Here is a 72,089-nt window from a genome sequence, read left to right as displayed (position 1 = left end):
GGAGAAAACACTTTCGAGCATTCTCTTGAACGTGGCACAGTATCTGTTCATTCGGTGAATGCTTGGTTGATTCTTTCTTGCTATGTGCCAGGCACTGAAATGGACTTTGGAGTTTTAAAGGTGAATAAAACTCAGGCCTTGCCCCTGAGAATCTCACAGTCTAGTGGGGGAACCTCTCGTTCAGTGTCACTGAATTAGTGTCTGGTGTCTGGTATAGAAAGTTCTTAAAATCATCTTTGAGCTTTCTCTTATTTCAAACCTTTGGGTTTTTTTTTAATGATTATGGAGAGAAGTGCTTGCCCTAAGGTTACTTGACTTACAGGCTGGCATAGACTATTATAAATCTTGGTATGTTTGTGTGGGGCTTTTTTTTAAAAAAATAGTTTTTCTACTGGAGTTGTTACTGGCTTTTTGCATTGAAGTCAGATTCCACAAAAGAAGCTAAGATCCAGGTACATTATTTTATTTGATCCTTATAAGGGCAGATATTTGATTCCTGTTTCACAGACGTGACTCTCAGAGGCTGCTCAAGTGTGTATGATGGGCTGGATGTGACCCTATGTCTTCTGCCCATGACACACCACCTTTTCAGTGGGAGGAAGAGGTGTTGCTGGTAAAGGAAGCTTTCTGAATGAAGAGAAGGTAGATTAAATAGAAGGAAATGTTACAAATATCCTGACTTATTTGTGGGGAAGTTGAGAATTAGAGATATGCCTTTACCAGTATACCTGGAATCACAGAACTGAGTAGAGGGAAACCATAGAGGGAGGGTGTCAGCTCTGGCCACCATAACACACTGGGGGGCTAAAGCAACAGATGTTTATTTCTCAAAGTTGTTGAGGCTGGGAAGTCCACGATCAAGATGCCAGCTGATATGGTTCCTGGTGAGGGCCCTTTTCCTAGCTTGTAGGTGGCCACCTTCTTTCTGTGTCCTCACATGGGAGGGAGAGGATGGCAAGCTCTGTGGTGTCCCTTACAAGGACACTAATCCCATCAGAGGGCTCCACCCTCATGACTTCATCTAAACCTAATCTCCTCCCAAAGGCCCCATCTCTACACACTCTCACATGACGGGTGAGGGCTTCAACACCTGAATTTGGGGAATACTGTTCAGTCCATAGCAGTGTGTGTGATGGCGGAGACATAGAACTTACAGAGGAAGAGCTCACTGTAGGCCAGTCAGGGCGTGGTGTATGCATGTGTTAAGTGTGGGCATAAGAGGCATGGTCACCGTGGTTGTAGAAAACAATTTCTCCGTGGTCGTTTGGACTGAAAGTAAGAGGAGGGTGAAATTTGTGACCCCTAGGCATATTCCAGCCTTTCAACATCTCGCAGATGCACGCAGTGATTATCAATCCCTCCCCCACCGACCCCGAGGAAAAGGGAAGCTGTGATTGCATAGTAGTGAGTGTTATTCCCATTTATATAAGCAGGACACTGCCATAAAGAGGCATTATGTCATTTTTTTGACACAGTACAAAGGTCTTAAATATGTATCCTTTTGAAATCCTTTAGGTCTGGATCTAACCCACCCTGGGAAAGTTTCTTGGCAATTGGAAGGATATTGCTTTATGTGGGACCCCACTAGAAAAATAGTCCTTGCACATCGGCTCAGGGTATGTGATGAAAAGTGTGTGGTTTCTTTTGATATACCCACCTGATTCAGGTAGAGCCTCGCATAAGTCTTTTCTTACTTCCAAAGTTAGGATGATTCAGCGGTAACTATAAAAGCCTCTTTTTATGGTAATTATAATCAGAATTCTGAATACCTTTATGCATCTATAGCTTTTCAGTTTTACACTTAAATAGATGCCATCAGAAGTATTTTGAGGGCCAATTTATCTTGGAGAGTTTCCATTTAAAACCCATTCTTGTGTTTCTAGCGTTTTCAGCAGCAAAACAAGTCAGTCTGGTCATAAATGCTTATGGCAAGTGGATGAATTCAAAGGTCTTCACTGTGAAGATAGTGTTATTTCGTCTTCACAACTACAGAAGCATACATTTTCAAAATAAATAACCTCAGACTTGCTCTTTCAGGATATTAGAAGGTGCTAATATCCAGTTTATGAAGAATCAAGGCTCATGAAGTTAACGGGCATGGGCGATAGAGGGTGGGCAGGGCAGCCTTATCAGGAAGGGGTTGAGACAAGTGTCTGGCTCCCACTGTGTGGGCAGCTGGCAGGCTGCAGACCCAGGACTGTGTTAGGGAGCTGCCTTTTTGGACACGGCATTACTTGAACATCAGAAGGTATTATGCACGCATCTGAGGAAGATGAAGGGATCTGGGTTGCAGTGTACCGTGAGAGAAGATACTAGCTTTCCCCAGCTAGAAAGACTGGTTACATTTTAAAAAGCATTTTAACCACAGGGATTTCTAAGTTCTCCTGGAATCTATTACCATCTATTAGCTCCTGGAGCTTTGAAGCAGGACTGCTAGAGACATGGCAGTAGCAGGGTGATTTGCTTTCCCTTGTGGTGGGGTTTGAATACCAGGGTGCCAAATGAGACTGGAAAGACTTCTCCAGACCTGATGATGGAGGTAGGGAGTTATTACACAAAGCCTGCTTACAAATCAGGTTGCTTGACGGTCTCGAATAAAAAGTGCAGTACTCAGCTTACACTGTCACGTTTCCATCAGGATGACAAGAGTACTTAAGACCTTCTGTTTGGAAAGTCAGAACCAATGTTTTTCTTCAGCTCTTAAATCACAGTGATGTCATCTCTTCTCAGAGTACAGTTGTGTTGAGGAGATGAGCCCATACTTCTTTTCCTCTTCGTGAAGGTGGTTTTAGAGCCGTTAGTGATTCTATGAGCTTCCCTTCACTCTGGGTCCCTGAGGTTATACTTTTGCCACAACTAGACCTCTAAACTCCCAGAAATAGTGGTAATAGGAGCGATCATTATTCCAGGTGTCAGTCCTGTGCTATGGGCATTCACTCTCCACCTTGTTAAACTTCACAAAAAAGAATATGAAGACCCTCTGACCTGGCATCCATTTAAAATATAGTATTTTAAAACTAAATTTATATCCATACATTTGTATTTTATAATTTTGAACCCTGTTTTTGATCATGAAATTTATTTTTTTCCTGACTATATAAAGTAAAAAAATCATCTGAAATTCATGCCTCTGTGATAAACACAGATAACATTTTAGGTCCCATCCTTTCATATCTCTCTCTCTCTCTCTCTCTCTCTCTCTCCAAACACACTGGTGTGGGTGTGTGAGTGTGCATGTGCGTGCACACTAATAATTCTTCACAAATTAGATCACACAACAGTCGTATTCATTGTGGAAACCTTTTCAAAATTCCATTGTTTGTTCCTTCCCTCCCTTCGTATCCAGAGCTCCCCGACTCCTCCACCGTCAAGCAGTGTTTATGTATCTCTACATTTCTCTGTGACTGTTTATATATTTATGTTTTGTCTGTTCCAAGAGGCATCCTCCAAAGCAGTGTTGTTCCTGTGCTCAGGATGCGTGATCCACAATTCTAAATGGTGGACAAGACGTTCCAAAAACAGGGGGATTATTGTAACATATATTCTCTGAATCTTCCTTTTCTTGCTGAGCGGTACATCAAGGACTTCCCTTCTTGAGAATGCACACAGCTAACTCACTCTTCAGTGTCTTCATAATGAAATGTGGGCTGCACCACTTTTTCCTTTCTTCTATATGCATAGTCAGCTGTGTATGTGCCAGTTTTATCAATGAGCTGTTCTCTCCACAGTAGATCACGATATTCACTTTGTCATGTAGAAGCTTCTGTTCTATGAATGCTGCCATTGACCAAGTGGGGTTTCCTCTAGAAATGATACTGGGATTCATTTCTGGGCTCTTCAGTCTGTTCTGTTGTTTATTCCCCTGCCATGTTTTGATTCTAATGGATTTAAGTCTGGTATGGCCCTCCCCTCACTATTCTTTTTCACAGATTTCTTGCAAAGTTTTGGATATTTAATCTTGCCAGAACATTTATTATATCCACTTTAAAAATGGGGGATTCTAATTGGCATTGTGTTAAATGTATGTATGAACTTTGAATTTATATGCTTATTTCTAAATTTTCTTTTCATTTTAATGCTATTATGTTTAAAATTTTTTCCATTGCAAATATGGAGAAAAGCTCTGAACTTTTCCAGGCACCAGAACAAACTTCTTCATTGATTCCAGTAGTTTTCATTTTAAAACTGGGGTTGGAATTTCTAGGTATATCATTAGCAAAAAGAGAGAATTTTATCTCCCCATATACCCTATTTATATTCACTATTTTCTTCTCCTCAGCTCACTGTTGAATTGCAATAATAGCAGGTATCCTATCTTATTCCTGGCGTTTGATTGTTTGGAATGATGTTTGTAACTGATTTTCGATAAACAGATATTTTCACATTCAAGAGGTTTCTCTCGATTTATATTTACTTGAAGATTTATTAAAAATGGCCATTGAATTTTACTGAATGTTTTTTAGAACCTATTGATGTAACCCATTCACTTTTCCTCCATGCATTTGTTGTTATCGTGAATGATGTCAGTGGATTTGCTGGTGTGGAAACTTGATCATTGGCAATATTCACTTCATCTACTTTTGCATTTACTTGCTAATATTTTATTTAGAATTTTTGCAAATATTTATAGGTGGAATTGCTCTGTAGTTTTATTGTACTACTTTGATCAGTTTTGGTTTTAAGGCTAAACCAGTTTTATAAAATGGATTTAGGAACTTTATGTTTCTATAGCCATGAATAATTTAAATAATATTTCTATTCTTTGTGAGTTATATGGAACTCACTCTAAAATTATCTGTTTCTGCTCTCTTTTTTAATGGTAGGAATTTAACCACTTTCCCAATCTCTCCAATGGTAATTGGTCTATTTGATTTTGTACGTGCGTCAGTTTTGTTAATTTATATCTTGTAGAAATTCATACCAAGAACTTTAGAATGCATTGACTTCTCTCTCTTCCTCCTGCCTCCAGTCTGCTCCTTCCCAATTCCTACATTTTCTTTCACTCTTGACAATTACTATACCCTTGTAGTTTGTCTCTTGTTTTGGAAATCTTCAACATTTAATCTACATGCTCTCAGTCTTGGTACCCATAGTATCTTAGATTTCACAAGGTATTCGCAGGATGCACTTTTCACCACTGTTTTTTCTCCTTTCCCATTTCCTCTATCTTGAGGTCTCTTCTTTGATGCATTTGTTGTTGCATTAGAGTCTTTCTCAATATTTTTTGCATATGAAGAACGTGGTTTATATTTATTGGAGTAGAGTTGATTTACAGGGTTGTGTTAGTTTCTGGTGTAGAGCAAAGTGATTCAGTTATATAGATACATATACTTTTTCATATTCTTTTCCATTATGGTTTATTACGGGATATTGAATATAGTTCCCTGAGGTTTATTTATTTTGAATTGTTGCATTTCTTCAAGGATTTCCTTGCTTGCTGGATAACCTTGAGAAAGTTATTTAATTTCTCTGGTCCTCCTCTCCTTATCTGTGAGATGGGGATACTAATAACAGTTACCGCATATGAATATTGTGAGATGAAATGAGTTGGTGTAAGCATTCTGATTATCGGTTGCTGTATAATGAACTACCCCAAAACAACAATGTAAACAACAGTTTGTTATTATCTTTCATGTTTCTCTGGGTTGGTTGGGCTTAGCTGGGCAATTCTTATTTGGGGGCTTTCATGTAGTTGGACTCAAGATACCGGCAGGGGCTGGAATCGTCTGAACGTTCAGCCAGGCTGGATGTCCCAGATGGCTTTTTCACTCATGTCTCAGTTTCCATCCTATAACCTCTGTCTCTATCAGAGAAGCCTGGGTTCCTTACATGGGAACTTAGGGCTCCAGAAGGCAGAAAGCTGACAGTCTTCATAATATCTTGCCTTAGAATTGGTACAATGACACTTCTACCAGATTCTATGAGATGGAAGACTAGACTCCACGTTGAGTTGGAGGAGTATCTTGAACGGAGGGGGAGGGAAGGAATTAATGGCAGCCACCTATGCAAACAAACTATGACAATAAGTGAAATGCTTACAACTGTACAAGTGCTGTATAAGTATTAACAATGATACTATTATTGTTGTTATTAAATTACCTTCAATATTTCCTTTTACTATTAGAGTTGCGTATCTTCTATGGGTACAAAATTCTGGGAATGTGATTCTTTTTTTCTCAACAGTGTGCAGATGAAGTCTGATGCCAGTATAATTCTTTTCTTTTATAGGTAACTTGTTTTTGTCTAGACGATTTTTCATCTTGAAATCAGAAATAAGAAAGCTGTTACTAGTTTTTAAGAGACTTTTGGGGGTTCTAGAAAATACAAGACAAGAAAAGAAAGGAGTAAATATTGAAGAAGAAAAGATAAAATTTCCTCTTTGAGCTGATAGTTATTTTTAGAAAACCCAGGAGACTGTATTAAGAAAAAAACTAACTAGAATTAAGAAGGGAATATGAAGAATTATTATAAAATAAAGAAAAGCAATAGCTTTTCTGTGTTCTAGGAAGTACCAGAGTTTGCATTGATATGTCTTTTATAATTATTCCTAACTTGGAGCTGGACAGGCTCTTTCAACCTGCCAGCTGAAGTCTATTTGTAAAGTAGGGAAAATTTCCTCTATTACTTCTTCAGTTTTTGCCTCTCCACCATCTGCTCCTTTATCTCTGAATATTCTTGTTATTAGTATGACTATGCTATGCCAACTGCCTTTTCTTGGGAAGATTTGCCATTTTATTATTAGGCTCTAATTTTCCTATTTTGGAAGATTGTCCTTTATTTTGTGATACAATGGGGATGGCAGAAGGTGGCTGTGTGTGTGTGTGTGTGTGTGTGTGTGAGAGAGAGAGAGAGAGAGAGAGAGAGAGAGAGAGAGAGACTTCATAGTTCTCTTTCTGGAGGATGAGAGGAACAAATCTTGTTTAAACCCTGGGATTATGTATTCATGTGAACTTTTTTACAGGAAACTGCAAATGTTACTGGCCATTGTAATCTTGTTATTTTATTAGCTCTTGATTAAACATCACATTTAAACTTTCTGGTAACACAGTTTTTAATCGTGTTTGCCACTTAATTGTAACAGAATTTTTAAAAAGTGTCAGGGCAGCCTTCATTTCATGTTTTGAAAAAACTGAAGGATTCAGAGTTTGCTTTTGGATGTTAGTGTTTGCTCTAAGATTTGGAGTTTTTCCCAGAATATAAATAAGTAAATAGTAAAATAAGTAGATAGTAATGCATAGTAGCACTGTCTACGTGTATGAGATGAGTTCCTGTTTCCATACACCTGGATGCATTTTCACTCCAGGACCTTAACTCAACTGGGATTTACTTTTCTCAATACCAAGGAGACTGGAAGTAGGTAGTCCAGGGCCGAGGTGACAGCTCCAAGCGACCAGACTTGTTCTATTTTTCTACTCCTCATGCCCCCTAGAATGACGGCCCCACCTCTGGGCTTCTTGTCTGTATTTTAGGCAGCAAGAAGAGTGATGGGCAAAGAAGGAAAAGCAAAAGCCAATTGTGAGCCAATGGCTTTCCTAGAAGCCCTACTGTGACTTGCACTCATATCTCATTAGGCAGGAATGTGTCACATGGTCACCCTAGCTGTAAGGAATTCTAGGAAGTGTATTTTGAATCAGGCTGGACGCCACGCTGAACAAAATTGAATTTCTATTCGTAACACAGAAGGAGTGATTGGATTTTGGATATGCACCCAGCAGCCTAGCCAGGATCCTTCACCATCCCCTCTGTCTTTATTCCAGCTGTTTCCCGTTCATCCATGGGGTTTTGTCTGTGCTTTCTTCTCCAGGCAGCCCCCTGGGAGCCCCAGGAGGGGTGAGGTGGCCATTCTTTGAGTGTTGATGTTGCCCTTTAGCTATTCAGTTAAGATAACACCTAACTTACCCAATATCATCTGGAACTACTTTTCTATGAGTGCCTCTTCATTATACATCAGAGTAGGTTTTGTGTCCAACTTTTACTCCCAGCTCCTAAAACAGGGCTTGGCATACAGTAGGTGCTTAAAGTTTCTTGAACAGAACTTATGACAAGAAGTTAAACTTACTGAAATTCATGGATCTCAGAGTCCTCTTAGCTTTTTAAAAATTCTTTTTTTCCCTCTTTTTGAAGTACAACATGTACATTTATAAATGCATCTGTTGAGTATGTTTGTATATGTTTTTAATCTTGTTAAACACACTGGTTGTTGGTGCCAGCATGTGTGGGTATTTGTGTGTTTGTGTATGTGTGATCTGTATCTGGGTGCAGTTATTAAATACACCAGTTATTTCCTGTAGCACCAAGTGCTTTGACAACCAGGATCGAAGTAGGGGTCTGAGACGGTGGTCTCAGACAGGATTCCAGTGCCGTGAGGAAGGTGTAACTCACCCCCCAGGGATGTTGGAAGACAAATGAGGTTGTTTATCTGAAAAGTATTTTGAACTCTTACCTCTCCAGGAGAAAGGTCCTATGTTAATTCCTAGTACAGTTAAGCCTCCATTCTCCATGTCAATGAGAAAACAAAAAAAGAGCACAGATTGTCTAAAGGTCATTGATTCTTGATTTTGGAATTGAATTATAATATACTTTTGGATGTTGGCAGGAGACCAGGCTTCTGCATGGGCAAAATGAAGCTTTTGTTAATGTGAGTCAGTATTTCGTGAATTTGCATTATCAGCCCCTGTCTGATCAGCCGTATCAGAGTCAGGTGATGTGGAATACATTTGTATTAAGAAGGGCCAAGGCATGTGTAATACATTTATATCTATGGCTATTCTCAAGTTCATCTTTGTTTTCTGATTAGGTCATAAGAAACCATATATTTGGGCCTCGGTAGCTTTTTTTTTTATAAATGTCTCTCTCTGGTGCTTTTTGTTTTTAAATTTATTTTATGTATTTATTTATTTTTGGCTGTGTTGGGCCTTCGTTTCTGTGCGAGGTCTTTCTCTAGTTGCGGCAAGTGGGGGCCACTCTTCATCGCCGTGCGCGGACCCCTCACTATCGCGGCCTCTCTTGTTGCGGGGCACAGGCTCCAGACGCGCAGGCTCAGTAACTGTGGCTCACGGGCCCAGTTGCTCCGCGGCATGTGGGATCCTCCCAGACCAGGGCTCGAACCTGTGTCCCCTGCATTGGCAGGCAGATTCTCAACCACTGCGCCACCAGGGAAGCCCCTCAGTAACTTTAAAAATGCTTTCACTGGGTTACATTTCAAAGTTTTCCTGAAATACTTACGTAAAGAGTATCTCCAGGTCGTCCGTAGAACTACCGATGAAGTCATTGACCATTAAAGATTAATGAATGAATGGCTGGCCTAAAACCCCAGTGTTACAAATTGTGGTCCCCAAACAGCAGCATCAGCATCACCTAGAACCAGTTAAAAATGTGGAGTCTCTAGGGCTTCCCTGGTGGTGCAGTGGTTGAGAGTCCGCCTGCCAATGCAGGGGACATGGGTTCATGCCCCGGTCCGGGAGGATCCCACATGCCGTGGAGCAGCTGGGCCCGTGAGCCATGGCCACTGAGCCTGTGCGTCCAGAGCCTGTGCTCCGCAGCGGGAGAGACCACAACAGTGAGAGGCCCGCGTACCGCAAAAAAAAAAATAAATGTGGAGTCTCAGGCCCCACCCCAGACCTACTCAATCATAAACTCTGAGGCTGGGGCCCAACAATCTGTGCTTGAAAAGCCGTCTGGGTGAATCTGATGCAGGGTCAAATTTGAGAGCTGAAGGCCATAAAATCAAGATGTTGTCAAAGTGTCTTACATCATGTCTCTTAGAATTCACCACCAGGTGAAAAAGTCAACTTTCATATATAGGCAGGAAATCTTTTCCCAGATGAGGAGAATAATATCACCCATTCTGTTTCCATTTTTGCCTTTTACTTTGGGAAACTTGGAGCTGTGCTAGTTGCTCAATCATAGTCAATACATTTGTCTGGGCTTTTTATTTCCCTTTCCTTTCCATGAATTTTACTTGCTTCTTTTATTTAAGTATCTTACTATGAGTCTGTTATGATAGGCCTTCCCAAATCCATTTTGCTAGTAAGTAGGTTGGCAGTGTGGGGAGGTTATAATTTGAAATAAATTGACTCACTCAGTGATTGATAGTAGAGGTATTTGACTAAGAAATGTACTAGATAGTAAGGGAAGCTAACATGGAATTAAACATATCTTGCAGAAAGCACCGTGCATGCGCTTGAATACTTACTTATACATGGTAAGAAAATGTAAACAGTATAGAAAGATATAAAATGAAATTGGCTGAAAACAATGCACAATGTGAGAGTTGTGAGTTAAGTTTTATTTGTGGCCAAATCAGGACTATAGCCTGGGAGACAGCCTCTCAGACAGCTCTGAGGAGCAGCTTTGAAGAGGTAGAGGGGGAGGTCAGTATATGTATGACTTCAGTGAAGAGGGTACATGTGAAATCAAGTACATATTTTGGCAGAAAGTTGCTGCTAGTCATGACGAGCAGATGTCTCCGTTAATGATTTTCGTGCTTTTTTAGATATGAGAAGATGCAAGAAATTGGGCTCACAAAATCTTCTTCTGAAAATATCTAACTTATTGAAGTCCTGTTCTGCCAGTTTTTGCCAGAGCACAGAGCGCCTCATTCCTGATCTCCACCCTGAACTCCTTTCAGGGTGTGTTGAAAGTCAGTGACTGCAGTGGTTAGTGATTTCATTCTTGTAGAACCAGACGACGAGAGAAGTTTTAGTTGGCAAAAGTGAAAACTTCCCTCACTCCTCCAGTGAAGGCTGTCTCCTCAAAGATAATCATTAACAATCTCTTGGGTATCTTTTTAGAAAATGAAGTTTATCTTTTTTAGAAAATAAAGTTTATAGGGCCCACATGTATATGTATTTATGCACTTTCCTTTTAAGAAACACAAAAAGCACTAAAAGTTCTGGTCACCAGTTATAATGTGTCTGCAGAGGGTGGGTGTTTCCCCACACCAGCAAGCAGTGCTCTGACACCAGCAGGGTGTCCTATGATTTAACTCAATTCTGACACTGTGTACCTGGAGATAGCGTCAGATCCCACACGTTAAGGGCTCAGCCCTACAGGACTGTCCCCCCTCCAACAAGCACCTTAGACGCCAATCTCAAGTCAAGGTTGTTACCTGTGCTTCTGACTGGCTATAGATTGGAGACTCCAACCACTTCCTCTTTGAGTTTAAATAATTTGCTTGAGTGGCTCACAGAATTCAAAGAAACATCTTACTTACCAGAATACCGGTTTATTATATAAGTTTATAACTCAGGAACAGCAAGATGGAAGATATGCTTAGGGCAGGGAATGGGGAAAGGGCCCGGAGCTTCCATGCCACCTCCAGGCCCACCACTCTCCCAGCACCAAACCTGAAGCTCTGTGAACTCACCCTTTTAATTTTTTCCAGAAACTACTTGCTTAAACATGATTTACTGATCCATTGGCCATTGCAAGTGATTCAACCTTCAGCCCTTTTACCTTCCCCAGAAGTTGAGGGAGTCCCAACCCTCCAATCACATGGTTAGTTCTCTTGGCAACCAGCCCCCATCCCTAGATGTGACAGCTTACCTCATTACCATAACAAAAGACACTTTTTATCACTGCTTCACTTAGGAAATTTCAAGGGTTTAAGGAGCTTTGTGCGGAAATGGGGGATGAAGACCAAATATATATTTCTTACTATAAATTACAATATCACAAGGACCTTAGTGTACATTCTCATCTGCATCTTGCTTTTTTTTTTTCTTCATAATATATCATATGGATCCTCTCTCTTTTTAAAAGCTACACAATATTCCTTTGTAAGGTTGCACTTTAATTTATAAACCTACCTCCTATTACTAGATATTTAGGGTATCATGAACATCCTCACCTATAATATCTTGGCACACTTTTGAAATATATCTGCCAGGTGGATTGTTGGAAATGGGATTTTGGGGTTGAAGAGTATGCACGTTTAAAAAATTGATAGATACTGCTTAATTACCTTCCAAAAAAGAGTAACTAATTTACTTCTCAAATGAGATTGTCTCTTTGCCCACATACTCACTAACATAGAGTATTATCAAACAGATGTTTTTGCCAGTTTTATAGTGACCAATTTATATTTCTTTGAATCACTGTTTTGATTCACCTTTGTTAACTCTGATAAGATTAGTCATTCTAAAAAAGATATATTCGCTAATTTTCTTTTTTGGGGACTGCTGTTAGGGATGATGTTTATCCATGTTTTTCATGACTTAATCCTAAAGTTTCCATACCTGGATTTCTTTGGTTTTTTAAATACAGCTTTTCTAGTTCTACCCTAGACTCCCTGAGTCTGTTTCTCTAACAGTATACTTTTTTCTAATAGTATACTGTGTGAATACAGTGTCCAGGAGAAGTCTTGCACACAGGCAGTGTCTCTGCTCTCTTTCCCAGTTAACAGGAAATAAGTATTCCATATTTCGTTGTGGGCACCATTATACTTGGGAGCCAAAATACTTTGTCAACTTTCTCCTTTTTTTAAGCTAAAAACTTATATGTAAAAAGTCATCTCATACTGCTTAGCTGGGTCCTCCAGATATCCCCCAGCACTCAGTAATCCTGAACCTAACATCCTTGTCACACAGCCTTTTCTTGCCCCTGCGGGACTGGGGTAGGGGAAGGAGGAGGTCAAGTGTGTGAGTTTCTGGATACATTTTCTACCTTCCTACTTATCACAACATTACGCAAGAAAACAGATGAAGAGCAAAACCAGCTCCAATTTTATCATGTGTAAAGGAAAATGAAACTTGGTTAGCAAAAAAAAAAAAAAAAAAGAGTTAGAAAAAAGAATATCATCTTTCTGCGTTGTTACAGACTTACCAAATCAGTTTCTATGGCTCAGATTCTTCTAGTCCTGCTTATTTTATTCTCCTTTCCCACCTCATCTCTTTGAGATTTGTACTTTCCATGTGTTCTTGAAATCAGTTACCAGTTAATCTATTCCCTGGCATTAGGGCTTCCTCTGGGAGTTTACCAATTGATTGGCCTTTTAATCCGGTTGTTAAAATTCTCCCAATACTCACTGGCATGGAGCAGTTTCAATTTGTGTGTGTTAAAGGATTGGCCAGGGTCATTAGGAAAGTGAAGTTCACACAGCTGCTTTGTGTGACTGGAATGGTACCAGGAAACTGATTTGCAGTGTGATCGTGGGCTTGTGGGAGAAGGGAAGAGGTGTTTGGAACAACTGCCAAGTCCACTATAATTCTGGGCCCCGTCTGTGCGCCACACCTTACAGCATAGTGAGAACACACTTCACACCAGGTTAGTGCAGATGTGCATGAGTTAGGGACAGGGCCAAGCAAGGGCCAGTTGTTTATATTATATAGATGGGCCTTCAGCAACCAGAGACTATGGCCAAATTTTCCTAGAAAGAGCTGGTGTTGTATTTGTGTATCTTTACAAATTTACATCGCTAGCATTAGGACTTCATAAGCAGTGGAACTTTGATACAGTAGATGTTCAGTTAAGAAAATTGTATTATATTTTTTGTTTTCTTCTCCCAAATTGATTTGTGTTTTTGGCCACTGTTCCAAAAAAGAAATCTGAGAGTGTGGGAATGAGGTACAATTTTGATGTGATTTTTATTTAAAAACTTACTAAATATGTATTAATATTTTAAAAATGCTCACTATCCGTATTTCCTAAATCCACATTTACTTTCTACAATTTTATAATGAAAAGATTTCTCATTCATTAAAATCTTTCAAATAGCCAGGTAATGGTTTAACGTATTTTTTGAATTTTTTTTGTTTTATTTTTGTTTAAAATATGTCAGTTTTCTTTGAGAAATCGAGATGTTCACCTTAAAATAAAGATACACAACTGAAAAAGAAAGATGTTTGCCTTTATTAGGGAATAAATGTGTTAATAAAATCTACTTATCCTCAAATAATATACCATTGTATTTTTACGTTTCTGTCTTTCCTACTTAATTATGATTTTCTTGAAGATAAGGGCTGACTCTCCTTCGAATCTGAACCTCTATGCTTAGCACAGGGCTTGGCCCATGCTTGGCCACAGCTGAAATGACCTCAGTAAATATTTTTTGAACCAAACAATGAATTAGTTGCCTGTTTGGTGAGGTTAATACAGTCTGCAGTAGCGTGGGGTTATGAAACACCCCATGCAGGCAGAGGAAAACAAAGGTTCCTGGGAAGTGCTTAACTCATCACTTTGTGACATAATTCCAGGGAAGGGAAACCCTCAGCATTATTCCTGGCCCACCCAGTGCAAGCCAGGGTCCTTTCATTTCCTTTATTCCCTATGTCTAAGAGTTTATTCTAAGAAAATAATGGGGAATAGACCATGTGATGTAGTGGCAAGGATGCTACTCACAACATTAATTAGAAAACAAAAATTTGGAAGCCTCTAAAATGGGTAATAATGGAGGATTGAAAGAGGGGACGTAGCCTCTTAAAATTACCTACATTTTGATCCATAAGGATAAGATTTTGCACATGAAGCAAACTGAGTTAGAGACCAAATGTCAACGTATAATAGAAACATTTCCTTCCTCTAATTCTCTCAGGACTTGCGCCGTCTTTCACATCTCCATCCACACTCTTGCCATTGATGTTAGTAACTTAGAAAGAAACCAGCGGATTCAGAGAAGGCTTGGGGAAAATGGCAAAGTGAGTCTCCTGGAGCCCCTGGTTTCCACATTTACTTCTGTCTCTTCACCCTCCTCATTCTGTGCCCAGCGTTCCCAGGTTTCCTTTATCCTTCTTAAAGCTGCAATGACCAGTTTCTTCTAAAATGACACAGTCTTAGTATGTCCAGGATACATGCAGCAAGCCAGCCTCCTCTCAAAGGCAATTCTTCTGTTCGCTCTAACTTCTAAATTACTGATGGGTCCTTGAAGCATGGCATATGAAGCCAGACTGCATGCATTCCAATGTCCACTCCCATACTTTCTACCCAGGTGACTATGGAGCAATTGACTTATCTTCCTAAGTTTCCTCATCTGTAAAAATTGGGATTAAAAAAATACCCCATAAAGTAATTGACATCTTGTCACATAATAAGCTAACATTTTCAGCCATCATCTAAAAAATGAGGTAGAGTGATTTCTTGTGGCACTCCTGAAAATACGACCCTTAGGTCTATGTCATTTCCTTTTTATCCCCTTTGACCCCTGTACCAATGATAAGGCCAAGAGTGCCTCCGTAGAAGCAGCTGTGCCATATTTTCTGATTTGATGTAATTAACACTGTTGTGTTGGTACTTAGCTGGGTAATCATTGTTCTACTTCACCCTAGCCCTAATTGGTTCAGAGATCACAACTTCAGTGACTGGTTTTCATTTATTTATCACTAATTTAGAACTCCACTTTCCAATAGTGTAGCCACGGTCCACATGTCGCTATTTAGTTTAAATAACAATTAAATACAATGAAATTCACTTCCTCAGTCACACATTTCAGTTGCTCCATAGGCACATGTGGCTAGTGGCTTCCGAACTGGGCAACCCCAATGTAGAACATTTCCAGCATTGCAGGAAGTCGTATTGGACAGTGGGACTTAGACCCTCGATTTTGCTTGTGCACATAGAATCGTTGTAGCATTTAGCATCACTACTTATTAGACTCCTTTGCACAAACAGCCTGGCTAGAAACTTCAGATCCGTATAATCATGAAAACAGGAATTGGAGCAACCTGTCATCTCATATCAAATCCCAGGCCTTTTAAGATCTTTGATCGAGTTCCTTTGCTTCTTGTAGGATAAGAAGCAAGGATTCTTATATAGGATAAGAAGCAATATCCTATATCCTATATATGATATCATATATCAATATATGCTTGGTTTTGTTTCTCCACCCATATGAAAGACCTGGCAGGGTACAATGCAACTGCATAGATGGTATGGTTTTGATATTGGAAGCATGTTATCCTCACTTTACAGAGTGAAATCAGGATGAATGTATTACTACCCTTCCTCTTTATTCTCAGCTGTGTTACTTTTTGCCTTATTCTCAGCCCTGCTTTCTTTCTATGAATCACATCAGAACGAGTGACTAGAAAATCAGAGAAGATGGAAAATTTGCCACCTCCAAAGTCAAGTCAAGTCTTTGCCTCACAAGCATAGTCACTCACAGTGGAAATGTCAGGGTGCGGGTCCCGACGAGTTGAAGGCGGGTGTGTCAGTGCAGACGAGAGACTGAACTGCAGGGCAGTTTTCTTGCTCAAGTTCCCATGGTTCTTTGCGGCAGAGCCAGGGTTTGAGCTCAAGTCTGCAGTGTGCAAAAGCCATTCTCTTTCCATCACTCCATGCCACCTCTGAAAATGTTGGCATATTTGTTTCCTTTCTCAAACACTCACCCATCTTTCTGGCTCCCTTTAGAGGAATGGTTGTGAGTACGTTTGTCTCAGGAGAGGCCTCGAGGCATTTTCTGTTTTGTTGTCGTAAAAACGAAGTGTGCTAAGTCCGAAAGGTGGCGTGCACTTCACCCTGGAACGTTTCAAGGGCAACGTGGGACAATCACTTCATGAAGAGGATGAAAACCACTTTCGGGAAGTGATTACCAAAGAACCCAAGAGAAGCCTGCCATGTTTGGAGTCAGAGCAGTGAAGAAACCAGGTGGGAAGCTGTGGTCATTTTACAAGTCACAGCCTGCCCACTTCTCTGATCCTGAGTACTCTGAACAGCCAGGAAGGAATGACAGAGGGGACCTAGCAGAATAAATTACACGGGTTACGTTGGACTGCTTCATAGATCCGTAATTGAGTGCTGCGGGGAACTTTGCAGCATGCTTTGCGGGTGCCCATGGATGAAGGGAACATATTTGGAGGCTGTTTCCTTCTACCAGCAACTTGCAGAAGCATGATAAAGTTTCCCAAACGTTGCTGCAAATTAGAATCACCTGGAGGGTTTTTAAAATCTCGATACCAAAGTCACACCTCATAAGTGACATCCCAGTGGGTGGGAGCCAGCATCAGTAGTTTGTAAGGATCCCGGGTGATTCTAAAATGCAGCGAATTTGGAAACCTTTTTTGACCACCCCTTTCTCTCTCTTTTACCCTCTCTCCTTTTATCTCCTTTTATCCTTTTATCCTTTCTCCTGCTCTTCCTGTCTCCATGTATTCACCTTAACTGTTGATCCCAGAGGAGGGCCAGCGCCTGTCTTCCGGGGAGGAGGACCAGTCAAGCCCTTTGCCCCACCCAGAACAAAGCCCAGAGGACACCAAGTCAAGATGGTCTTTGGTGGCCCCTTCCTTCCAGCAGGAGATGCTGTCCCCGACTTGGTGTCCTTCTAGCTCTCACTGAAGTTTGCCCGAACACACTCTCTTCTGGGCCTGGCTCTGCCTTCATCACCCCACCCCTGGTGTGTAAGTGCCTCCTAGGTCAAGGCTTCCCAGAGAGGTGTCTGCTTGTCTCTAGGCGTCTGCAGCTGAGTCCTCGGGCACCTGCCAGTTCTGAAGAAGATTTTAAAATGTATGTCCTTATTTCTTGGTGCTCCTGTTTTCTCATCTGGAAAATGGGGCAGTAGTAATGCCTAGTTCATAGTGTTGTGGGGAATACAGACAGCACTTAGTGCCTCACACGTGTTGGGTGGAACTATGTGAAATTGCCACCTTCGTAGGGCAGAATGATCAAACAGTGGCAATTCCATAATGTGCAACCCTGTGGTAAATGTTCAATAAATGTTATGTCAGTTTCCCTTTTATTTAATTATTGTATTTAATTTGAATGTGGTTTTATTTATATTTGGCAATTTTTGTTTAGCTTTAAAGCTATGACATGGGCTTTAAAGGAACTTAACCCTAGTTTTCTATCTGTGTATATCTGAGTAGCAGTATAATTATTATAATAAGGGTTAATTAGTTGACAGTGGGGGTAGGAAAGGTTCTGTCTGTGAGCCTGTTTTCTCTTTAAAGGAGAAAGCAGTTTTCAAATTTGAGAAATCCTGCCCTAGACCTTCCCCTGCCTGCCTCATGTAATTCACCTGCCCTCTGTTTTTATTGTCATGGCAGGGTGCTGACCTTAGTCTGGGATCAGCTAGAAAATCTGACAAGCAACTTGGGCTTTCGATTTCTCCTGATAGAACACGACATTGCATAGGCTCCTTTTTGAAGACCTTTCACATCTCCTTTCTAGACTGGAGAGAAGACAGTTCCGAACCAGTGTCTAGACCCAAATGAGTAACCGGATGCTTCGCTAGGCCACTAGACACTGATTTGGAGAATTATATTAGCCGGCAGGCATGCGCTAGGTATGATTCAAAGTGCTTTATGTGTATTATCTCCTTTAGTCCTCCTAAGAGCCCTATGACATAGGCAGTATGATTTCCCCCATTTTGCAGATGAGGAAACTGAGGTACAGAGAGGAGTTTAAGAAACCTGCCCACAGTCAGTCAGCTATCAGGAGCAGAGTCAAAATTCTAACCTGGGCTGGCTCCAGAACCTGTGCCCTTAGGAACTGCTCCACAGTCATCCAGGCATTATCTGTTTGTCCTCAAAACAATCCTAGGTGGGAGGTAGAGGGGTCTGGGGTCTTCCTGGCTCTGGAGCTGGCACTAACACCCTCTCTGCTCTATTGCCCAGTGCCCGGTCAGCCCTGCGTGCCACTGCTGGCTGTGGCCGTGTGGCTCCCCTTAGAGTGGCCTCCTTTCCAGCCCCAGTGCCTCTGCCCCTGCTTTTGGGTGATAAGATGTTGTTTCTCTGACCCTTCTTAAAGTAGTTAAAAAGCACGTGTTAATTCTCTTGACTTTAATTGCCCCATCGCCTTAGAGGCGCCCTAGCATTCTTTTTCCCATGGAGTGGTTCTAGGAGGTTTGCCCACACGCAGTGCTGCAGGACCGGCCAAGAGGGACGGAGTTACTTGGTTGGTGGCTTTCTCCAGCTCTAATACCGCTTCCCCAATTTTGAGAAGGCCTGCCTTTGGGAATGTGCTGGGTTTACCTCTTTTCCTTTTTGTCCTTTCCCTGAGAGTAGAATGACAGACAGCACGTATTTTTATTTATTAACCTGACTCCCCGCAGGAAAAAAAGCAAGACTATTAGGAGTGGGAAAAGTTGTTTTTTTGTATTACTCTGGCCAGGGGTGGCTGGTCCAGAGTTTTTAGGGGGCACCTCTCCTTAAGAAAAAGAGTATGTGAATTAGAATCCTGACATCAGGAAAGGGTCTTGGCAGAGGCCCATGCAATCAGGGACCCCTGAGGCTTACCCTTCACTACATGATAAATTCACCTCTGGCTAAGACACTTGGGAATTTTAACATCTTTTGTTTTCTCCAATCCCTCTTATTTCCAGTGTCCTATTACTAGTATACTTGAATGATTGTTCGTATGAACCTAGAGGTTAAATGTATCTTTATAAAATGAAATGGGTCATCCCTATGTCCATTTCTTCCTTTCTTCCTTTTTCCAGTTAAGCTGCTTTGTTGGTAGGAAGGAATATGGACCTCTGATTGGGTTTCACTGATAATGTCTTGTGATCTCCTCCCCAAAGGGCCTGTGTAGGGTTGGCGCAGTCATTGTGTTAGCTGGCTCCTCTACTTGGCACCTTACAGACAAGTGGCCTTGGTTGTAAGGACAGAAGGTCAACATCTTACCATGATCACGCTTGACTAAGTGACTCAAAGATGCATCATCTCTCTCTTTAAAGAGATTTTTAAGAATTTGCAGTAACGATTTTACTAATAGAGTTGGAGAATTTGTGTGTTAAGCTGGAGCTATTAACAAGTATTGGGTTGGCCAAAAAGTTCATTTGGGTTTTTCCGTAACGTCTTATAGAAAAATCCGAACGAACTTTCTGGCCAACCCAATCTAACAGAAAATGTTATCTATACCCACCTAGATGGAGGATAATGAATGAATGAATGAGTTAACAAGTGAAATAGAAAACAAGGGGGACAATTGAGGAACAGAAATAGGAAGACATTAAAAAGGAATAGGGGAGAGGAATCTTACTCTCACATGGCTGAATTCAGTGTCAGCAGTCAGGGAGCAGGGTCTGTCTAGATACCTCCATTTCCTTATCCAAAAGAAGCTACTCAGTAAGAAGGGAATTCATTTAGATACAAAAACAAAAACAGTTTCTATTATCAAGGACAATTTTATTTTATTAATAACTCCTACATCTTTTTCTGCCTGAATGAATACTATATAAAATCTTATTAGAGTCTGTTTTGCTACAATAGTAGACTACTTTAGTAGCTATTATTTATGGAGACTTATAAATGAAGACGGTGTGTGACAAAGGAAGAATGCCTACCTCACTGACATAGAGTTAGGGGGTCATTTGATACATTCCTGTGCCTTTAAACCCAGGTTGAGGAAATCCTTCCTTCCTCAAAATGACTGTGCTAATTTGTTGTGTTCTTGAAAAGTCAAGTTATAGTTTACACTGTGAGTTTTAGCAGACCCCAGTACCCTTTCACAAAAATGAAATTGATGATCTTTGAGCAATCTGGAGAGAGACATACTGTGTGTAGCTCAAGGTACTGGTTGATCAGAAACTTGGAGGATGAATGCATGGATAGATTTGCTTTTAAAAAACATATTACTTATTAAATGAGAAACATTGGTTAAGATTTAGTACATGTCTTCCTCGACTGACTATGGGGTTAGGTCCTAAAAAACCTATCATAAGTTGAAATATCCTAAGTCAAAAATGCATTTAATACACCTAACCTACGGAACATAATAGCCGAGCCCAGCCTACCTTAAACAGAACACGTGCATTAGCCTACAGTTGGGCAAAATCATCTAACACAAAGCTTATTTTATAATAAAGTGTTGAATGTTTCATGCAGTTTTTTGGAATACTGTACTTAAAGTGGAAAACAGTATGGTTGTTTGGATACAGAATGGCTGTAAGTGTATCGGTTGTTTGACGGCATGGCTGATGGGAGCTACGACTGCTGCCTAGAATCAGGAGGGAGGATGGTACCGCGTATCACTAGCCCTGTCAATCAGAAGCCTGGGAGAAGATCAAAATTCAAAATTGAAATACAGTTTCTACTGAATGCTTACCGCTTTTGCACCATTGTAAAGTGGAAAAATTGTTAAGTTGAACCATTGTAAACTGGGGACTGTCTATAATTAGCTACAAAGAACCCAGTGATTTGAAAAAAATATAGCCATAGGGTTTTTACTTAAGCCATTGTTTCAATGTTGGCTGTTTGATTTTTTTTTTCCTTTTTTCATTTTTCCCACAAGAAGAAAGAGCACAGGCTGGCTTTCCTACACTGTAAGAAATCCCAAAGGGGCTCACCACACCTATCAAACTAGCAGTTACACAGTCTTCTTAAACTTGAGTTATTCATGGCTAAATGGAAACAATCTTCAAGGCCATTTTGACAAAAACTTGATTAGGATTCTTGGAATCCTGGGAAAAACCCTGTTCCATGCAAGACAGTAAATAAGATTTAAGATGGGTTGGTTCTTCTGAATCTTGGGTGAGAATCAAGATAAGTCTGAGTCATTGTTAATGGTTGATGGTGGGCCGTATTCTTAATATTCTCCAACCGCTTCACAACAGCCACAAGGGCAGTTGGTTTAGCCTTTGAGAGGAGGAGGAAAATCGTTTGAAGAGGAAGAGCAATGTTTTGTAGGCTGCAGTGGGAGGGAGAGGCATTTTGGTGACCTCCTGTCCCCAGGATCCATGGGGCTTGGAAGGATGAGCACCCTCCGCCACAGAAGTCCAAGAGGAAGTGGCATTTTCTCTGTGAGCCAGGCTTTAGTCCATGCATAAAGCAATGGAAGGAATAGTTCATGAAGAGGTTAGAGATGTGGGGTCATTTGCTTACATCTGGCTTTCAGAGAACATGATAAGAGGAGGCAGGAGAGGCAGACATCACTTAATGTGGGTGAGTGTGTCAGTGGCCAAAGGTAACTGGGAGGAGTGATAGGAAGAATTAATAGGCCTCAAGGTCTCAAAAAGAATCTTCACACCAGGTCTCTAAAACCGAAACAAAGTGACCCCAAACACCATGCAATGGTCCCTGCCAGTAAAACTTGGTTCAAACACTGTAGAACTTCCCCATGGATTCACAGCAGGCAGTGTCAGCTTTATAACCGATTATTACTGAAGTTTTGGAAACACTCTAAATTAGCAGGGGAAACATGAACGCACCACTGCAAATATGGAGAAGGCTGCCTCTGTACAGTATCAAGATAACTCTTTTTTGGTCAAGCGGTGGAAGGCATATGCCCAGTAATCCAAATGTTGGATTTGGAACTGGGTTATTTTGAACCCAAGAGCAAATGTGTTTGCAATTTAATCCACTTATAACTATCATATTGTTTCTGAGTACATTTTGAACTTTCACATTTTTGGAAGGTTCCTAAGATGAAATTCCTAGGAAACAATAAATTGAAAACACGACGTTTTTAAACATAGAGAAACATTTAATAAAAGACACGAAAGCAAAAATTTCTCCAAACCGCTACTCCCTTCCAAGTAAAAAAAAAAAAATGGCAGGCTGTAGCTGAAATGTACCCAGTGTCCCATTCCTGCCTGGAGAGTTCTTTGACTTTATCCCCTTATGGCTGTTTGCACTTCAAAATGCCTTCTCGTCAGTTCTCTAGAACCTTCAAATTGATAGAGGAAGCAAACAAGCATACAGTCAACAAGCGGAAGAGAGTTAATGCAACATCTTTTAGAAATGGGAACATACTGCCAGGCATACTCAGCCAGCATCATTTATCCTTCAGGAATTGAAGCATTTTTGATGCATTTGACCTTTAAATCACATTGGGGCAAAATAGAAAGGTAGCTTTCCCCTATAACTCAAGCCCTTGCCAAGAGGTTCCTGAAAAAGAAATACACACTTTTTTACAGCACTGATTTTTATGCAAATAGATCCTCAATTTAAATTGGGAATATGTAAAAATCTATCACCCTGTAGGTTATGGAAATGAAACATCAGTGTCTATGAAGTCTAAAAGAGATAATCTCTGCTTGCTTTTCTATTATTGACAATTTTTAAAAACCAACTCTAACCTTTTAGTTGATAGGCCTTAAAGATATATTATTGTAAAGTGCATCATTGTTACAAAGGAGAATACAACCTGGTGTCTGGACCCTTTTGGAAGACTCTTGAATTGGTCAGGGCTCCTGATTTCAAGGGACAGAAAGCCACTTCAAACTAGTTTGGACAAAAGGGGTATTTATTGGATGGAGACTGAAGCTTCTAAGGGAAGAGTTAAAAATCGGCTAAAAAGGCAAGGGTTGCATGTAGCTTGGGCTTTTCTCTGCATCTCTCCTCTCTGTCTCTGTTGGCCTGCAAGCTTCATTTTCATCTTCTCCTTCCACATGGGGAGGAACAGGACATACACATGTTTCTGAGTTTTACTTCTTGGGGGCTTCTGTTTCAGAGAGGGCTGATTGTCTTTTCCCAATTCTGGCTTGAAAAATACCAGGAAGAACTCTGATGGGCTTGGCTCGGATCAGATGTCCAACCCTGGCCCAAATGACAGTGGCCTGTAGGATGGACCATGTGAGAACAAGGTGCTTCCCAATAGCAACACGTGACGTATGTCAATAGAAGAACCATTCCCATACGAAGGGGAAAGTATAGGCCAAAACTGATTCCATATGCCCACTTGACCTGTATTTTCATTGTTTAAACCTTATATTTTGATTTGAACATTGTAATGGAGTGATATTCCATTTCTACAGAAGCAAATCATGTCAATAGGTAACCTCTCCACCTTCTGGCATTTGCAGAAATGTCCACGTGAACTACTGTTAGCTTTATTTTTCACTTCCAGGCTAATGAGGTTACTTAGAAGTCTGTGTTGTTTGTTGTAGTGGACATCTGTGTGATTCTGCTAGCCCATCATCCAGTTTTTCTTCTTCAGCTGATAACACCTAGATTTTCCTTTGGGAAACCAATGTCTCCTATATTCTCAAACCATGCGATTTCCATGAAGTTGACACTGTGTGCTTGTCTCAATGATGTGCTAGTGGCCCAGCCCTGGCCAATTGGAATGCCACACTCCCCTGGCCAGTTATGCTCCAAGGATGGACCTCCCTCCTTTTTAAGGCTTTCCCTGGAACAGTTTGGAAAGGGCCTCGCTGGGAATGCTTCTGAAGCTACTGTTGGCCACAGTTTGAGAAGACCTGAATGAGAACAAAGGCAAGAGATGGGATAAAGCAGAGTTGAGGGATGGAAATGCCTGATAACAGGGTTGAAGTCCAGCTGTCTAAGCTGGACAGTCAAGTGAAACAGTAAAATTCTTCCCCCTACCCCCTTCCCCTCAGCTTTGGTTATAGCTTGTTTGATTTGGATTTCTGTACCTTGCAACCAATGTGAAAAGTGAATTATGTTCATGAGCAGAACTGTGTAGTTCCTAATTAAATCTCCTGCTCCAGTTCCTTCTGTTCCAGATAAGGCAAACCACAAAACCTAGTGGCATAAAGCAGTAACCGTTATTTCATTTATCTCATGGTTTCTGTGGGTCAGGAATATGGGAAGGGCTTGGCTAGGGAGTTCTTACTTGGAGTCTCCACGCAGTGGCAACCAGACAGTGGCTGGAGCTGGGATAGAGGGGAGGGGAGGGGGCTGGAGCAGCTGGCAGCCAGCAGGGCAGCTGTCTCTCCTCCTGAACTCTCAATAGCTCTGTTGGACTACTTGAGCTTCCTCACAGCATGGCATTCAGAGCACTCAGACTGCTAACCTGGCTTCTGCATGAGTGTTCCAGAGCTCTGGGTGTAAATTGAATCACTTTCTATGACCCAGCTTTGAAAGTCACACAGTGTCATTTTCACCACAAGCTGGTCAACTGAATCAAGGGAAGAAGATGTGGACCCGACCTCTTAATGGTGACACGTCAATGAATTTGCAGACGTGTTTTAAAACCACCACATGTTATGAGCAATCCCCAAACTGTGAGAAGGGTAGGGTACTGTGGTCAAAATGATATATTTCAGTAGACTTAGTTTTGTGACATCATGCTTTTAGTTTATACTTTTGGGAGCTGGATTAACTTTTTCAAGTCATTAAGGCACAAAGTGTAGTCTATATATATTGAAAATTAAATAAGGTTTGTCATGATCTTTCAGGCTTTAGGATTCCATTTTGTTCTTGTATTAAGGCATTTCCAATTTTAATGTGAGTAGCGCTGAAAGACATTTAGATTGGGATTAGTTCTCTACTTCACAATTGCTTATATATTGACTTACTATCGAGGCATTGTCATTTAGTACTTGGTACCTTAGTCAATGTAACTTCCAGAAGTGCTTCACTGCCTTCCAGTGACCAGTTTCAGGAGTTGGGAGTAATCTCTTTTTTATGGATTCTATATGAAATAGCCATTACAATGTAGATTTGTAAAACTTGACCTGTGTTATGGTTCTATCACTTTGCCTCTCTGACTAGAGTTAGAAATCCTCCTTTATACTATCTAGTATAGAGTTAGAAATCTGACTAGAGTTAGAAATCCTCCTTTATACTATCTAGTACCATGGAGTAAAAATCAGAATGCAACTCTTTTCAACTTTCTCCCAAGTGGAGGAAGTCTAATAGATCTTGAACTATTTTTTTTTTCTTTCTGTTTCAGAGTGTAGCAAGTAATCTATTGGAATAAAACCAGCAGTTGAGTTAACTCATGCAAAGGTAATTTAGAGCACAAATTAAATCTGTCAGAGTGGTATTAGATTTGCAAAAGCTCATAAATAACAAATGAAAGGTCACAAAGCTGTGAAAATGAGAGTGTACTTCATAAGAGAGCTGTAGTCAGGGACGAATCCTCAGCGCATATTCAAATAGCAGAGCACACGATGGAAGCACAACATCTTTTCTAAATGTCTAGAACATTCCAAAGACACAGTGGACTCCAGGGAAAAACATCAAAGTCCTAGAAAAGACCCTTCAAATCACTGAGCATGTCCAACATGGTATTTGTGGGGTTTAGGGATTAAAGCTCCATCAACTACTGAGAACCTGTATAGAAAAAACACATCCCCATCAGCAGAGCCCATATTTCAGTAGCAGTTAGACTAATTGTGAATGCATGTCACTCATCTTTCACTTTTCAGTTCCTAGAAAACACTAATACAATGAGTGGTGCTTCATGATTTACTGCAGGAATGTAAGCAGTTGGGTGATATTAATAAATAGTCCGGCCCATCCTGTTTTCTCATGGAAAAGAGCAGTGGGAAAATAGCTCTGACTACTATAAAGTAGACAAGTTCTTTTACTGTGCATTTTATGCAGATCTTTTTTTGTGTGTTGTGTTGTGTTGGGCTTGACTTATATAAGGGAATTATTTATACAAGCAATGTGTGGGCTTCATCAAAATTAAAAACTTTTGTGTATCAAAATACATCATCAAGAAAGTGAAAAGTCAACACAGGGAAAGGGAGAAAACGGCTGCAAATCATACATCTGAAAAGAGTCCAGAGTCCAGCATGTAGAAAGAACTCTTACAACTCAACAATAAAAATATAATAATTCAATTTAAGAAATGAACAGGGGCTTCCCTGGTGGCGCAGTGGTTGAGAGTCCACCTGCCGATGCAGGGGACACGGGTTCGTGTCCCGGTCCGGGAAGATCCCACGTGCCGTGGAGCGGCTGGGCCCATGAGCCATGGCCGCTGAGCCTCTGCGTCCGGAGCCTGTGCTCCGCAATGGGAGAGGCCACAACAGTGAGAGGCCCACACACCGCAAAAAAAAAAAACAAAAAAAATACACAGTGCACTTCACATTCACTAGGATCGTGCTATAATAAAAATTATTTTTTAATGAAAGTAAGTGTTGATAAGGATGTGGAGAAATTTTGCTGATGGGAATGTAAAATGGTGCAGTGGAAAATCGTTTGGGAGTTCTGCAAAAAGTTAAATATAGTTACCATAAGACCCAGCAATTCCACTGTTAGGTATATACCCAAGAAAAATGAAAACATATGTCCACACAAAAAATGTACATGAATGTTAAAAGCAGCATTATTCACAATAGCCAAAAAGTGGAAACCACCCAGATGTCTATCAGCTGATGAGTGGTATATCCATACAGTGAAACATTATTCAGCCATAAAGAAGAATGATGTACGAATTCACATTACAGCATGGATGAACCTTGAAAACATTATACTAAGTGAAAGAAGCCGGACATGAAAGACTATATGTTGTCTGATTCCTTTTACACAAAATGTTCCCAATAGGCAAATCCATAGCAACAGAAAGTAGCTTAGTGGTTGCCAGGAGTGGGGAGAGGAGGGAATTGGGGCTGACTGCTAATGGGTGCAAAATTTCTTTTTGGGGTGATGGAAATGTTCTAGACTAGGTGATGGTTGCACAATATTATGGACATACAAAAAGTCCTCACTGAATTGTATTATTTTTAAATGATGAATGTTATGTTATGTGAATTTTATCTCAATAAAAAATTTTAAAATAAAAATAACAGATCCTTAAAAAAAAAAAGTGTGTTTGCTAGGATTAATAGCACATGCACTAGAGCTAAACCTCGAGTGTTATCTCAGATTCCTGTGACTGGTACCTTCTTTCTCTTTCTTGGTCAGCGGTCCATCCACACGGGGTTGACCTTCCACTCTGGCTGCTGAAATACAGGTGAGTGGGTTCTTCGTGGAGTGGACCTTGATCAATGGGAGACAAGAGACAGGAAGACATAAATTCTCCCTCCCTTCTCGCTCCGTGGGCCGCACTGAGTGCAGCTGTTCCTTGGAATCCTCTATCTCTCTGTGGCTTGTTGTGAAGTCGTGAGCTGCATAGTAACCTAGGATCACATTGCTTTATATTTCCTAGCTTCATTTTACCTCTGTCTGTCTGTCTGTCTTTCCCTCCTTCTCTCTCTCCCTCTCCCTTTCCTTCTTTCTCTTTTTCCTTTACGCTCGTTGTCCTGGGCTTGCTCTTCCCGTATAAAGTCTTAGCACCTTTAGTCCTTGCACAGATTCTGCTGTAAGAGCACCTGGCCTATGGCACTTGGTGAAGGGTGTGGCAAAAGAGGGAAGGAGGGAACATTCTATCAAATTTGGACTCTGTTATTTTAGAAGAGACATGGGCATTTTTAAGGCTATATTCATTGGCTTTGGGTGAAAAGCTGACTTCTGTTTGTGCATAAAAAGTGAAATTACTCTGTCAAATCACTTTTTGAAAAGAACGATTTTTTCCAAAAACTGTTTTCCTCTTTATAAAAGTAATACATGCTCATCAAAAATTTTTGAGCATGCAAATTGAGCAAAAAGAAAAACATCAAAATTACCTGAAATCCCACATCATTTTGGTCTTTGTCCTTTCAGTCCTTTTTCTAATCATAAACAAGCCTAGAAATACATACATTTTTTTGCTAAAGAAGGAACAATTTCATGAGTAAAATGTGTTGGTATGACAAAGTGTCAACTACTTTAAGAATTTGAAAACTCTGCATTAAACACATAAAATTCATGGTTAAAAAGTAGTTGAACCCTCCAAGTTTGAAAACTTTCTCTAAACGAATCCAGCCTAAAGAATCAAGCTTGCCAAGTAGAGGTGAATCTCTTTTAATGAATGAAATGGTTGTTTTAACTTCCTCCATGATACTTCACTGTGTGTAGGACCTGTGAGCACGCTTGGAGATGTGGGCCTTGGCAGGGGTACAAGGTGTGCTCATGACCTGTGCTCCTTCCACATCTTTTACACAAGTAAAATCTAACTAAGGCAGCTATGGTAGAGATCATGGGGGTGGAACATAGGCCTTGTAAATACAGGGAGGGTGTAGAAGACGAGCACCCACGTGTTTGCTTCCTTGACAGGGATGGCAAGAAATCCCTGGGTCTGTGTGAGCCTCAGCATATTAAAATGCTGGTGGCATTTAGGCCTCTCCCCACTGGCTTTGTCCCTGCCTGGCTGGCCATGGGACCAAAGGTGGGGTAGAGGAGACATATGGATTGTGATTTGTCATACTTAGTAGTTTGGGGCATTGTCATATTTTTCTGATTTAAGGAAAGTGTGCTTGTGTTGAACCAAAGTTAATTGTACCATGTTTACTTTCACTTAGAAAACTATACTGACTGATTTTGAACAAAACAATAGTAGTAGAAATATTGGGAAATACTGTTAATACGTGGCATTTACTGTGTGACAGACACTGTTCTTAGTGTTTTACATGTTAATTTATTTAATTCTCATAGCACATTTTTTTAAAGCTGTATTTTTTTCATTGAAGTATAGTTGATATACAATGTTGTCTTAATTTCTGCTATACAACAAAGTGATTCATATATATATATATATAAAAAAAAACATGCATTTTTAAAAGATTCTTTTCCATTATGGTTTATCATAGGCTATTGAATATAGTTCTCTGTGCTATACAGTAGGACCTTGTTATTTATCCATTCTATATATAATAGCTTACATCTGCTAACCTCAACTTCCCACTCCATCCCTCCCCCAACCCCCTGTCCTTTGGCAAACACAAGTCTGTTCTCTGTGTCCAACTCATAGTACATTTTAAGGTAGGTAGTATTATCCTCATTTCGCAGATGAGGAAACTGGGGAACAGAATGGTTAAGTAACTGGCTTAAGGTTGCACAGCAAGAAAGTATTGGAGTAAGGTTTCAAATCCAGGCATCTAGCTCCTCCCCTCTGTATGTCACTCACACATAGTCAACACAAGCTGTAAAATGAAGGCTCTTGGATGGGTAGCCATGCCACAGAGGTTGCAGTAAGGTTCATTTCAGATGACACTAAGTAATACATAATGCTTATGCAAAGACTGTGCAGAGGGAGACTTTTAAATTAATAACTGGAAGGAATACTGTGGTTGAGAAATGCTTTAACGGAAACGAGACACTTGCAATGTTTGGTATGTGTTGACATTAAGTTTCACATTAAAAAGAACTTAGGTTGGCAACTAGTTGATATTTAATGTTAAATTATTCAAAATAAAACCAGAAACCTTTCCTCACCATTCCTCTCGAACTGAGCCCAGATTGTGAGGACACAGGTGTTGGTGCAATTCATTCAGGGGTCCAGGGACCTCTGTGCAAATCTGTCCCTCAGGTACAGCTTCACCCGACCTGATGGAGGTACACAGAAGAACTATTGCGTTCGCTTAAGATTAGATAATGTTTGTGCCTGTCACTCATAGAGGGAAAGAGATCCTTGATATTTGTTTTCTCATCACATTATTTAACCAAGTGCCTAGCACAGTGCCTGGCAGTCACATTTATGAAGTGAACGAGCAGCTCCTTCCCTTTCTGATTGCAAACCTGCTTGGGGGAACCAAATTGCAAACAGAAGAGGGCGTAGTGAGCATGAAATTGGCAAGCTGGCATCATCAAGCTGTTACAGGGTGATAAGAGTTCTCTATTTTCTAACAATTTGTCTAGTTGAAAAAAGTAAAGAACACACCAATCCATCTGGAGTTAATTTGAGTGTATCGTGCATTGTTTGGTGTCAGTTAATCTTTTCACAATTTTTAATAAAGTTATCTTACTATTATTTAATATTTTCCTGTTCTGTAATTTAAAAAAAATAGCTTTTATCATGAAATAGCTCTATGTCTGAGCTCCTTGGAGTGTTTCATTTTCTGAATTCATTTTTATACTTTCTATCATCCTGTTTTGAATAATATTACTCTGTACTGTGCTCTGATATCTGATTAGTCTGATATTGATTTTCTCTATTGATTTTGATTTCTAATATATTTACTCTTGGTCTGTTTGTTTTGACAGCAAAATTTTAGGATTATCTTATGCTGTTTTTAAAATGTCATTGAATATTTGTATTAAAATTTTGTAAACAAAATGTCCAAATTATGTTTTTTTAACCAGTTTAAAATAAAGTGAATATCTAACTTGATCCCTTGCATGGGTGCTAGAATGATGGTATTCGGAAAATAGAACATGAGGAACAGACTCTATAGAAAAGCAATAAAATGGCAAGCGAACAACGCATATAAATTAAGATATATATCTACATTCTAAGTAAGCTGGATAATTCAACCCTAGTAAAATTTTATTGCTCTCAGTTTTAATTGAAAAGGGAAGAGTCCAAATAAAGGATAGAATGATGATTGCTTAGTGTTACAGTGACACCTTGATCTCATTTCTTCAGGTTTTGTTCATATACCTTGACTCAGTCTTTGGAAGAACATAGTATCACCATTAAATGTGGCCTCAGTGGCCAGACTGCCTGGGTTAAAATCAACTCCTCTATGTATTTGCTGGACTTCAGTTTACTCACAATGGGATGATAACAGTGCCTACCTCATAGGGTTATGAGGAGAATTACCTGATATATATATATATATATATATATATATATATATGAACTTCAACAGTACACAGCCAATAATGTTAGTCATGTTGAGGAGATTTTGAGCTATAAAGACACATCTTGGTTCACGAGAGGCCAATTTACCTACATATCCTTTTTTTTTCTTTTTTTTTCCAAATCGGAAAGTCTAGCCTGTACAGCCTGACCCAGTAAGGCTGCACTCTCATGCCTGGCGTTCGCTGGTATCAAGGAAATGCTTCTGAGCTTCTGCACCTGACTTATTTATTGTTGCATTCTGGCAGCCAACCACTTTCCTCCTGGCAAAAATAGCTGGGTTTCATTAAAATTCAATCTTTCCTGATACCATCTCTGCTGGATGTTAGAGGGCACTGCTAGCAGTGGAGCTTTAGCAACCTAATTAAGAATGGATTTGGGGTGAAATTTTCTAAGTACTCTAAAATTACAGTCTGTAAAGTTTCTCTCCATGTCTACCCACTTCCTCGTGCCCTGGGCTCCCTGTTTCTCGCCAGCTCATCCCGCCATCACAGGAGCTGGGCCGAGTCTCCGTGGCTTTCCCGAGTTGGACACTGACATGACTCTGGCTTCGTATTTCAGGTGCAAGTCCTCTTCCGCCGTCCCGAGTCCCCGCTCCCGGGCCCCCTGGATGAGTGACGCCTTGGTCTGCCATGGAAGCTGGCCCTGCCCTGGCCTGGCTCCTGCTTCTGAGTCTGCTGGCTGATTGTCTGAAAGCTGCTCAGTCCCGAGACTTCACCGTCAAAGACATAATCTACCTCCACCCTTCAAGTAAGACTCCGTTCTCTTCACTGCAGAAATGTCACTTGACTCCCAATAAGATTTGAAAGTTGAAAAATGGCCGGCAGGAGGCAGCCTTCCGCTCAGGCGAAACCTGGTGATTTAATTGCGGGGGGGGGGGGTGCGCATGCGACAGAAACATGCGTTGTGTTTTACCCTCCCCTTTTTACAGGGTGTTTGTATTTGAAGGTAAATGATTAGGCTTGTTTTCTCTGTTCCCTGTACCCTCGGTCGCTCTGATTCTAAACACCCTTTCCTCTGAGTCTGCCAGCCCTCGGTCAGTTATCAAAGTCAACCGCCAAGTCCCAGGAGGAAGGTGTTTGTAAAAGATCAGGCCTTTATAAGCAAGATAATAGCTGGCCTTCCTGTCTGTGCATCTAATTCTCAGTTTCAGCATAATTGCCTCCCGCCACTTCCTGTTCCCTATCCCTTTCAGTTTCCTGTGTTTAAGAATTATCTTGGGAGTGTATAATGATGTGTGTCCCAGGTTCCTTCTCTGGAGTGTCTGACTGCATCTATCTGGGTGGTCCCCATGGATTTTTGCTTTCAGCAAGAAATTCAGGTGCTTCCGCTGTTGCCGATATTCTAAGGATCACACTTCGGGAAACACAGCAGCTTTCCTTCTCTACTGGTCACCATCTCTGTATTTATCTCATCTCTTTTACTTTTGCTTGACTCTCTGCTGGAATGCCCCTGAGCTGGGTATGTAGTGCGAGGGCTGACCTTTAGCATTCGCCCCGAGGTGCATTACTCTTTTGAAATGTTCTGTTCGCCAAACATTTTTGAGCCTCTACTGTGTGTCAAGCATTGTGATCGGCGTGAAAAATGTAAAGGCAAATCAACCATAGTCCTTGCTTTTGAGGATCTTGCAATCTACAAGGTGGAGGCAGCCACCTGGACTCCTTCAATGCCACATGGTTAGAATATGTAACGTCTCCGTGTTCTGGTTGAATGAGAGGTGGTCCAAGGAGTGCACAGGGGCTTGGAGTCCACCTGACCTCGGGTTAGGACCTCCCTCAGCTGCTTCATAGCCTTCTGACTTGAAATAAGTTCCCTAACTTTGTGAAGATTAAATAAAAGAACGCATACAAAGCACTTAGCACTGTGAGCCATAGGAAATGCTCAATAAATGTTAGGGGAATCTTTAAAGTGTTGATTTCTACATTTCCAACTTGGTTAAAATGATACATACCCTATAGCATTGTTTTGTGGACTAGAAATAATATCTGTAAAATGCTAGCACATACATAACAGGCAATCAGATGCCTGTTACTTATGATGTTGTGCTAGTTGGCTCAGACAGTAAACTGAGGATGCTGAAGGTACATCACTAATTTTTTAAATCCAGATATACTTTTTTTTTTAAACATCTTTATTGGGGTATAATTGCTTTACAATGGTGTGTTAGTTTCTGCTTTATAACAAAGTGAATCAGTTATACATATACATATGTTCCCATATCTCTTCCCTCTTGCGTCTCCCTCCCCCCCACCCTCCCAGATATACTTTTAACCGGCAGCCAATAGTTTCTTTAGACTTATTGCTGTTGTACGCTCTCACCAGTACAGGCTGGTGCCTACTGGTTAGTTGTATGGAAAGCTTATCTAGCTGCTTGTTTTTGCAGGGCAGTTTATTTTAGTAACATTCATGAAAAGAAGGTGCTTTGATAGTTTCTCTGTTTCCTAAGATTGCATTTTGTTCTTTTCTCCAAACAACCATGCTTTTTTATTACAGTTGATGAACAAAAACCTAGGTTTCAGTCTCTCGGGTTTGATTGCCAGGACTTTCAGCTTCTGCGGAATTCTTTGTCCGCTTCAGTGACAGACTCAGAAGTCACTGGGCCTCAAAACAGACCCACGCCTGGCCTTCTCTGAGGCTGTGATTGTACACGCAGGGTGGAAAGGAAAATTAAGGGGGGTGGATTTAAGTGACCAAGAACAAAACAAACACACTCTGCTTGTGCCTCAGGGGTATGGTTGGTCAGTGCTGGCGGGCGTTGAGTGGACCGCTATTTGGAAAGTCCATTTCAGAATGGGATCTTTGAAGGATGAGCTCTGCCAGGCTGGAGGGGCAATCACCTGTGCTCTTTAGAAATTGATGGAAAAGTTCCATTCCTGTGACCTATGTTGATTAAATGGAGCCATGGCCTGGTTAAAGAGAGCTCACTGTAAACAAAGAATTGATGGAGTATTCTGATGTGATTTTGGAATATAGAGAAGGGTAGAAGCAGCTGTTCCTAAACTATGTTGTATGTAGATGGTTCACCAGCAAGTCTGGGCTGAGTTCTCTTTCAGAGTCTCCATAACTGGTCACAAGGAATATAAGTTCTTGCAGGATTCAAGTTCCTGTCCATGGTTCCTACTTGGCCATAACTTTGTTTATTCTGACCGCTTTAAAGCAGAGTTAACTTCACATTTCTCTGCACTATTTCAGAAGTTTTTGGTGCTGTTTGCTTGTTTTTACACTTTGATTTTTTAAACGGTCATGGTTGTCTGCCCTTAAGCAGCACCCAGTAGACTGTGTTTAGATGAAGCGATCTCTCCACAAATAAGCAGGTTTCTGTAGAACATAGACCACAAAAAATATATGAAGGAAGCATGGGATTATTTTGATTTTGAATTATTAATATAATTGCCTCACTTTGTAGATGGAGACACAAACAGCTTTCCTGGGGTCGGCGAGTGAGCCAGATTCCATTAATATTAGATACTGCTCAGAACCTGCCCAAGGAGAAACGCGGTGACACTGGAGATGTGAGAAGATACAGAAGTTTTCCACACCAGACAAACATAAACTCATTTCTCCTGGGCCCCGAACGGCCCTCAGAGATAGCAAGTGGGATGAGATTGGAACCCGGGTTGGGAAAGTTCAGCTTCCCATGACTAATCTCCTTTGCTCTCTGGTTCCCTAACCTTTGAAGTTTCTAAGCCTTTAAAAGAAATAAACTTTATGGCTTTCAAACTTGAGGCACTATCCTCAGTAACATTCTTTTCTATCATGTGTATGGGTTTTTTTTTTCTTTTTCATGTGAAAAATGATGAATTTCTTCCTAGCCCATGATTAAAATACCAAAGCCTAATAAAAACCTTTGAAGCAGGAGTTTGTATTAAGAGACATGAAGCTACTTATTTGGCTGTTAGACCTCGTACAAGATAGCAGAATTTAACATCCTAAGTGACTTCAACATGTTCTTGGCCTCCTTTTCATTCCTTGTAATAGAAATCTTTCCTGGGAAGTTCAGTTTTCCTCTGGTTGCGTATTCTGAGTCTTTCCTTAATTATGTGGACCAAAGAGCCTATCTCTCTACAGGGGGCTTGTTTAAGCCAGCGAAGTTTTCCCATAATTCTACACTACATTAAGTCTTAGGGAGTGAGGGGACTTTCTAGAAAGGTACCAGGAAATGCACTTCTATCAGAAATATGTTCATGGTATTAAAATTATACTGACAATATGTTGTTGCCTAGTGGACTGAGAAGATCAATTTATTAGATTTCTAGAAATTTTGTATTTGCATCCAGTTTCCAAAAACAGTGGAAATTAATTTGGTAAGAATGAAAAAGAAGAAAGTTTGGATGCATTACACATCAGCGTACAGTTCAAAACAAGATTCTCTTCTCACCACGGTTTTGGTAACTGAAGGCCTTTGTCCTGGCAAAAGTTCCAAGGGATGGAAACAAAGACGAAATCTTTTCCGATGCCTTACAAATGAATTATGGTCGGTTGAACCATGGCTGACCAGGGGAGTTAATGGACAGATTATATTACAGGAAGTAACTGGGCACTTTGGCTTTTCTTTTTTTCTTTACAATAACCTTCTCTTGAGGGACCAAGGACTTATGCCCTGAAATACTTATGCCCTGAAATACTAAGCTTATTAACTCTGTGATCAGGAGCCAAATTAGATTCATTCGCAGCTGGGGCCACAACGATTTGAAACCCTACTTGCTCTGTAATGCTTTGAAGTAACAGAGAAGAAAACTGCACATCTCTTAGAAACCTCTTTCCGTCCTTTTGAAAAAAACCTTCTTTATCAGATTCAGTATCAGTTAGCAAGTTACTGGAGATAGTTGTTCATCTGAAGACCTTGTTTATTAGCTAAATATTTCCAGAGGGGGGAATTGGACCATTTCTTGGTATTGTGCTGTAATTATCGACTGAAAGCTGAGTCTGTTTTCAGAGATTTGTCACTGAAAAGGGTTTGATTATTCACTGATCAGTACTACCTGCCAAGGTGTAAATACAAGTTCCTATGAGCAAATATTAGACTGTCATTGTTGAGAATGCAACAGATATGAAGTTGTGGACTTAAAAATAAAACTCACTGGAAAGGAGATCATTTGGTTAATTGGCAATGATACATGCTGATAAACACATTCAGAGATAAATGATTTTTAACAGAGCTTCATTTTGCTACCATAGTGTTTTAGCTCATATTCCTGTTTTAATTTTGACACACTTTGAGTTAATTTCAGAGTCCAGGCCTACTTGTATAAGAAATGGCAGTATTTAATTTAATATGTCACTAGTCTTGCAAAAGATAATTTTGAAGAGTCTATTAATCCAAATTTGGGAACACTACAACTTATTAGTGCTAGGCTTTCAATACGTTTATTCTTGGAACAGCTGGATCGTCAGTCTTCATTCAAAGTTCTTAATTTATCTCTTTGATGGGAAAGTTTCCAGGAATAGCTAATCCAACATTCCAGCTAAAAGTTTTACTGGCTGCAGTGACAGACAGATAAAATTGGATACTCTAGTGAATTAATCACACAAGCTGAAGTATTATGGTTGGCTTGCCGTCATAAACCTTAGTGAATACGATCGTTTTTTGAGAAATGCTGTTCTTTGACAAATTATATACATCTTTTCTTCAAAATTCCTGCTTTAATAATTCTACTTCAAATCTTACAAACTATTTTAAAGTTCTGTCTTTTACACTTATTTATATATTAAATAATTTAAAGTGGATAGTGAAACTGTTTTTAATGTATCCAATCAGGATAATTTCCTAAAATATTTTGTATGGTTTTTAATAATGGTATTTATAAAAATAATCTAATTAAAATCTCCATAAGAGTATTGAATGCCTTTGGAACATGAGAACCTATTTATTTATTTATTTATTTATTTTGGTTGGGTGCAGCATACGGGATCTTAGTTCCCCAACCAGGGATCATACCTGTGCCGCCTGCATTGGAAGCGTGGCGTCTTAACCACTGAACCACCAGAGAAGTCCGAGAACCTATTTATTTTAAATTCTTCAGGCATGTACTTACCTAAACTAGAATCTTTAACTCGAGTATAACCCACCTATCTAGGCAGTGAAGACATAAAAATTTTCTATGTGTAGTTTTACAAAATAGTTGATTTCTGTTTATTATAATTACATGATAGAGCATGTTTAACCAGAGCAAGTTTTCCTCATTGGGAATGCAGTCGTTGGATGGCTATGCCTAGGCTGCTTTCCATCCCTCATTTTTAAGAGGATCCTTGCTCTCAGCATCATTCTGTTTATGAACTTGAGTAACCAGCCACTTGGAGGAACATAGAACTCTCAAATGGGCCCATTAAAAGTTTCAGTTACCTGTATTTTTTAGACAGTTTATGACTTTTGATCATGTTAGGTTATTGGGTATTGTCAGGGTCAGCTCTGTGAAATATTACAAGCAAATGCGAGGATGGGCAGTTATTCTAAGCAAGGTGAAAATCAAAGTTATATCTGGCCCATAATTCTGGCCTTAAGCTGCTGCCCCCTCCTTCATTTATTTTTGATAACATACTTCATTGGTTCCATGTGGGCAAAGTAATTTACCCTGAGATGATTATTTCCGCCAGTGGGACATGCAGGCTCAGCCATCTGCGAGGGAGAACAGTTGGCTCCTGCAGATGAAGTGTTTGCATGTTTGCAGCTTTCAAAGAGGCCAGGTAGTTTTACAGATTAACACACACACAAACACACACACACACACACACACACACACACACACAAGTTCTGTCTGTGAAAGGCGAAACTCTAAGCAACAAAGTAAGCAAATGATTAAAACTAAGCACCAAGTGAAAGTACATCAGGGAAAAGGACAGAGATGGCCTGGCCAGATGTTCCTTTTGGATCCTGGTCCTTAATTACCAAGGAGACCCTGGTATGCTGGGCACTCTCCAGAACCTGACTCCCGTGGATGCATCCCGCCTGAACACAAATGCAAGGCAAAGAATGCAAGTACCTGAAGGGCAATCCCTTCAGAAGGCAGGAAGAGACAGCTCAGGAGTGGGGAATGGAGGGGAAAGATAGGAGCAGCTTCCTGGAACATCCCCATGTGCCCTCAGCACTCTGCCCCGAGACATTGGCCGTGGGCCCCCGGGGTCCCTTAGGAGGTTCACCTCTGCACAGGCAGCATGTATCTTAGCAATGAAGACTCTTAGCTGGTATTTGCTATCCCCTGAGACTCTTAACCATATCAGGTCCAACCAGATAAAATTATACGATTGAACCAAAGAAATTTTATAGGTAAGAAATGATCAAGCATCAAGAAATTTTTAATGATTGAACCTAATATTTATATTTATTTACACGATGATATGTCTACAGAAGTTGACACATAAAAGTAAATCATAGGAAATCCAGAGTGCCTTTTTTTAATTGACATTTTTATTGAGATTATTGTAGATTCATCCGCAGTTGTAAGAAGTAATATACAGAGATTCCATATGTACTTTACCCAGTTTCCCCCAATGGTAACATTTTTTAAAACTGTGGAATAATATCACAACCAGGTTATTGACGCTGATACATTAGTCTACCGGTCTTATTCAGACTTCCCCCGTTTTACTTGTGTTCATTTGTGTGTGATTCTGTGTGTGTGTGTATGTGTGTGTATTTAGTTCTACATAATTTTATCCCCCCGTTTTACTTGTGTTCATTTGTGTGTGATTCTGTGTGTGTGTGTGTATTTAGTTCTACATAATTTTATCACATGTAGGTTTGTGTATCCATCACCAAATCTAGACACTAAACGGTTTCAATAGCACAAGGATTCCTCCTGTTGGCCTCACACCCATGTCCCTCTGACTCTCCCCCCACTATCTGGCAACTGCAACCCCTGGCAACCCCTAATACTTCCTCCATTTAAAAAATTTTCTCATTTAAAAAATGTCACACAAATGGAATCATACAGTATATAACCTTTTGGGATTGACTTCTTTCACTCAGGACAACTTCCTGGAAATTCATCCAGGTTGTTAAATGTATTAATAATTCATTTTTATTGCTGACTAGTGTTCCATGGTATGGATGTACCATGGTTTGTTTAACCTTCACCCATTGAAGGACATCTGGGTTGTTTCCAGTTTGGGGATGTTACAGATACAGTTGCTATAAACATTTGTGTACAGATTTTTGTGTGAATGTAGGTTTTCATTTCTCAGGGATAAATGCCCAAGAGTGCAGCTGCAGAGTCATATGACAGTTGCATGTTTAGTTTTTTAAGAAATTGCCAGGCTATTTTGAGAATCCTTTTTAAAAAATAAAAGCGTCTTACTTCACCATGCAGGATTCTGTGCTCAGTCTAAAAACTTAATCTTCTCTCTTGATTTTTTTTTTTGTAGCCACACCATATCCTGGTGGATTTAAGTGTTTCACCTGTGAAAAGGCAGCGGACAATTATGAGTGCAACCGATGGGCTCCAGACATCTACTGCCCTCGAGGTAAACTCTCAGTAGACACACTGGGCTGCCCAGAGCTGTCCACGAGTGAATGGCCTGTTGACTATGATGCCTGTATAGAGAGAGGCATGCTTGCAGTCTCAACCACTTCTCTTGCCTAAGGCTATTAGTAGATCTTTTATGCCACATCAGTACCTTATCATCAAACATTGTCAGAGACATAAACTGGTCCATAGACTTGTCCCTTTCTTATGAAGCATGGTTGGAGCTCCAAAAGAGGTGAGTGAGACTTCTCACCCCCAGGCCCGACAAATGCCACATAAGAAGAGAACAGCCAGCCTGTAATCCACTCTTCGAAGCATTAGTCATTGCCTAGTAACTTCCTTTAAGTAAAAATATGAGTTGCTGTTCATATAAAGATCCCATTTATTACATATCTTGCCAGAGGCTTCTATCCCGAGACTGCATGAAAGCTAGAATTCTCAATGTCATCATCGCACAAATAAAAACCCTGAGCTTTTTAAACTATTAAGTTCTCTTTGAGGGATGAGATGAATGCCCGATCAAAGCATGGAATTTTGACCCAAAGGCCCATTTCAAAATGAAGTAGATGCTTCCTATTCATGTTCAGATCTCTTTTATCCTATTGAGTAAAAAAGATGGTTATATTTGGTTATGGAGTCACTGTTAATTGGCTGTTTTGTGTTTGAAGGAAAGTCGATTCATTTGATGGGGAGGTGATAGGATGGGATATTTTATTGACAAATGTTTGAGCATGTAGTTAGATGGGCTTCGCTGCTGATCTAATTCAGTTGTTAAAATGACTGAACACAGCAACACCAATCTGTTATTTTTCAATGTAACACAAGAGCTCTTCTACTCACCCCAGCAGAAGGCACTCTGTTTCCGCTGGAGGACTGAACATCAGGAGAGCATGAAAACCGCAATGAAGGACAGGTGTCAGCTACCTAATCCGGTGCTATTTATTTAACCCATGAGTCTCCACCCATACTGCCCAGGAGAAATACCTGTGGGTCTTTTCAAAACCACCTGGACCTGTGTCCTGCCTAGACCAGTGGTTCTCAAACTTCGGCATGACCGTCATTCCCTGGAGGGCTTATTTAAATACAGATCTCTGCCCCTAGTTCTTCTGCCTTCCCCCTCCTTCCTATAGGTCTGAGATGGGGCCTGAGAACTTGCATTTCTAAAGCATTCCACAGTGATGCAGATACTGCTGGTCCAGAGACCAGGCATTAAGAACCATAGCTCTAGACCAACTGAGCCTACGTCTCTGAGGTTAGGGCCCTGCACCAGTGTGTTTAAACAGCCCAGGTGATTCTAGTGAACAGTCAGGGACAGAAACCACTGGGAGCTCCTCTCCCCACTCATAGAAAGCAAAATGCACTGTTGTCATTTCTGGGTTTTTCTTATTTACTTTGAGGAGTCGAGAATGTTGGTAGGGTCCCAAAAGACCACAGGGAAGAGAAGAATGTGGAGACACTGAAGATCGGCTGATTCACAAGCTAGGTGTCCAGCCATCCAGGTAATCAAAGAGAAGTTCCGGGCTTCCCTGGTGGCACAGTGGTTGGGAGTCCGCCTGCCGATGCAGGGGACACGGGTTTGTGCCCCGGTCCGGGAAGATCCCACATGCTGCAGAGCGGCTGGGCCCGTGAGCCATGGCTGCTGAGCCTGCGCGTCCGGAGCCTGTGCTCCGCAAGGGGAAAGGCCACAACAGTGAGAGGTCCGCGTACCGCAAAAAAAAAAAAAAGAGAGAAGTTCCATCCGCGTTGCTTTCTGCAATCACGCACTCACTCCGGACCAGCGGTGTTTGCTAACATTACCACTACAGGGTGAACGTTTGGGCGGGTTGCTGACGGACCTGATTAAACCACTGCTTCTCAAACTTGGCGGCACGTAGAAATCACAGGTGAAAACACCGACGCCTGGACTCATTCCCAGAGATTCATGTTTAAATGGTATGGGTGCAGCCGGGCATTTGAATTTTTGAAAGCTCCCCCCGGGTGGTTCGAATATGCAGCAAAATTTGAGAACCACTGTAAACAGTGACTCTGGACAAAAACAGGATAATCTGCTTGTGTAGCCAATAACCTTTGGGCTGGTTCCTGGTAGGACAAAGCTGCCAGATGAGCTTTTGAAGCTGTTGCCACTGGTTAGAGCTACTGTACAGGAAACGTGACAGCGCTTCTCTCCGTATTGCCCTGGCAGAGATGATACAAAGGAAAAGGAGGTTTTGTGAACTGGTGCTCTCTTGGGCCTTGGGCTGTATTTCACAGAGGCCCAGTTTCAAGTCTGAAGGTGTACAAGTCTACCTCTGTCACAAGGGGAAAACAGAGACCGTGACACTCTGCTTGAATTCTTCTCTGGAAATGAGGAAGTTCCACCTTGATGTGTTCTTTCGAGGTCAAAATCTATCCTTCTGAAGTACAGACACCTGGAAGTATCTCAGGTCTTTACACAATTTCTCCTTCTCCCCTTTTTTATCTTTTTGTCCTGACATTTGTAGGAATAAATGGAAAGTGATGCCTTGAGATTCTTGCCATAGAACCACCGTGCCAAACCCTTTGGGGGATTATGCGGTGAAAGATAGGAATCAAGTTTCTTCTTTCAAGGACCTGGCAGTTTAGCTGGGAGATAAGATCTGAACATATCAAATGTCAAAAATAGCAGGACAAAGGCATGTGCCAGAGGAAACATGGCATTAAATGCTTGGGAGTTTAAGGGAAGAATTGCAGTTTTGGGGGGTGAGGCGGCCAGTGACAGCATCCCGGGCTGGGGAGATGGCAGCAGCCCGACAGGTGGGCAAGGCGGGTGGCAGAGTGAAGGGAGCATATCTTCCAGGAAGTCACTCAGAGCAGAGGCATGGAGTGTACCCATGTGGGCTCAGTGGACAGGGGGAGACCTGAACTGGGTGTAGTAGAATATGCTGGGGAATAATAGGAGCAGGACGGGGGATCCAGGCTATTTTTGTGGGGCCTTGAACGTCAGGTAAGGAGCGAGGACTAGCGCTGTAGACTGAGAAGACATAATTCCTTCTTGTCCAGCCACGTTTGCCACGAACCATCAACATTTCCTCTGGGTTCTCTCCAGATTTTTTTTAGCAATGAAAATAATGCTATTATTATCAGATTAAACTATAAAATGTGTCTACTGAAAACTACTGAGTAAGCCTACATTTTTTTTTTTCTTCTGTTTATTATTAGTTTGTTTGAAGCAGCCGTAGGACTACCAACAGGCTTGGTAAGGGCAGCTCAGTAACTGCTGTGGAAAGATGTCCTGACTTTCTGGGACGTTCCTCGTTTTCTGTTGGTTTATTTTGTGATCTATTTAACGAGGTTTTAGTTATTACACGATGTGAAAACAACTGGTGGAAAGTGAAAAAAACCATTTCGTGTAAATATTGAATTTTATCTCTGTGGAATAAGCTTGCATCCCAAATACTTAGGAGATTGATTGAATTTCAAGTTCCCTGTCACTCTGACTTTTGAAATGTGTGTTATGTAAGTACTTCCTCCTCCATTACATTGTTATTGACTTCGGCGCCTACAGATTCACGGGACCGTACTCCCTCCCGGAAGTGAGAATTTAAGATGCCCCCCAATAATGGACTGCCGTTGTTCACCTCCTCAACTTCCATTTAGTCTTTGGCCCCTTCCTTTGCGATAACCTTAATTTCATCAACTGCTCATTATAAAACAATGCAATTTTCTTGCCGCTGTGAACCAGAATGGTAAAGGATCTTGAAATCATATTCTGTGAGGGACCAGTTGAAAGAATTGGTGAAGGCAAATGAGAGTTGAATGTCCCGTGTTCAGGTCCACATGGTTTTTGCCTGTGACTTTTCTCTGTGTTGAGTGATTAAAAGCTCCTTGAGAGAGGGACTGTGTAAGTGTTTATTAAGAGTCTGTAGAATTAAATGTCAAGTCAAAAACGTGCAGTTTTTTAAAAGGCTTGTTCTGTGGAGGATACCAAAGCCGCTAAGGACTTTATGTTCCTGCTTAATTATGAAGTGCAGATGCCTCCCTCAAAGGCAGAATCTTCACTGGAAATTATTGCTGGTATAAAGTCAGACCAAGAGAAATCTTGAGATAGAGGGACGCGTATCCTTTTAGTTCCAGCTTCTATGCTGTTCACTGTTTTTCTGCGAAAGTAAAGAAAAATCTGACCATGTCCCTTGGTGGCTCTTTCTATATTTGTTATGTGGTATAAGCAGGGAATATACATGTAATCCCCAGTTCAACTGAAGACAAGCCCCGCAGTTACAGACTTTCAGGAAAGACTTCTTTATGTCGACTATTTTCAGCCCAAGCCCAGGCTGAGACAGACAGCGTTTTCATTGACTTTACTTAAGGGTGGATTTTTTTCTCTTTTAGGCAATGTTACACATAGGATATAGCCCTTCAGGGTTTCTGCCATTATACAGGGGTCTCTACACCCCATGAGGACCCAAGGCCTTGCATCTTCTTATCGTTTATCTATTAACCTTCCCCTCTCCCACCAGGGTAAAGAAGTCAGTACCTTCCTCAGTGTTGGCCCCTGGGATTTCCCTTACTTTCTGGAGAGTTCATTTGTACGTTTACAAAAGGTATTGGTTATACATTATCCAACACTTCTGCCTGCTGTGTAATGAGGTAGTGTTCAAGCGACCTATCTTGTCATATTGCTAAATGGAAATCTTAGACTTCCTCCTTTTTTATAAAGCAAAAAATTTTTAATTAAAGTTTAAAATGCATTCTGGAAAGTCCAGAGATCATAAGTGCACAGCTTGTTGAATTTCCCCAGCCGGAACATGCAGTGTATCTGCCACTCATGTTAAGTCGTAGAACCCCAGAAGGCCACCGGGGTCCACCAGGCTTTACACCCCACCTCCCAAAGGTAATGCAACTGTGACTGCCATGCAGATTTCTATAAATGGAACCACACAGAATGTCCTCCTTTCTTTCCCACATTCTATATGTCAAATTCATCAGTGTTTTTTTGAGTCGCAAAGTCATTCTTTCTCCCAGAAGTACAGCAGATCATTTTATGAATATACTAAAATCCATCCATTCTGTTGATAGGCATTTGGGTTGCTTCCATGCACAGCAGTCTTGTACATGTCTTTTGGTGCGGGGATATATGCATTTCTGCCAGGTCTATCCCAGGTCCCACACCCCGGACAGGCGGTACTCATGCTTTGCCTTTACTGGCTTTTTTTTTTTTTTTTTTTTTTGCGGTACGCGGGCCTCTCACTGTTGTGGCCTCTCCCATTGCAGAGCACAGGCTCTGGACGCACAGGCTCAGTGGCCATGGTTCACGGGCCCAGCCGCTCCGCGGCATGTGGGATCTTCCCGGACCGGGGCACGAACCCGTGTCCCCTGCATCGGCAGGTGGACTCTCAACCACTGCGCCATCAGGGAAGCCCTCTTTACTGGATTTTGCCTAACAGTTTCCAGAGTTGCTCTACCAACTTGCAGTCTCCCCAGCAGTGCCTGAGAGTGCTGGTTGCTGCACAAGCTTGCCAACACGTAGTATGGACAGAAGCAATAAAAGCTAGAAGTAGATGGAACGACGCTTTTAAAGCACTGAACGCATATAACTGCCAACGTAGAATTCTATACCTAGCCGGTCAGCTCCCCTCCTCTTCCACACTTCCCTTGTCTCCTGGCTTCCCTGCTCACTCTGCCTTCCTGTTTGCGACTCCCAATTCCCGCTAGACCGACAAAGGTTCTGCTTAGCTTCTCAGCCCCTCAGCAGGGCTTTCTGCCTGTCTTCTCAGCCCCTTCATGTGTGCAACTTCTGATCAGCAAGTGCCTCGAGGGCAGAACAGGTACAGGGTGTTGGGCTCAGCTTACCGTGTTGCTGGTTTTGCTGGTATCTTGTTCTTCAAATCCTGTCTGCCTTGGTAGCTCACCTATGCTTTAATAAGATTTTTGTTGCTATTTTCATTTTATCCTACCATTTCTTGGTTCTTCTCAAGTGGCATTGGAATTCTCAGAATCACTCTTCAGTTAGAATTTTTCCAGCAACTTTTTAAACAAAAGTTCTTCTGTCAGCCTAAGCAAGATTTTGTTTGTACCTTGAGAGCATCTGACCTACTCTAATTCAGTGGTTTTTGGGGTTTTTTTTGCGGTACGTGGGCCTCTCACTGTTGTGGCCTCTCCCGTTGTGGAGCAACAGGCTCCGGACGCGCAGGCTCAGCGGCCATGGCTCACGGGCCCAGCCGCTCAGCAGCATGTGGGATCCTCCCGGACTGGGGTACGAACCCGTGTCCCCTGCGTCAGCAGGCGGACCCTCAACCACTGCGCCACCAGGGAAGCCCGAATTCAGTGTTTTTGACTAAGTATTTTCTGTTAACCCAGTTGCCTCAGATAGGAAGCATCCATTTGATGCTTTTGCCTGTTGCTTTGATTTTAACTACTGTCCACCATAAAGTCCTGTTTATCCTCACTAGCTTTGCATCCTTTTCCAGCCACCTCCTTGACCTTTGTCTGGAAATAAAAACATTGCTTTCTGAGTTTCAGTGATATGCTTTAAAAGAGAGATTCCTCAAGTGAGCCTGTCACCTGTGCTTAAGAGCTGTGGATGGTGTTTTTAAAAAAGAGAGAAGTATCTGTTTGGTGGTTTCTTCAAGAGATGCTGACTGCAGGGTAAAGGGGAGCAGTTATGAGTCAATCTGGTTGATAAGTATTTATTTTTAATTTCTGCCTTGAGAAATTTCTTACTTGGGAAAGAAAAGAAAAAGCTAGGAACTACTAGTCACTCAGTATTATGGGAGATTTGTCCATTTTGTTAAATCTACTTCTAGGCCGTTCATTCTCATTGCTGTGTGAATATATGCCATAACTTACTTATTTATTCTACCATTGGGCATTTTTGTAGTTTCCAAGGGTTTTTTTTTTGTATAGAGAATTATCCTATGAACATTCTAGTACTTATCATTTTTGTTGGCTATATATGTAAGGGTGGAATTGCTGATTCCTAGAATATGCACAGGTTTAGATTTAGTAGATCCTGGCAAATAATTTTCCAAAGCAGTTATACTGTGTGAAAGTTGCACAACTGATTGAAATATAGTATTATTTCACTTTCAAATTTGAAGAGATCACTCAAACTACAGAAATGGAAGAGGTGTTATAGATATCATAGAACTAAGTTAAAATGTTTTGATTTGGTTCAATCTTGAGTTGTAGAAGTCAGGTACATGTATTCTTCCCACCCATCCATCTCTATTCTTAATACATTAAGCACCTACTATATTGTGCAAGGTCCTGTGATGTATTTGGGGAGGAGGATTGGCAGGGAAATGCAGACATGAATAAGACTGGACTTTATTCTCAAGAAGATTATAATCTTGAACAGTACATCTTAACTGGGAGTGATTTTGCCCCTCAGGGGACATTTACTAATATATGGAAACATTTTTGGTTGCCACAGTTGGGGCTGCTACTGGCATCTAGTGAGAAGAGGCCACAGATCCTGCTAAATATCCTACACTGCACAGGTCAGTCCCCCCGAAACAGAACTAGCTAGCTCAAAGTGTCAGAAGTGCTGAGGATTTTTGGAAAGACAGAGCAGATGTATTTTTCTATTCTTCCTTCTAAGTACAACTAAATTCCTAAATATTATATATATGGAAAAAAAAAAGACTCTGAAAGATGGAGAGAAAAAAGCAGACTAGCTAAGGACCTCAAGACCCAAGGAGGTGAGTTCTCTGGGTTTTCTTTTTGTCCCATATTTTCCAGACTTGGAGATGAAGAAGCTGGCAACCTGGAAATGCCACAAGTACCAAAAAAATAAATTCCAACGAAAGTTAGTCCTCCGTAGCCGAAGGACCAAGAAGTGGGTAGCCCAGAAAGACAGAAATCTTCTAGACAATAATCACTCTACTCCAGCCAAATACCACAGAAAAAAAAATTATAGGTCCCTCCCCGCAAGCTAACAAAGCCTTACACTTCCACACTCAACAGGCTGTGATGAGACACACCATCCTCTTCTGAGATGCTGTCAGAAAAAAGTGAATAGGAGAAACTTTTATCCCCCCTAGGTGGTAATGAGGCCTCCCCCATAGTGTCAGTAGAGACCAGGTCTGGGGCCTGGACTTCTGTCCTCATCCAGCAATAATGACATTGTTATCCCCCTCCCTGTTGGGGTTGTGTCAGAGGAGGCCTAGTGAAGAGTCAGGACTCCACTAGTGCCCAGTGGTAATGAGGCCACACACACATATCAGTAGAGTGGCATCAGTTGAGGCCATGTGGGGATCATTAACAAGGCACTCCTACCACTCTCAGCCAGCAAGGTATCATAGGAGGCCTAGTGAGGAGCTGGAAATCCCACTTCCACCGAGAAATAATTAGGAGAGCCCTCTCACCTGTGAAAGGAGACAGAGTAGGGAACCTGGACTTGACTGCTACCTAGCAGTAATGAGGCAGCAGCCCCCCTTCCCCTACTGGGACTGTATCAGAGGACGTTAGCTAAAACAGAAGGTTTAAATAAGATCCAGATGACTATACTACCCAAAGCAATATACAGATTCAGTGCAATCCCTATCAAACTACCAATGGCATTTTTCACAGAACTAGAACAAAAAATTTCACAATTTGTATGGAAACACAAAAGACCCCGAATAGCCAAAGCAATCTTGAGAAAGAAAAATAAAGCTGGAGGAATCAGACTCCCTGACTTCAGACTATATGACAAAGCTACAGTAATCAAGACAGTATGGTACTGGCACAAAAACAGAAATATAGGTAAATGGAACAGGATAGAAAGCCCAGAGATAAACCCATGCAAATATGGTCCCCTATCTTTGACAAAAGGAGGCAAGAATATACAATGGAGAAAAGACAGCCTCTTCAATAAGTGGTGCTGGGAAAACTGGACAGCTACATGTAAAAAAATGAAATTAGAACACTCCCTAACACTGTACACAAAAGTAAACTCAATATGGATTAAACACCTAAATGTAAGCTCAGACACTATAAAACTCTTAGAGGAAAACATAGGCAGAATACTCTATGACATAAATCACAGCAAGATCCTTTTTGACCCACCTCCTAGAGAAATGGAAATAAAAACAAAAATAAACAAATGGGACCTAATGAAACTTAACAGCTTTTGCACAGCAAAGGAAACCTAAACAAGACGAAAAGACAACCCTCAGAATGGGAGAAAATATTTGCAAACGAAGCAACTGACAAAGGATTAATCTCCAAATAATACAAGCAGCTCATGCAGCTCAATATCAAAAAAACACAACCCAATCCAAAAATGGGCAGAAGACCTAAATAGACATTTCTCCAAAGAAGATATACAGATTGCCAACAAACACATGAAAGGATGCTCAACATCACTAATCATTAGAGAAATGCAAATCAAAACTACAATGAGGTATCACCCCACATGGGTCAGAATGGCCATCATCAAAAGGTCTACAAATGATAAATGCTATAGAGGGTGTGGAGAAAAGGGAGCCCTCTTGCACTGTTGGTGGGAATGTAAATTGATACAGCCACTATGGAGAACAGTTTGGAGGTTCCTTAAAATACTAAAAATAGAGCTACCATATGACCCAGCAATCCCACTACTGGGCATATACCCTGAGAAAAACATAATTCAAAAAGAGTCATGTACCACAATGTTCATTGCAGCTCTGTTTACAATAGCCAGGACATGGAAGCAACCTAAGTGTCCATCGACAGATGAATGGATGAAGAAGATGTGGCACATATATACAATGGAATATTACTCAGCCATAAAAAGGAATGAAATTGAGTTATTTGTAGTGAGGTGGATGGACCTAGAGACTGTTATACAGAGTGAAGTAAGTCAGAAATAGAAAAACAAATACCATATGCTAACACATATACATGGAATCTAAAAAAAAAAAAAAAAAGGTTCTGAAGAACCTAGAGGCAGGACAGGAATGAAAACACAGACATAGAGAGTAGACTTGAGGACATGGGGAAGGGGAAGGGGAAGCTGGGATGAAGTGAGAGAGTGGCATGGACATATATACACTACCAAATGTCAAATAGGTAGCTAGTGGGAAGCAGCCTCATAGCACAGGGAGATCAGCTTGGTGCTCTGTGACCGAGAGGGGTGGGATAGGGAGGGTAGGAGGGAGTCACAAGAGGGAGGGGATATGGAGATACAAGTATATATATAGCTGATTCCCTTTGTTATACAGCAGAAACTAACACAACAATGTAAAGCAATTATACTCCAATAAAGGTGTTAAAAAAAAAAAAGATCCAGAATGTCATAACATAATACCAAAATGTCCAGGTTTCAATAAAAAAATCACTTGTTGTACCAGGAAGATCTCAAACAGAATGAAAAATTACAATTAATAGATACCAACAATGAGATAACTACAAAGATGTTAGAATTACCTAACAAAGATTTAAAACAACCATAATAAAAATGTTTCAATGAATAATTATAAACAAACTTGAAACAAATGAGAAATAAAGTCTAAGCAAGGAAATAGAAAATGTAAAGAAGAACCAGTTGGAAAGTTCAGAACTGTAAATACTGTAACTGAAGTTAACACTGAGTGGATGGGTTCAACAGTAGAGTGGAAGAGAGAGGAAAGAATCAGTGAACTGGAAGGTAGAACAATAGAAATTACCACTTCTGAACACCAGAGAGAAAATAGATTAAAAAATTTAAACAAAAACAAAAACAGAGCCTCAGCGATCTGTGGGAGTATAACAAAAGATTTAACACTGTGTCACTGGAGTCTCAGAAGAACAGAAAAAGTGCAGAGCTGAAAAAAGTACTCAAAGAAATTATGGATTAAACCTTCTAAATTTGGTAAAAGATGAAATCCTGCAGATTCAAGAAGGTGGGTGAACCCCAAAGAGGATAAAACTAAAGAAATCTACCCAAAGACAGACACAGAAAGGAAATGATGAAAGAAGGAAACTTGGAACAGCAGAAAGGAAGAAAAAACATGGTAAGCAAAAATATGTCTTTGAGAATATGATTGTCTTTTTTCTCTTGAGTTTTCTAAATTGTTTGATGGTTGAAGCAAAAATTGTAATGCTAATGTGGTTCTAAATGTATGTAGGGGATTGCTGACGACAATTATATTACAAACAAGAGAGGGTAATAAGACATGAACAGAGGTGAGATTGCTATACTTCACTCGAACTGATGAAATGATGCCAGCAGACTCTGATAAGTTATGCATATAATTTAATACCTGAGCAATCATGAAAAAACACACACACAAAAGAAAAACTATACAAAGAGATACACCCCAAAACCCTATAGATAACTCAAAATGGAATTCTAGAAAATGTTCAAGTAACCCACAGGAATGCCGGAAAAAGAAAATAGACAAAAAACAAACAACCCAAAATAGAACAAACAGAAAATTAAAATTAAAATGGCAGAATTAAGTGCTACATGTAAATAATTACATTAAATGTAAAAGGAAAAGGAATGGATTGGCAGAATACTAAAACACATGACCCAACTATATGCTATCTGCAAGAAACTCTGTGTGTGTGTATGTGTGTGAATTTCATAAAAATTGTATTCTCCGATAGTTGATTAAGCTCTCTTACCCAGTTCTGATTTTAGTTGAATGCCAGTGAGTCTCACAGTAAAAGACTTTTGTTTCACAGCCTCTGGGAATTCCATGCAGTTGTGGAATATGAGATATAGAGGCTGAAAGTAAACTGGTAGAAATTCAAATCCATCTTTTATCTTTTAGATAAAAGTCTTTGAAATCCTTTTAGTGTGAAGTTATCAGCAGGCTTGATTCTCATATAACCTCATTACTAACTCACGGATTATTCAAAATGCATGGCAAGCAGGGCTCTGGGGCTGAAACTCAGTTTTTATCAATCCTACCACCAGTGATAAGCCACATGTGGTCCACCTAGTTCTGCTTGGGAAATTCTGCCTGCTTGCCCCGTCCTCTCACCCCGCCTTGGAGATCACAGTACAAATTCAAGGCTTTCGTAAGTTATCCACTAAAGAAAGCTGCTCAACCTTGAGCATTTCCAAAACTTATTGAACCACAGAACCCTTTTCCACATTAACATTTCACAACTCACCTCGGGGTTTTGCGAGGTAAGAATGGATATTTTCAAGTGATTGCTGCTTCAGATCTGAGGTCTTTACTGCTGCAAGTAATGGGGTACTCTCAATATATCTTTGTTGTATGGATTGGACGTGGTGAAGTGTAAGAAAAAATTCTTATCCAGTCTCATCACTGATCACCATTTTCGCCCCGGAATGGCAAGAATTGGCTTACTAGGTATTGGGCTTTTGCATATCATCTTGAAAAAAACAAAAACAGGTTCATCAATTGTTTCTACTTTCACATAATGGAATAAGCTTCCAGTTCGTAAATTAAAAGAGAGTTTGTTATGGACATAAAAGTATGAACAAAAAGTGGTTCTATCATGTTCACCAATTGTTATTTTAAGGCTTATCCTTAAAACAAGATAATTCAATACTTGAGGGACAAACCTAATTTCCAAAACTGAAACCATGAAATGATTTACTTGTTCCATAAACGTATGATCTTATCTGCTCAGATTTACACTCGGAGCAATAAAACCTCTGGCAGCTGCTCCAGCTGCGGGAAGAGGAGACAGGAGATAAGAACGTGGCTTTCTTGAATGTCTGAAGTGGGAGTGGGGCTAAGAAAGGCGTGCCTAGCATGGCCATTAACCCAAGTCTGATACTAAAGAAGTAAACCAGTCCTCTCTGAAAGATGTGGTAAAGCTCTCAGGGCACTGGCCTCCAGTTGTTAAACCCCGCTAAAGTCTTAAAAAATAAATAAATAAATCATGCCATCTCCTCTTCATCAGAAAAACAACCACTCCAATTTTGAAATATTTTCGAGCTTTGGGAGAATCATTGCCAGGTGCAAAACTTTCAGGTTTTCTTGTGAGCTCATAGGGTGACCTTACTTTTACCCCACTCCAAAGAGCCCCCAGGATCTTAAGCAAGCTAGGAACTGCCCTTACCTGATCCCAAGTGATGAAATTCTGGTCGGGGGGCAGTGTGGAGACAGCGTTTGGGGGAGGGCATTGACACAGACTCAGTTCAGGTACACATACCAATGTTGGGCGAGTCTTCGCCCTTAGCGAGACTCAGGCCACTCAGGTTCTGTCAGGTGGGGATGTCTAGGAAGAATATTAAAACCCCTGATTTTCATGACTCCCAAGATGTGTCTGTGTGGTCTGTATTAGCTCATTCTCAGGGCCGAAAATCCCTGAGCTTTCTTCTCTTGATGTTAGTACTTTGGTGAGGGGAATTTTTATTGCCTAATAAATAATATCATAGAAGGTCATAATTCCATATTAGCCACGAAATATCTAAAAGGTATAAAGCATGAAAAGTTCAGTCCAAGATATGGATGAAAAACACCTCAATGACATTTCTTAAGAATTATTCTTTTTGGGCTTCCCTGGTGGCGCAGTGGTTGAGAGTCCGCCTGCCGATGCAGGGGACATGGGTTCGTGCCCCGGTCCGGGAAGATCCCACGTGCCACGGAGCGGCTGGGCCCGTGAGCCATGGCCGCTGAGCCTGTGCGTCCAGAGCCTGTGCTCCGCAACGGGAGAGGCCACAACAGTGAGAGGCCCGCGTACCGCAAAAAAAAAAAAAAAAAAAAAAAAAGAATTATTCTTTTTCTTGTTTTCAATCTAAAAGTGGAGCAGGAACTTTCTCCTAAATCCCAGACTTAGAAAGCTGATACCACCTGGAGGCCTTAAAGAATTACACTGACAAAACCATTTTTCTTTAAATTGCAAGTTAAGAAATTCTCCATAGAATTTTGGAAGATATCTCAAGTTTTCAGACTCCTAAGCTTAGAGGGACTCTAGAAACTCACTTCATGGTCTTCGTCTGCCTTTTTGGAAAGATACTGAAATCACGCTGGGGAGAGATGGTGAGACTCCTCAATCTGGAATACCTTTCTTGTTGGGTTAGTTTTCTCCTGTCATGAATTGTAGGATCCAGCTATGCTCGTAGGCAAGAAGTTCTCTTTTGGATAAAGTTATTTTCTCCAGATACAATGAATCTATTTTTAATCATTCTGTCTTACTTGGAAATAGCTGTTTCCCAGTCGTGTGTGTGAGCACACACACACACTTGGACACACACACACACACACACACACACACACCAGTCTCCCCTATAGTCTTTTCTCAATTTGAAGATCTTTGTTACCTGCCTTACTTTTTTTCTTTTAACCTTGTGTTCTTTGAATGTTTTCACCCCTTCGTCTTCCTGAAAATTACTATGACTCTCACATCCTCAATCATCGCTCCAAACCTCTCCTCCCCAAAAAATAAAAATCAACACAGTGGCAAAATTTGTTGGAAGGCTAAGAGTAATACCACGGGGTCTTGGTTTATGGAGATTTTATGGGCAGAGAGACCAGTATTCTTCAGAAGGCCTCCTTTCTACCACGGTGAAGTGGATCTCTCCAAGGAGATCTTTGGGACCAGATATCAACTTAACACAGTATATGTTCCAGATGCTGTTAGAGCCTAGTGTCGACACACCTGTTTCCCTTTCAAGCAGATTGGGCTAACATTTCTCGTCTCAATTAAAACAAATTTTCTCTGTTGACAGAGACTAGATACTGCTACACTCAGCACACCATGGAAGTCACAGGAAACAGCATCTCTGTCACCAAGCGCTGCGTTCCGCTGGAAGACTGCTTGTCCACTGGCTGCAGAGACTACGAGCATGAAGGCCACAAGGTCTGGCAACAAAGCAAGTGACAGGACAGCATAGTCAGGCTTCCTCCTCTGCAGACGCCCACCAGGGTTCACGAGCCAATCCTTACTCCCTGACGTAGGCTGGCTTTTGACTGTCTTTATACCGTTATGACAAGATGCTTCCTTTCCTGTTGGCGCTAAAAGAATAAAAATTTATACTAGGGCACAGGATAACTGGTATAAATTATGTAAACGCAAGACCAAGAGGGTATTGGAATTACTGTAAGCCCTTTCTTCACTCAGAAGAAAGTAATAAAGTTACCAAAAGGGACAGGAGCAAGGGGCCAGTTATGCCCTCATGGTAGAGCATTGCAGATGTACTAACAGTTCAGTCAGCTGCAGATGGCCAAGGCAATTTAGCTTTGATAACTTTCTGTAAAGCGGGGTTCATATCTCTATTGGGATGCTGATTTGGGGAGGGTATCCATTGGCTCCTGAGTCATTTGAGCAGGTGACAAGAGGACCATCTCCTTGTGGGATGACTCCCTCTGGTGCCTGGTCAGAAGCACTCAGTGTAAAACAAACTTAGAAGGCAGCCTTGCCTTCTATGGAGAAGGAGAATATAGAGACTCAGAGGAAGGCAGCCTGACTCATGGTTGGAGTGGGGGATGCTCCTGACTCTCTCGCCCGTCGTTTCGAGCTGGCTGCACCTGTGATCTTGTATATCAGCCCTTGACCTTTTTTTGGAGGCTGCCCACTTCTCCCCATCAGGCTGCCTTCCTGGTGGTTGGGGGCAACTCCCACTCTTACTGTTAGTAGGGGCTTCTTTCTCTTAAGAAGACACCCAATTTTCAAGTAACTTGTCGAAAACACAAAGAATTAATTTTTTTTCAGTTTTACTGAGAAATAATTGTCATACAGAATAAGTGAAATATGAAAGGTAATCCCAAGGGTTTTACTTGACCTCCCCCCTCCCCCAGGCTAAGCTTGGCTCTCAGGTTATAGTGGCTACTTTAGCAAAGTGGAAGCTATAGATCAGAGAAGTGATGTCATGTGCTCAGGCGATACAGCTAGTAACAGAGACAGAATCCAGAGTCACTTCTGACCTCTAGTTTCTCTCCTCAACATTATAATGTCGTCTTAGCCCATGTCAACTGTGACCAAACTCAGACGTCTGCAGGATAATGACTGTATAGGATATTAAGCATCATAGAGTTTTTAGAATGTTACTGTGCCTATGAATCACTTGGGGATCTTGTTCAAATGCACATTCTAAATTCCTCACTTTGGTGCAAGTTTTGAGATTCTGCATTTCTAATAAATTCCCAGTTGAAGCTGAAGCTACCGTACTTTGTGTAGCCAAGGCCCAAAATAATTTCTGTCTATAACCCTTTGGGGTTTATTTTTTCTTATGATGCGTGAGGAAAGCAGTATAAAGCAGGAGTAATTGCGTAAATGAAAACCCTTCAAACTTTAACTCACCCACTGGAATGGAGCTAATTATGCAGACAATTCTAACGAAAGTAAATACTTAAGTTTAAATTCACTGCGTTATAGCCACTTCACTTTCACTGTGAAAACTTGGCAAATGAACGTTTACCATGAGAGTGTCTCTGAGAAAGGTAAGTATTACAATTCCCATTTCATAGATGGAAGAGCTGAGACCTAGGAAGACTGTAAAACTGTGTAATAACCACTTGGTAGGATGTCAAAAACAGAATGCACATTCCTAGAATTTAACCTGGGGGACAGGGGTTTATTGTGATAAACCAGGTGAAATTTCATCCCACCCCCTTAAATGCAGGGTTGGTGTCTCCTTTGTATAACAGGTAACTCTCATTTGAGTTTTGCTGTGAGGGAGACAATTCCTTCAAAAATCTCTGGCCCCCTCCCAGACCTGCCAGCTTCTCATCACCCTTCTTTTTCTCTTCCTTTCTTTCAGGTCTGCACTTCCTGTTGTGAAGGAAATATCTGTAACTTGCCGCTCCCCCGAAATGAAAGTGATGCCACATTTACCACGACGTCACCCATAAATCAGACATATGGGCACCGCGGCTGCATGTCCGTGATAGTGTCCTGCTTGTGGGTGTGGTTGGGACTCACGTTATAGCAGCTCAAAGGCACCGTGTGTCGTAACGATCCATGGGGACGTGGAGGGTCCATAGTCATGCATGAGGCATTGGCCTGACAGTAGTCACACATGTGAAACCATAACACTCACGGATGTCTTCACGGCCAGGCACTTCCACTTACCACGGGGAACAAGCATTGCTCCAATGTAGTCATTTCAAGTCCAAGACCTCATCAAAGCAGCCTGCCCCCAAAACAGTCCCTGGGTTCTATACCATAAACCTTTGTTTCCCCTCCAAAAAATAGCTCTGCATTTACTGAGATTTGGGGCTTTTAGTTTGGAATACGTGCACGAGCCACAGGAGGTCCTGCAGCCCTCTGAGATGTTAGGCATATGTTATATGGACACGTGTAGATCTGTGTTCTTCAGCGGAAAGGTCAATGACCCCTGGTTTGAGTGGTCCAGTCATGAATTCATTTATAGCTTTAGAGTTTTAAAACTTTGATTCCCAAATGAATGGACTATTTCCTTGGAGAGTCTGACCAAGTCCCTAGAAAACTAGTAAGCAGTTTGTCCAATTTAATTGTCCCAGTACTCTTCTCCCAATGGCGGGACTCATGGGACATAAAAAAAAAAAAGGCAATCATAAAAGGTTTTTTGTATGGGAGGAGAGGTGGCTGGAGAAGAATTTTCCCAACTTAATGGAACTAGCACCCATAAGGTGACTGTTTATCCCTTCATATAATTGGTGAGATTGGCCTTGATTTGGCACCTAACTGTGCTCCGTGAAATCCTGGATGCTACCTGGACCAATAGGTATCCAAAGAGGCTGACAGCAGTATGGGGCTATTTCCTCCAGCCATGAGGTTCTATTCAGGCATAGCTAATTGAGACAGAGAGAGGATTTCAAAACGAAAGGCAGATGTGCGGGGTTGATCCGAGTTCGTTGTGAGGGCGCAGTAAGTGTCTCTGCCAAACCTTTCATCTGCAGTTTACAGTGCCCCAGAGCCTTCTTTGTTCTCCCTCTTCCAGATCCCCAGTGACTTCAGGGAGAAGGCTCTGCATTAAGTTGTCTCAAGATTGATAGGAAAAGAAGATGTAATATCCTAGGATGAGAAGTAGGTGGACCACTGGAGTGATGGTGAGACTAGTAAAGAGACCCAGTAAGATGTTTTTATTTTTTTCAGATGATTGCTTTTGAAGTAAATGGTAAAACTTTCACCATCCTTCCTATATTTTTGGCACCTCCAATTTTTTCTTCTTCCTTATAAATCATTTATACAATATTTATTTTTGTATGGCATAACTAGAGACTAAAATATATTGTAAAAGATTCTTTATTCTGAACAAAACGATCGAATTAGAATACATATTTTTCAACAGTGGTAGAGCTTGTAATATATGTTTGTTGAAAGTTATCTGTAATACTTGCACCAGTGTTGAAAAAACTTAATTTATGTTGTGAGTAGGAGTAACGTGTTGGCCTCAAGGTTTTTGCTCGTGGTTTTCTCAGTGGTATTGTCCCAGAAGTATTCGGGTGGTGACCATCACTGGTATGAGTTTCTCTGCAGGGTTAGGGGGTGTATTTCCATGAACTTCGGTGGAGTCGTTGCTGATCAGGAGGCCAGTGTTGTCAGGGTCCATCTGCCCTGCAGAGGAAAATGTCTCAGGCTCATAAAATGAGCCCCCCTCAGGGACCCAATGTGAACTGACGGCAGAAACTCTGAAACAAAATCATCTAAATTGCATCAAAAAACCTTAATTCAGAGTTTGGTAGGTTTATCAGTATGTTGCCTACAACTGGGGCAGGGGACGTAGAGGGAGAGAGAAAGCAAGGCATTTACTAAGCGCCTCTTATGTGCCAGACGCCACAGTAAGCACTTTACATGAGTCGGGTCATGTAATCCCTGCAAGAACCCTGTAAGGAACGTTACTAGTATTTACACGTTACAGATGAAGGTACTGAGGCTCTAAGAAGTAACATGAAGCCTTTCCTTCCAGTTTAGGTTATATGGGATGAGGTGGGATGGAAGAGGAAGGGAAGGTGGAATTGCCACCCCTAGGAAGACTTCCAGGCCTGACATCGTGGGAATTTGTCCATTTTATCATGTGGAGTTTGTCTAGTCCTGCTTCTATAGGATGCCATTTGTGTGTGTCCCCAGACAATGTTTTCTCTTCGGGGGGGGGGGGGGGGTGTGGGTATGGCTTCCTCATTCATTCCTTTTGCTGTCAAAGAGGAGGCAGGTTGATCTTCCATCTGAAGATGTCATAAGACAATGACAATTTGATGTATATACCTACAAATACATTTTTGTGCATGGGTCACTCTCCATTGACACCTTCCAAGTACTGCATGTGATTAAAATAAGAGATAAAGTCCAAATCTTGGTTCTTAATGAGAAGGCACCACTCCAAAGCCTCCCTGGTGGTGTGTAGGGACCAGATCCACAATGGTGCAGACTCATCTGCCACCCAGGGGGGTCACTGCAAATTCCACACAGATGTGGCTGCATGCACCCCATGTACCTGTCAGAATGGCTGGTGTTTCATTCTCTTCAAAGAAAGTGGTTTGCTCACCATTCCCAGCCTCAAGGAGCCAAGGAAGGGCCATTCATGTGGAAGGCCCAGGACTAGTCATCCATCTGACTTTTCTACCGCATTAAGCCTTCCATTAAATCCCACGGTTGGTGACAGCTTGAAGTGCAAAGAGCCGCGATGTGTATATCAACCTGTGTGCCATTTATTTATTTTTAGACTCCCCACAGCGTTCATGTCAATATGGGATTAATGCCTAAATTTTGTAAATATTGTACATTTTGTAAATCAATGAATAAAGGTTTTAAGTGTATCTCACGGGGCTCCTCCCTGCAAATGCACATGCTAGTCAGTGATTAAGGCATCCCGGTTATGTACAAGGCATTGACTGGGTTTAGTGTCAAAGGGAACTTCCTTCCAGGAGCTCACCTTTTCATTATATAGACAAGAAATACATGCATGAAAAGACACAAGACAATTCGCCCATGCCAAATGATTCATGCAGACAGTAAGTGCTGCAGAAAATCAAAGAAGGAAAGATTACCAGACCTTTTGATCAGATCTGCACTTTCCCTAGAACATTTTCTTTGTTAAATCAGGAAATATAAAAAGGGGTGTGTGTGTGTATCTATATATTTAAGTACTATCCCATTAGCAATTTATTTTCAAATTTTATTCTATTCCTGGGATCAATTATGTTAGTGCTGATACAATAGAAAACACTTTCCCTTGATGGTTTCTTCTGCCACAGGAAACAAATATTTGACAAGCATAAATGTTATTTTCATCTATGCAGCAAATTTATTGCATTTTTCTTAGTAAAACGATAGACATTGAAAATGACCTTGAAAAACTCCAGCTCATTTATGATTCCTGGTTATTCTTCAAAACTTTTTATGTTGACATTTCCAGGGAAATGCATGTTTTCCCCACAGTTAGAGGTTTTCTATTAGGCTATGGATGGGTGCTGTGGCTGCTGCTTGTTAAAATGTCCTGCCCACATGAACATAGCTCTTATTACTAGCCTCTGTGAATAGCTCTGTGTGTTTACCTGCAGTAAACAGCACTGCAGGTCTACTGTGCTTTTATAGAAATCTGACTTTTGAAAACATAGATTTACATGGTAACCCAATTTGGGGGTTCAAAAAGGATCCTTTGCATTACAAAGGTATTTAATATTCCTTTCCTAACACATTTGTAAGGTTTTATTTGCAAACAACATTTAGGGCATTTCAGGTATGTAAAGCCAGATGTGGTACCTTGGCTGCATTATTGTAACGTTTATCTGAAATACCAAAAGCGCTTTCCAAATAATTTTTTTAAAAGATCTTTATTGGAGTATAGTTGCTTCACAATACTGTGGTAGTTCCTGTTGCACAACAAAGCGAATCAGCTATATGCATACACATCTCCTCATACCCACTACCTTTTGAGCCTCCCTCCCACCCTCCCTATCCCACCCCTCTAGGTGGACACAAAGCACCGAGCTGACCTCCCTGTGCTATGCTGCTGCTTCCCACTAGCTGACTATTTTACACTCGGTAGTGTATATGTGTCCGTGCTACTCTCACTTTGCCCCAGCTTTCTCCTCCCACCCCGTGTCCTCAAGAGCATTCTCTATGTCTTCCTCTTTATTCCTGCCCTGCAACTACGTTCATCAGTACCATTTTTTTTTCTTTTTCATTTTAGATTCCATATATATGCGTTAGTATATGGCATTTGTTTTTCTTTCTGACTTACTTCACTCTGTATGACAGACTCTAGGTCCATCCACCTCACTACAAATAACTCAATTTCGTTTCTTTTTATGGCTGAGTAATATTCCATTGTATATATGTGCCACATCTTCTTTATCCATTCATCTGTCGATGGACATTTAGGTTGGTTCTATGTCCTGGCCCATTGTAAATAGTGCTGGAATGAACATTGTAGTACATGTCTCTTTTTGAATTACGTTTTTTTCAGGGTGAATGCCCAGTAGTGGGATTGCTGGGTTATATGGTAGTTCTATTTTTAGTATTTTAAGTAACCTCCATACTGTTTTCTATAGTGGTTGTATCAATTTACTTTCCCACCAACAGTGCAGGAGGGTTCCCTTTTCACCACACCCTTTGTAGCACTTATTGTTTGTAAATGTTTTGATGATGGCCGTTCTGACTGGCATGAGGTGATACCTCATTGTCATTTTGATTTGCATTTCTCTAATAATTAGTGACGTTGAGCATCTTTTCATGTGCCTCTTGGCCATCTGTATGTATTTCTTGGTGAAATGTCTATTTAGGTCTTCTGCCCATTTTTTAACTGGATTGTTTGTTTTTTGATATTGAGCTCCATGAGCTGTTTGTGTATTTTGGAGATTAATCCTTTGTTTGTTGTTTCATTTGCAAATATTTTCTCCCATTTTGAGGGTTATCTTTTTGTCTTGTTTATGGTTTCCTTTGCTGTGCAAAAGCTTTTAAGTTTAATTAAGTCCCATTAGTTTATTTTTGTTTTGGTTTCTGTTACTCTAGGAGGTGGGTCAAAAAAGATCTTGCTGTGGTTTATGTCAAAGAGTGTTTTTCCTGTGTTTTCCTCTAAGAGTTTCATAGTGTCTGGTCTTATATGTAAGTCTTAATCCATTTGGAGTTTCTTTCTGTATGGTGTTAGGTAGTGTTGTAATTTCATTCTTTTACACGTAGCTGTCCAGTTTTCCCAGCACCATTTATTGAAGAGGCTGTCTTTTCTCCATTGTATGTTCTTGACTCCTTTGACGTAAATTAGGTTTCCACACGTGCCTGGGTTTATCTCTGGGCATTCTGTCCTGTACCATTGATCTATATTTCTGTTTTTGTGCCAGTATCATACTGTCTTGATTACTGTAGCTTTGTGGTATAGTTTGAAGTCAGGGAGGCTGATTCCTCCAACTCCGTTTTTCTTTCTCAAGATTGCTTTGGCTACTCAGGGTCTTTTGAGTCTCCATACGAATTGTAAAATTTTTTGTGCTAATTCTGTGAAGAATGCATTGATAGTTTGATAGGGATTGCATTGAATCTGTAGATTGCTTTGGGTGGTATAGTTATTTTCACAGTATTGATTCTTCCAATCCAAGAACATGGTCTGTCTCTCCATCTGTTTATGTCATCTTTGATTTCTTTTATCAGTGTTTTATAGTTTTCTGAGTACAAGACTTCCACCTCCTTAGGCAGGTTTATTCCTACATATTTTATTCTTTTTGTTGTGATGGTAAATGGGAGTGTTTCCTTAATTTGTCTTTCTGATTTTTCGTTATTGGTGCATAGGAATGCCAGAGATTTCTGTGCATTAATTTTGTATCCTGAAACCTTACCAAATTCATTGATTAGTTCTAGTAGTTTTCTGGTGGCAACTTTAGGATTTTCTATGTATAGTATCATGTTGTCGGCAAACAGTGACAGTTTTACTTCTTCTTTTCCAATTTGTATTTCCTTTATTTCTTTTTATTCTCTGATTGCTGTGGGTAGGACTTCCAAAATGGTGCTGAATAAGAGTGGCAAGACTGGACATCCTTGTCTTGTTCCTGATCTTTGTGGAAATACTTTCAGTTTTTCACCATTGAGTATGGTGCTTACTGTGGGTTTCTGATATATGGCCTTTATTATGTTGAGGTCGGTTCCCTCTATGTCCATTTTCTGGAGAGTTTTTATCATAAACGAGTGTTGAATTTTGTCAAAAGCTTTTTCTGCATCTATTCAGATGATCATATGGTTTTTATTCCTTAATTTGTTGATGTGGCATATCACATTGATTGATTTGCATACACTGAAGAATGCTTGCATCCCTGGGATAAATCCCACTTGATCATGGTGTATGATCCTTTTAATGTGCTGTTGGATTCTGTTTGCTAGTATTTTGTTCAGGATTTTTGCATGAATGTTCATCAGTGATATTGGTCTATAATTTTCTTCTTTTGTGATATCTTTTTCTGGTTTTGATATCAGGGTGATGGTGGCTTCGTAGAATGAATTTGGGAGTGTTTCTCCCTCTGCAATATTTTGGAAGAGTTTGAGAAGGATTGGTGTTAGCTCTTCTTTAAATGTTTGATAGAATTCACCTGTGAAGCCATCTGGTCCTGGACTTTTGTTTGTTGGAAGATTTTAAATTACAGTTTCAATTTAATTACTTGTGATAGGTCTGTTTGTATTTTCTAATTCTTCCTGGTTCAGTCTTGGAAAATTGCACCTTTCCAAGAATTTGTCCATTTTCGTGGTTGTCCATTTTATTGGCATATAGTTGTTTGTAGTAGTCTCTTATAATCCTTTGTATTTCTGCAGTGTCAGTTGTGATTTCTCCTTTTTCATTGCTAGTTCTATTAATTTGCATCCTCTCCCTTTTTTTCTTGGTGAGTCTGGCTAAGGGTTTATCAATTTTGTCTATCTTCTCGAAGAACCAGGTTTTAGTTTTATTGATCTTTGCTATTGTTTTCTCCATTTCTATTTCATTTATTTCTGCTCCGATCTTTATGATTTCTTTCCTTCTACTGACTTTGGGTTTTCTTTGTTCTTCTTTCTCTAGTTGTTTTAAGTGTAGGGTTAGATTGTTTATTTGAGATTTTTTTTGTTTCTTGAGGTGAGATTGAATTGCTATAACCTTCCCTCTTAGAACTGCTTTTGCTGCATCCCATAGGTTTGGGGTCGTTGTGTTTTCATTGTCATTTGTTTCTATGTATTTTTCTATTTCTCCTTTGATTTCTTCAGTGATCTCTTGGTTATTTAGTAGCCCAGTGTTTAGCCTCCATATATTTGTGTTTTTTACAGTTTTTCTTCCTTTAATTGATTTCCAGTCTCATAGCATTGTGGTCAGAAAAGATGCTTGATATGATTTCAATTTTCTTAAGTTTTCTGAGGCTTGATTTGTGACCCAAGATGTGATCTATCCTGGAGAATGTGCTGTGTGCACTTGAGGAGAAATTGTATTCTGCCATTTTTGGGTGGAATATTCTATAAATATCAATTACATCTATCTGGTCTATTGTGTCATTTAAAGTTTGTGTTTCCTTATTTATTTTCTGTTTGGATGATCTGTCCGTTGGTGTAAGTAGGGTGGTAAAGTCCCCTACTATTATTGTGTTACTGTCGATTTCTCCTTTCATGGTCATTGGCATTTGCCTTATGTATTGAGGTGCTCCAATGTTGGGTGCATAAACATTTATAATTGTTATATCTTCTTCTTGGATTGATCCTTTGATCATTATGTAGTGTTCCTCCTTATCTCTTGTACACGTCTTTATTTTAAAGTCGATTTTATCTGATACGAGCATTGCTACTCCAGCTTTCTTTTGATTTCCGTTTGCCTGGAATATCTTTTTCCATCTCTTCACTTTCAGTCTGTATGTGTCCCTAGGTCTGAAGTGGGTCTCTTGTAGACAGCATATATATGGGTCTTGTTTTTGTATCCATTCAACCAGTCTGTGTCTTTTGGTTGGGGCATTTAATCCATTTACCTTCAAGGTTATTATCGATATGTACGTTCCTATTACCATTTTCTTAATTGTTTTGGGTTTGTTTTTGTGTGTCTTTTTCTTCTCTTGTGTTTCCTGCCTGGAGAAGTTTCTTTAGCATTTGTTGTAAAGCTAGTTTGGTGGTGCTGAATTCTCTTAGGTTTTGCTTGTGTGAAAAGCGTTTGACTTCTCCATCAAATCTGAATGAGATCCTTTCTGGGTAGAGTAATCTTGGTTGTACGTTTTTCTCTTTCATCACTTTAAGTATATCCTGCCACTCCTTTCTGGCCTGCAGAGTTTCTGCTGAAAAATCAGCTGGATTCCTTAGTATGTTATTTTTTCTTTTTCCCTTGCTGCTTTTAATATTTTTTCTTTGAATTTAATTTTTGTTAGTTTGATTAATAAGTGTCTTGGTGTGTTTTTCCTAGGGTTTATCCGGTATTGGACTTTCTGTGCTTCCTGGACTTGGGTGACTCTTTCCTTTCCCATGTTAGGGAAGTTTTCAACTATAATGGCTTCAAATATTTTTTCAGACCCTTTCTTTTTCTTTTCTTCTTCTGGGACCCCTATAATTTGAATGTTGGTGCATTTAGTGTTGTCCCAGAGGTCTCTGTGCTTATCTTCAATTCTTTTCATTCTTTTTCCTTTCTTATGCTCCTTGGCAGTTATTTCTACCATTTTGTCTTCCAGTTTACTTATTTATTCTTCTGCCTCATTTATTCTGTTGTTGATTCCATCTAGTGTATTTTTCATTTCAGTTATTGTGTTGTTCATCTCTGTGTATTTGTTCTTTAGTTCTTCTAGATCTTTGTTAAACGTTTCTTGTATTTTCTCAGTCCGTGCCTCCATTCTATTTCTGAGATTCTGGATCATCTTTACTATCATTGCTCTGAATTCTTTTTCAGGTGGATTGCCTATTTCCTCTTCATTTATTTGGTCTTGTAAGTTTTTACATTGCTCCTTCAACTCTGACATTTTTTTTTGCTGTCTCTTTTTTATTTTATTTTATTACTTTATGAGTGAGGTTTTGTTTCTGTCTTACTGGTTGTTTGGCTTGAGGCTTCCAACACTGGAGTTTGTAAGCTATTGGGTAGAGCTGGGTCTTGGTGCTGAGATGAGGGACTCCATGAGACCTCACTCCGATGAATATTCCCTGGGGTCTGAGGTTCTCTGTTAGTCCAGTGGTTTGGACTCGGAGCTCCCACCGCAGGAGTTTCAGCCCAACCCCCAGCTCATGAACCAAGATCCCGCAAGCTGCGTGGGGCAGCAAAAAAAAAAAAAAAAGAGAGAGAACAATAACAAAGTAAAAACATTAGACTAGGAAAGTAACAGATATGTTAGAAATAATATAAAAATTAAAATGTAGATGAATCAACAACCAGAAGGTACCTCAGTGTCACAACAGTAATAAAAGGAGGGAAAAGAAAAAGAAAAAAAGAAAGAAAAAAGGGGGGGAAAGGCCTTGTCTGTGGAGCGGGACCTAAGCAAGGGTGAGGTTTGGGCAGTTGGTGGGGCCTATATTTAGGGCCCAAAGGGCTGGAAAATGCCCTGGAGCTGTGGGGGGTGGGGCTTAGGCTCAAGGAACAGAAGGGGCCCAGGCGTGCCCCCTACCCCTGGTCTCAGAGGGCAGGGGACCTCCCGTGGGAGACCAGCAGGCTCCCCAGGACTGAGTGGGTGGGGCAAATGCCCTCCGCTCCTCTCTCGCTCCTCCAGATGGCTCCTCCCACCTGCCTCTCCTCATCTCCGTGGTCTCCCTCCTATGCCCCCAGGACCCACACAGCCTGGATGGGGCTTTGGAGGGAGGGTACTGGCATGGGAGCTCAGCAGGCTCCCTGGCCCTAGTGGGCCAGGCGATCGCCCTCTGCTCCTCTACCACTCCTCCTGGAGGGCCCCTCCCACCTGTCTCTCCTGTTCTCCCCGACCTCAGGGACACCAATCCTGGCTGGCCTCCACTTCTCCTCCCTCCTCAGTCCCTCTGCATCCTACCGGTTCACTTTTGGTTTCCTCCCGTCTCCTTGGGTGTCAGAGACTGCCATCAGTGGCCAGCAGGCGCCCTAGTTTTGGGGAGACGCTAAGTCCACGGCTTCCCACACCACCATCTTGACTCCCCACAAATGTTTTTAATTAAATTACCTTTAACTTACATACTAGGAATGAAATATGTGAAAACTCTGAGCCTCTGTTATCAATCCACATTGTAACTGGGAGAACTTGACCTTAAAAGATTCAGCCAATTTTCTAAGCTTGAATAGCAGCTTGGGAGCAGGGCTAAAGCATGAATATTAGGCAGCATGACTTTGGCCTGGCATGTTCTCCACTGGAATCTGCTGGAAAACAGGTCTCTGAATTTTTTGAACATATACATTTCTAACCTATAGTTTGGCGTTACAAAACCAGCGTGGATTTCCAAAGTGTCTTTCAAATTAAGCCTTCATTTTCAGCAGTTACTCTCTGTAGCTCGCGTTAGAATCATGGCTTTTCCCATTAGCAAATTACTATTGTCTTGCTCTTTCCTTTGGCAAATTTTAATCCACTGCAGTTGTTTAAATTGGGTGGGGCATGTTGGGTGGGGTTGGCAGAATCTCTATGTAGCTGTATTATAAGCTGACTAGAAACCTAAAATCCAGAAGCTGAGAAATGATTTCTGAGGGAGCCTCTTTGCTATTCTCTTAATAGCAACCCTTGATTCTTATACATTAGTTTATTGTCAAAGCACTTTCAACATATAGTTGCTTCAGTTGGTCAACATGACCCCACTTACAACTTTCACAGCTAAAGCTCTGGAGTGCTTAAGGGAGATCCCACTGGTAGTTTATACCACAAGGACTTTGATTCCTGATCCAGGACTCGTTGTTCCACACACACTTGTCACCAGGATGACGTGCGTGATAGCCCTACCCTTCTCTGGCACTTTTACTGAAAAGCCATTTCTCAGGTCACAAAGTTAGAGGAGACTAGGAACTTAGAAAACATCTAGTCCACACCCTTTATTTTATACAGAAGGGAAAAAGAACCCAAGCTATTTGTCTCTGAGAAAGCCACATTGCTTGCATTAAAGAAAAGATAAAACTCGCGAAATGTCCCTTCTTTGATGTTCAAAGTAATTAAGACATGGGTAATGGAAAACAGTTTTTAGGGGTCTCCTCTTCCTTCACTCAACTGTGGGATGGGCAGTACCACAAGAATCACCAGCCTAGGCAAGGGCAGAGCGTAAACTTGGAGAGGGCAAACTTTAGCCGAAAAAAGCAAGCTAGCCTGATGGAGACATAGATTGTTCATTCTAACTTGAGAAGAAAAATATTCAGTGGAAATAATCATTTTCAGAATCATGGCCTTAAAAAGCAGGATTATTTGCCTAAATTAGAGAAAAATCAGTTATTCAGAAATGGTTTTCTCAGGGTTTACGGCACATCCAGTGTCAAAACTCAGCCTCAAAAGCCACATTCAGACCTGGAATTCAGGCCTCCACTGAAGTCCTCCTGTGGAGGTGACAGGATCATTTTGTCAAAGTGGGGAAGTGTGTGTGAAAAGCAGCTCTGTTGAGGATAGGCAAAACAAAAAAATATCATCAGAAATAGCCATGATGCAAAAGGAAGGGCTAAAAATAAGTCATACTCTCAACACATCCATTCATCTTTGAGAAGAATTCAAAATCGACTTACTGTCTGACCCCTATTTTCTCTACAGAGGAGCATGACTGTTGGGGGCACAGGGAGTCTGCACCCAGAGCCTCAGCCTTTCCCACATCCCGTCTGCCTTGTCCCTGGTGTTCATGAGGCCATGGCTACTGGGCCAGCTTCCTGGCTGTCCACAGGCTTGGCTTTGCCTCAACCCCAGCCTCTCCCAGCAATACCACAGGACTGGGTGAGCAATAAGGGGCCACATCACATGGTGGCATGTGAAGATGAGTTGTTTGAGGACAGGGGTCACGCTTGAGGTGCTTGGCATTGAGGTGTCTGGGTGAAAAGGTGCAGAGAGAACACATTTGGCTCACTCGTGACTCCTGCAGCCTGGCTTGGCCCGGGCACAGGTCAGAAGTGGGCATATCTCTACTTCTAAAGTCTTTCTAAAAGCTCAAAGGATTGGGCCCATCCCTGACATTAATATCGTATTTAATTAACTAATGACCCTGTGTGTGCTTTGCCAGTGACCTAAATACCAAGTGTACTGTGTAGAGACACACCCTCCTCCATGCAAGACAGCCAAGATCAACATGAAATGTGCAATCAGACCTCCCAAGAGCTGTCTGTCAAAGTTGGGTAGTCTAAAGAACTGAAAGGTCTATTGGGAGTATTAAAAGTCTGGGAGAAAAGCATAGCTGGTGTGTTTAGGCCAGGCTAGGGTTGAACATATTGAGATCAGCCAACATGAGCATCTAGTCCAACTACTCGCCCACCACTACCTTCATTTTCTAGGAAGGGGACAGTGAGGTCCTCTCTGTGTACCCACCTCAGGAGCTCCAAACCATCCTGGAGGACTCCTAGGAATCTGATTTGCGCTAGGGTCCCTAGGTCCCCTGTTCAGAGGTCCTAGCCACTGAACAAATAGGGTAGACAAATATTGCCTCAAATTCTCAGAAGATGGACTCACCCTTTGGTACACAGAGGTGAACATTTGACTTAGCTGGGAAATGCTTCTTTAGAGCATGAGCGTGGACACTTCCGCTTTCATATTTTCAGCCTGGTACTTGGGGCACTTTATTCTTGGTACTAACCCAAAGGGAATGATAAAGTGGAAAGAACAGAGCAAAGTCTGGAAGGCTCAAGAGAGCAGGTTGCATGAAAGATTGCAGATCGCTGCAGATGACAAAACTTTTCCAATGTTGTGAGTGGTGGGGAGGCATCAGTGAGAGAGCAGCTGAGGACACACTGCCCACCTCCCCACCAACCAGAACAGCCACAGAGACCTCGGCAGGGCAGGTAAGGGTAGATGGGCAGTTGGAGTTCCTGTAAACGAGCTAGGCAAGGACGTAAGGCCCAAATTACTGAGATTCATGCACATTTCACGAAAGGAAAAGAGCAAGAGCCTGTTCAAATGTACGCAAGAATTAAATCTCTCAGACCTGGTGGAAGCAGGAATCCCTGGTAGTACTTGAAGGAAGAGAGTGGAGTTGAGGGAAGCAAATGCTCCTGCCCTAATTCTGAGACTTGAGGCTTGATATTCCGAAGCCCAATCCCAGTGCACCCACATCTCCCAGAGCCCCAGAGCGGTGGGTCTCAATGCCAACTACACGTTAGAATCACCCGGAAGCTTTCTGAAAATAAGCTTCATGTGGAGCGATTCTAATGTTTAATAGTTGGGCTGGGGTCCTTCTGCTCCAGATGACTCTAATGGGCCGGCCATTAGCTAACAGACATGAATGGCTAAACATCCATCAGGGATGACCAATAATAATGACAGAAGCAGTGTTAGTGAAGACCAGTCCAGAAAAAGAAGTCGTGACTGGTCCATTTCAGGTTATAGTCATTTACAGCTAATTACCAACTTCTCCCAAGATGGACCTCATACGTTTCTTAAAATTCAATGTCATTTGATGTTCACCCCTCCCTACCAGTTAACTCTTTTCACTCACCAAACACCTGCTCATGTTTCATGTTTTAGATTAAATGCATCCCTGGGGAGTCTCCTCTCACCTCTAATGTAAAGTGGAGCCCTCTTTCTACTGACTGCTAGAGAACTAAACTTCTCCCTTATGACACTTTACTCACTTATAATTATTTAATTAGCTATTATTATGATTCTCCACTATACTGTAAACTCCATGAAAATGGGTAATATCTCCTTTTTATTCTCAGCTCCTTTCCAAGTATCTGGTACACAGGACACAGAAGAGACAGATATTAATTTACCAGATCAAACTGATACACCAGGACCTTGCCTATATAGTATTCCCTGTGGATGTTATGCCTCCAAAAAAGCCTGATCTTGGCCAAGTTCATGCATAAAAGTTGGAAGGTTATCTTCCACTAGCTGATCCTGTCCAGTGATGCCAACCTAGCTCAGAAGGAAGAAGTAATTCATTTAAACTGAGTTATTGAGCCACAGATCTAAGAAGTAGGGCAGGAGGTCTAGAGATGTTTATTTCCATCTAGGGCGAAGATCTTGACTAGAAGTCCTTGCCTTACCTGGACCAGCCTGTAGAGCCGCCCTCAGCCCTCAGCTTCCTCCAACACTGTGCTTTATCTGTGTCTTGGAACTTGGAACTTGCAGGCACTCTGGGTTGGAGAACTTTACAAAGTATTTACGCTCCTCAAACCTCCAACTTTCTGCTCATCCTCCATGGGTGGCGCTCCTCCTCCTTTACAAGGAAAAGAAAAATAAGCAATAGAGAACACCTCAACTTACTGCCACCAAACCATGCACCTCATTCCATCCACATTGATGCTCTCTGTCCCTCCCATGTGACGTGGACAGGGTTAATCCTGCCTTCTGTGCACAGGATCCTCAAGGACCTCACTGTATAGACCACTCCCCAGCCCCCATCTTCTGCTTCTTCCACTGTCCTGTATCTCTCCCATTCCCATTCAATATCATAAAAGCAAAACAAAGCAGAATCGATTTGAACCCTACTTCTACCCCCAGCTACCCCCGTTCTTTTTACTATGCCCCACAAGCCAAACATCTTGAAAGATGGCGATGTTCGTTGCCCTCATTTCCTCACCACCCACTCACTCCTCACTGCACCCCCATATGTCTTCTGAGCCCACAGTGAATCCACTGAGTCCACTAATGAAGGACAAGCCATTCAGCCCAGTGTCACGTCTCAGTCCTCTCATCCCTTAACTTCTCAGCATCGTTTCAGCACTTCGACTGCTCCCTCCATGTTGAATCACTTCCTCAGTTCATTTTATGGATGAGGTCATGGATACACAGAGAAGTTATGTGACTTACCCCAAGTCACACAGCATGTTGGTGGCAGCACTAGGACTCACCCCTCACCCCCTTGCCTCTAAGCTCAGTGCCCCTTCCTGCTGCAACCCAGCCCCTTTCAGGGTTAAGGTGATCAGGTGGATGGTGGAGGTGGGAAATGGACACCAGGCAAAAAAGAGTGCAGCTGTTAGAGCAAAGGGTGGGGGACAGGAGAGAAGGAAAGAAGAAAGGGCAAAAAAGGAGGCCAAGGACTCAGGCGGCGGAAACCAAAAAGAGTTTATACCAAAGGCATATGATTTACTGCAAAAGAGCACATCCTACCTTAATTTCTAAGATACTGCTTGTTACTAGTATTCCAATAGTATTAACTAATGTTCTAAAAATGAAAAGCAACCACTGAAGTCATGTATTTCTGTTTTTTGTTTAAGATGTGCACCTATGATAATAGGAAGTAAGGATGGCGTGTTGAATTCTCAGCAGCATATACATGTTTGGTATTGAGAAGGTTATTTTGATACACAGAATGTTCCTATGTGTGCTGAATAAAAGGATGTACTGATTCTACTAAGATTAAATGGATACTGCTCATTTCACGTTTCCAATGTTTATAGAGCACTTGTATTATCATTCCTAGTCAGTTTCTGTTTCCTTCAGAAAAATCACCCCTGCCAAGCACCATGTTTCCGTGAAGTTCGGCTTGTTTCCTCTCTCTCTGTGTAACTATGAAACTCTTGTCTTGCTCCTATACAATAAGATGGCCACAGGCAGGCTCTAGGCTATACCCACATTCAAGGAATATTTAATGAAAGGCTTTCTATTTTCCTGG

At 41.2% G+C, this 72,089-nt stretch overlaps 1 protein-coding gene across 1 annotated transcript; it reads left to right on the top strand.

Annotated features, from left to right (window-relative positions):
* Positions 1-31,856: 31,856 nt before the first annotated feature.
* LYPD6 (LY6/PLAUR domain containing 6) lies at positions 31,857-56,442 on the top strand (the record flags this gene model as incomplete). The annotated part of the gene is made up of 4 exons (XM_082658967.1): positions 31,857-31,974; positions 39,586-39,684; positions 54,244-54,374; positions 56,275-56,442. 4 exons carry the CDS (start codon positions 31,857-31,859, stop codon positions 56,440-56,442), a joined length of 516 nt encoding a protein of 171 aa, XP_082515093.1.
* Between the last annotated feature and the right edge of the window lie 15,647 nt (positions 56,443-72,089).

The sequence above is a fragment of the Grampus griseus genome (assembly GCF_964374135.1).
Source record: "Grampus griseus genome assembly, chromosome: 7".
Classification (NCBI taxonomy): Eukaryota; Metazoa; Chordata; class Mammalia; order Artiodactyla; family Delphinidae; genus Grampus; species Grampus griseus.
The sequence above is the reverse complement of the archived record's forward strand: the minus strand, read 5'-3'. Positions and strand labels throughout refer to the sequence as shown.